The sequence below is a fragment of the Aegilops tauschii genome, chromosome 7 (assembly GCF_002575655.3).
Source record: "Aegilops tauschii subsp. strangulata cultivar AL8/78 chromosome 7, Aet v6.0, whole genome shotgun sequence".
Lineage (NCBI taxonomy): Eukaryota > Viridiplantae > Streptophyta > Magnoliopsida > Poales > Poaceae > Aegilops > Aegilops tauschii.
Genome location: NC_053041.3, coordinates 611,525,904 through 611,597,992, shown reverse-complemented (window position 1 = coordinate 611,597,992; position 72,089 = coordinate 611,525,904). Strand labels below are relative to the sequence as shown.

General features: G+C 45.4%; 1 protein-coding gene across 1 annotated transcript; it reads right to left on the bottom strand.

Moving 5' to 3' along the window:
- Positions 1-44,461: 44,461 nt before the first annotated feature.
- LOC120968337 (uncharacterized) lies at positions 44,462-47,396 on the bottom strand. The gene is made up of 4 exons (XM_040395013.3): positions 47,126-47,396; positions 46,972-47,039; positions 45,120-46,527; positions 44,462-44,788 (listed from the first exon to the last, which is right to left on the bottom strand). Exons 1-3 carry the CDS (start codon positions 47,346-47,348, stop codon positions 46,525-46,527), a joined length of 294 nt encoding a protein of 97 aa, XP_040250947.2. The 5' UTR covers positions 47,349-47,396; the 3' UTR covers positions 44,462-44,788; positions 45,120-46,524.
- Positions 47,397-72,089: the final 24,693 nt, after the last annotated feature.

Below are 72,089 nucleotides of genomic sequence, written 5' to 3'. Positions count from 1 at the left end.
CTGCAGCGGTATTTCGCGGACCCTAAGGTAGCAAAGCTCTTGCGTTGGCACGCGGATAGGGAGGAGAAGAAGCGAGAACATGACGCAAATGATCCAGAGATAAATAAAAAAGACAAGATGCTGAGTCACCCTAAGGATGGGAGCCAGTGGCAAGCGTTGAACTTTGAACACCCAGAATTTGGGAAGGATCCAAGGAACATCGTGCTGGGCGCGAGCACCGATGGAGTCAATCCGTTTGGCTGCCAGAGAAGCACACATAGCACCTGGCATGTTACTTAGGGGTCCACAAACTCGGTCCCGGCGGTTACAGAGTGGCGGAACCTATATGGGACAAGGAGGACGCGGAGCGTGCCGAGCAAGGCCTACCGCCCCGCTTCGAGAAATACCGTGAGAAGCAGAACAGGAACTATGTCAGGGCCCGGTACAAGGAGGACCCGGTAACAAAGGAGCTTACCACGGATCCGAAGACCAAGGCGCTTGAGAAAGTTCTGGAAAGGAATACACCCCCGCGTAATTAGCTACATATATGGTTGCATTCTAGTTAATGAAGCCAAATTTCTAAATGGTTCACATTCCTTCCGCAGGAGACTGAAAACAGTAGCGCGGGGTCGTCTCAGAGCTCCCCAGCTTGTGACAGCACTCTAAATAGGGCGTTGAACATAATGAAAAACAAGGATAAGCTCAGTAAGCCGTCGTCAGCTGGTCGTGTGGCCGGCAAAGGCTTGTCCACAAAATGGTCGTCATACTATAACGCTGGTGGGCGAAAGGAGAAAAAGACCAGCTCGGAAAGCCAGTCGCGCGAGGTTCAAGAACTCAAGGCACAAGTGGCGTGGATTCCGGAGATTGTCCAAGAGCAAGTGCAACAACAACTGGGAACGACGCTCACCGCCATTGTGCCTAGCTTGATTGAGGGGCTGCAGGCGTGGATTGTGGGCGGCCAACAGGGGCCGCCCCCGGTTCCCAGCTTCACGGCCAACAACTCGCACAACGCGTAGGCGGTGCCATTGGTGTCTCCGGCGGAGGCGGTATTGGTGTCTCTGGCGCCGGCACGGGCATTGGAGCTTAATGCACCCGGGTGTACGCTGGTCGGCACCTCGGCAGCACCCCTCCGTCAGTTGCACGCCCGCCGTTGGTGGTGCCTCAACATTAGCCGAGCTCGACGCCATCACGGTAACTAAGCCTCTCGGCCGATGACTTCATGTCCTTGCCTTTGACTGGGCATCCTGGCGCCCTACATGTTTTCGCAGGGCGCCGCCAACGTTCCATGCACTCTCCTGCATTTCATGGGCGGCGACTTGATCGATGTCGCCAAGGGCAGAATTGTTCAACCGGGCAACCCCGTGTTCCACGGTAATCCGATGCCACCCACTATGTATAGGGTTGAACTGGTTCAGGTGTTGCCAGGCTGCGACGAGTTGTTACCTCCGATTCGACCCGCTGGGGCCGACGAAGATGATGTGATGACCCTCAGCGCCTGCGTAAGCTGGCCCCTGCTTTGGCCGAAGAGCTAGATTCGTTTGGGGGCGGGGGACACCACCCCACAGACAACACCACCAGTCGTGCCGGCGCCAAGCCATGGCAAGACCGCCGCAACGCTACCGGACATGCCGGACATCCCTATGGCACAGGATCCGGACATGCATATGGCACAGGATCCGGACGACGTTGACAACGACAACGGTACATTTACCAACGTCGATAAGTACTTTGCCGAACATGGGTACGGTGACGAATTCTTCGGGCCTCCTTCTCAAGAACCCAACCCTGAAAAAGACGACTGCGATCGAGCTGGTACCGTGGAGAAACCCAATTGCAACAGGCGTCGTCTGGTGTTCAGTTCTCAGGAGACGCCTCCAGCTGCCGCCTTCACCGAGCCTCAGATAGCCGAGGTGCGGAATATTATCAGCCCCAACACACTCAAGAAGGCGGTCTCTGAGCAGAACTCGATCCCATTACAGGAGATGAGGAAGAAGGGACGGAAACGAAAGAATAACAAGGGCGGTGCGAGCCAGCCGGCACCGAGTACGATCCGTGCTCTGGACGGGCCACCTTCATCTAAGGATATCTCGAGGAGGGTGCATGTGGCGGGTAGGCCGATGCTACCGACTAATCTGCTGAATGCTACAGCTGGTGCTATGCGGAGTCTGCATGACAGTGTTCTTTCTTTGGAGAAGCGACGTCTCTCCGAGAATGATGTGCCATACCCGGTTTTCGTGGCCAAGGTGCCAGAGGGCAAGGGCTTTGTGGATAGCGCCATCGGGGGTACGGTCGTCCTGCGGTTTGATGACATCTTTGCTATGTTTAACCTTCATCCGCTGCACTACACCTTCGTTCGGCTACTTTCGCTGAGTATGGAGATGCGGATCATTAGACACAAGACCCCGGACATCGTGATAGTCGACCCCTTCTACATGCGTGCCAAGATCTTGGGCAGCGCTGGGGACCGGCAAGTCGCGAGTTCATACCTCGAAGGCGTCATTCTGGCAAACCCAGATAAGGATAACTTCCTCGTGCCTTACTTTCCTGAGTAAGTCATCCCCTCACCGCCCCGTAACATATGATTTCTTAGATTTTGATCATTCTTTTTTTTCTAACATTCTGTGTTTTGTGCAGTGACACACATTGCACACTCATCCTCTTAAGCACGAAATATTCCATGGCCACGTATTTCGACCCGGACCGTCAGTCGAAGAAAGACTACACAAATATCAAGAAAGTTCTTGATGATGTTCTCCCCGGCTACGCCAGATCTGGAGGCACCTTCAGCAGGCCAGTTCATAGGTACGACAAGCACATCTTCAGCCGCAATACGACGTTCTCCTGCGTCAAGCAGCCGCCTGGCGGTCAGAAGGATGCCTACTACGCCCTCCATCACATGCGGGCGATCGTACGGGACCATAATCACCTTCTGCTACCAAGTAATCTCAAAGATTGGGCCGCACGCTTGTCGGCAATCCAGGACGCGGACATCAGACAAGAATTCTTTCGCATCCAGTCGGAGTTTGCGGAAATCATCCATCAAGATGTCCTTCGTACCTCGGGGCAGTTCTATCTCAGACATCAACCGTCCAACAGTGAGATAGAAACAACGCTACAAATGCAGGCTGACAACACCCGCGATTTCATGACCATCACGAAAGACGGCGGCTTCATCCACGCTCCTGTCCCTGAGTCGAGTCGAAAGTAGTGATGCTATGTAGTTCTGAAATGTCGATTGGCTCATGTTGTAATATTAAACTTTAATGAACTTGTATGTCTCTTTGGTTTGGACAGTCGTTCAACTTATATGTAATCAATGCTATTTATTAGTAGGACCATGAATCGTGCTATTAATGTTTTGCTTTTCTCTTCCGATCCTTTTGTTGCATACTTATATATTGCTTATGTATTGTCTGTGAATTTCTACTAACTTTTTTTGGCTAGTGCATAGAGATGCCATCGTATGTCGTGTACAAGGGTAAGGTTCCCGGAGTCTACGACGACTGGGAGGAGTGTCGGAGACAGGTGCACCGTTTCAGCGGTAACAGTTACAAAGGGTACACCACTAGGGCGGAGGCGGAAGCTAGATACGCACGCTATCTAGCGAGAGAGAGGAGGGAGCGGAGGAGGAACCGGATGAAGACCAGTTTCATCACGATGATGCTAATCGTGATGACCGCAGCTCTCTTCTATGTGATGGTAGTTTAGATGATCGATATCGACTTGTAATGTGAAGACAAACTCGCTACTCGCGGTTTCGAGACTTGTAATGTTCTAACTTTGTTCGGTCTTTTGAATTCGGAGACTAATATGATGAATTGTATTCGGAGACTAATCTTCTATTGTATTCGATAACTCTGCTGTTTATATGTTGTGCTGTCTATATTCTGTGCAGTAATATGTTTTGTAACCTGTGCAAATATCAGAAAAGAAAAAAATCCCTAATATTCATACTAGTGGCGCACCACCCAGAACTTTAGTGGCGCACTGCAAAATGCACACTAGTGGTGCATCAGCAACAAGTGCGCCATTAGTAAGCCAGAGACATGGTTAAATATGGCCGCCTGGGAGGCATTCTAATGGCGCACCATATGGTCTACTAATGGCGCACTACATGGTGCGCCATTAGTATCTGGTATACTAATGGCGCACCTGTGGTGCGCCATTAGTAATAAAATCTAATGGCGTGGTTCTAGTGGCGCACCTGTAGTGCGCCATTAGTAGGCAAAACAGGTGCGCCACTAGCAGGCCTTTTCCTAGTAGTGACATGCGTAAATAGGACTTCAACATGTGATCTGATCACATATATATAATGTACCTGATACTTCGGATCAGACCAGTGTTTAACAAGGCCCCTCCAGTCTTCATCCGATATATTTTCCACTAGAGATGTTTGGGAAAGTTCACTTAGCCTTGCCTTCAAAGTGAGTTTTCCTCAAGTTATACCGATACCGTCGCAGAGCAGACTTGAAAACATGGGTGCAAGCTTGTCTGGTTGCATCATCTTGGCTATCCAACTTGAACCTCATCTGTTGAAAATTATGGGAGTCTCATTATCAGCAACCTAGAAAGTATGGGACAGAGCAAGACGATATTACTAGTTTCCATACATAACCATACTTACAGATAAATGGTCGAGGAAGGTGTTGAACTGGGTTTCGTCTTTGTCATTTCTGTATTGAATCCATGTTGGGAGGATACGTACATTACACATAACGGCAACCGCCGCCTCTGATACTAACGTGGCTGACTCTGTAGCATCACGTGGCCTTTTTAAACCTGCCTCAAAACGGATCTCCATTCTTCCTCCTCTAGATTTAGTTTACCTATCGAGCATTATCCCTGATGTTTGTTTCCTCTTGCGCCTAGGTGCTAGTCCAACAACAAACATAGGAAGTGTTAGTGTACATCAAACTGTGAGACTACATATAAAGAAGCATGCAACTGTAACCTGACTCCAGCAACTACCTTCTTGCTGTTGAAGCTCACAAGGTTCATCTGATATTGCCAACTCGTCTTGTGTCAAGAGTGCTTGGGAAGTAGTGTCAGGTGGCAAGGGAGCTTGGGAACGGGCTGCTAGCTCAGTTGACACACGAGTAAGTCGTGCAGCTGTTAGTACTGTGGTAGGTGTTGCAAGAACTAGGGCTGTCTCTGCTTGTTTGGTGGTAGCTATTTGTTTCTGTTTGGCTTTTTTTGCAACTCGTGTAGCATGGGATGCCGTGTTTGTAGAATTTTCCGCTGGACTTTGATCTTCTATTGCACCATCAGTACCAGCAGAATCTGCAGGATTCATCCGCTTCTCATTCCCTGCCATTCTGTGTTTCTTCCTATTTCTCTGTGCCATGTTAAGTCAAGCCGACAAGAAAAACGAATAACAATTTAGTTCTTCAGAACAAATTGATGCGTGATGCAGACAAACTGAACTTTGATGTTAGACAACCACATGATAGGAGGATGTAATATGTATGAAAAACAGGACGGAAGAGATAACCAGAACTATGATGTGTAAAGAAAGAAGAAGACATTTCACCAAATTAGAAGCAATGCAATGGAAGGTAGACACCATATGAAAGATGCTACAAATATCGCTCTGCCAAGTTAACAGTGTCTCATCATAAATGGCGTTTAAACAAATGTGAAGCAGTACAAGAAATAAATCATATGCAAGATGCAAACAAAATCACACTACCATGTTAGAGGTCTCTCGTCATTAGTGCCATTGCATATTCACATCATTGCATATTCACAACTTATGATGTGTAAACTAAGGAGAAGGCATTTCAACAAATTAGAAGCAATGAAAGCTAGACACCATATGAAAGATGCAACGAATATCACTCTACCAAGTTAAAACTATCTCGTCGTAAGTGCCATTTCAACAAATTAGTAGTACAAGCTAGAAAAGAATGTGAGATGTAACCTATATCACACTCCGAAGTCAAACGTGTCTTATGATAAGTGATTGTTGCAGGTTACACAACAGTAGTAATTTGATGTAAGAACATGGTGTGATAGACAGATATTGTATGTTCTAGAAACAGGAACACGTGTCTTATTCAAGTATAATGTGTAAAGTAAGCAGATGGAATTCAACAAAATTAGAAGCAATACAAGCTAGACATCACACATAACATGCAACCACATATAACAGTGCCAAGTTAGAGGGAGCACCGGTGATGCTGCACTAGGTAGACGTGCTTATCATAAACACAGCTTTGTTGAGTGTCTATGCATGTGTTGTCTTGGAAATCATCTTGGGGGTGTGGAGGAGTAGAAACTGTAGAGGCCCTCCGTTCGGAAGGAGCACCTTTATCCGCTGCCTTGCTAACTTCCTTCCGCTTTATTGATTTTGAATTGTCAAGTAAAACCGACAAGAAAAGCAATAAAATTCTCTCTTCAGAACTCATTCATGCATGATACTGACAATCACTACTTTGATGTAAGGCAAACACATGATACCAGGATGGAATATGTCCGAAAAACAGGATGGCATGGCATGTTCACAACTGTTTGTGTAAATAAGCAGAAACTATTCCAGCAAATAAGAAGCAATGCAAGCTAGACACCACATGAAAGATGCAACCAATATGACTCTGCCAAGTTAAAAGCGTCCCATCATAATTGGAATTTCAACAAATTAGAAGCAGCGCATGCTATAAATCGTATGAAAGATGCAACTAATATCGCACTGCATATACTAAAGGTGTCTCGTCATGTTGATTGATGTGGGATAAAAAAACAATAGTTTTATGTAAGGACATGCTTAATAGACAGATGTACTATGTACTAAATACAGGAAGGCATGTCACATTAACAGGTATAATGTATAAGCTAAGCAGACTAGCACATGCAGTTTAACCAGATTGGAAGAATTACAATCTAGACACCATATGCAACATGCAACCACATATCACGCTGCCAAGTTAGAGCAAGCACCTGCGATGCTAGTGTAGGGGAAATGTTGTAATCAACTACAGAGCTATGTTCACTATCTTCATCTAGCATTTCTGTTTCTTGAGAATCATGTCGGGAGGCTGACGCTGCATTCTTTAAATGAGGAGTAGTCCCCTTGCCTGCCTGCCTCGTCATAAGTGATTGATGAGGGGTACACAAGAACATTAGTTTGATGTAAGAACATGGTTAATACACAGATGTACTAGTATGTACCAAAAACAGAAAGGCATGTCATATTCAAAGGTATAATGTGCAAGCTAAGCAGACGCAATTTAACCAAATTGGAAGCAATACAAGCTAGACATCCAGGTGGAGTGGTGAGCATGATCATCTAGGACCTGAGAGCCTGGTGGGAGGCGGGCTGCTTCGCCACCACCGCAGCTTTTTAGTTGGCTTCCAGGAGATGCCTATCTTTGCTGGGCTTGTCACTGGCTCAGCCAGTGCCCTGACTAGCTATTTGTCTTCTGGTGCTCACGGGATGGTGGTTCATGTAAAATATCTTTCCTTATCTTACCGACTTCGGCCTTTCGAATACAAGCTAGACACCATATGGAACATGCAACCACATATGACACCGCGAAGTTAAAGCAAGCACCTGGGATGGTGGTTCATTGCGAGCAAGGTCATCAACTCCAGAGCTACGTTTACCGTCTCCATCTGCTGACACTGCACCTTTTATAGCGCTGTAACGTGTCTTGCCTACCCACACACGAAGCTGGAGCGACTTCTCTCTTTTCTTTTTGGCTTCTCTCATGGCAGCAGAGTCTGAAATACCCTTGCATAAAAACACAATAGTGAGAGTAAGGGTGAAGTGTGTGCAGAACTAGTGCACTGTAAAAGTAGCAGATAGCAGGTGGCTGAAAAATAAATGACATTAGACATATGATAGCTCTACAACATTGCATGGCAACCAAAATTAGATTCTACTCCGTATGATTTTGTAATATATGAGCACAGGAAATGCAGGTACTCCTCCAGCACACCACCACATGTGGTCATATCTAAGATAACAGTCGACTGAAAATAAATAGGTCAGTCGATTTTTTTAATGAACCGTCCGATCTATAAGGAACGGGCAGATGGCCTTCGTCTACCTCCCGCCAGTCACTGTTAACGATCTTTCTGGAACCGCCAGCGACCACCGGCCCAGACCCCTGCCTCCGCCGCCCCCACCGCCGTGCTTGGCAGCGCCCCCAGGCCATCCCTTTAATCCCGGCCGACCTCCAGATCGGGCGCTAGTAGCTCTAGGCCGCACACGCCCCTAAGATAAACACCAAGGCGCTGCTTCCCCGCTGTAATAGGCGTACTAGCGCCTGTTACGCCGGGGAATGCTTCCGTTAATTGGGAATCAACTGGCCAGAAATTGAAATTCAGGGGGGCGACGGACCTCTTGCTAAGGTGAAATAGTATATGAGGAGAAACCTTGTGCATCGCGAGTTACTAGGAACATCTAGTATCAAGAAGAAGCGGTCAACTAGTGTCTTCTGTGGGATGAATACCGTGCAAGCAGAGACGTAAGATTTGCACGAATAAGGGAAGAGGAGTACCTTTTTCGGTTGCCGGTGTGGTCACCTCCACATGTCGCGCCGATCTTCTTCTTTTTACCGGGGAAACCGATGTTCTGGAGGGTGCAGGCTTGGACGAACCCATGGCCAAATTGTTGACTATGTTGCCGTGGCCGTATGTCGGCGGAGGGGAAGCAGATCCGAGGCGGCGAAGGACGGCGTAGCAGGAACAGCTCCGGTGCGGTGGAGGGTGGCGAAGTTGGAGCGGCAGCGGTGAGGCGCAGGACGGCGTGGTTGAACTGGCTCGGGTACGGACGGCTCGGCCTCGGCTTCAACTACTAGCCGTGGACGGCGTTGCGGTTGAGGTTGCGGTGGACGACGACGTCGGGGTATCGGCTCCGGCGTGATGGAGGAGGGCGGCGGTTGATGGGTGGGATGGGGTGGCGGACGGAGGACGCCGGGGTTTCGCGGCTGGTGGAGAGGTAGTTTTGGCGCCCACGGAGTACGAATGGGGAATCGGACGGGTGGGGGGAACCATGTTTCGGTCTGGGACGCGCTTGTTTTGGCTTTTTTGAACAGAAGATGGGACGCGCTTGTTTGAAATTTGGGGAAAGTACAAACTTTGCCCCCTCTTAAATTTCGGACCTACTGCGGGTCGGGGGTAGGATTATAATCCCAGGTGTCCCAAATAGTGGGCGGGAGCGATTTCGGCCGCGCGCATGTGTGCTTAGGCGGCCATTGTGTATGAATGTTTTTCGGATGCGGTTGCGTGGCGTCTAGATGAAGCTACAAACCTACCCCGGTTTAGACCTTTGGACGTCGGGCCGGTAGGTTTCACGGGTCGGAGTTATTAGAAAAGTAATTTCCTTGTACTACCAAACATTGGTCTCACGCGGTTTCGGATGAGTAGAGGCTCTTTTGGCGCATCGTTCGAAATTTTGAAACACAATCATTCACGTTTAGAGTACTCTTGAACTATGAGGATTGACCTAAATAGACAACGTTATATTTGACCTTGTATGTTTGAAGACCTCATTAAATTGTCCGCTTCTTTTTGAAATTCTTACACTTGAAAATCCTATAACTACGATTATTTTGGAATGGAGGAGCTAAATTTGAATCTATTTTGTACACGACTACATATGCTATTATGTACAAAATCAGAGCAAAGATTGGTGCCCCCATTATTTAGGTATGGTTTACAAATGCCATGATATCAAATTCAAATAATTGAATGGACTTCATGTTGAATTCGATTTTTTTAAACCACCTTAAGTTGAATTCAAATGTATGCTAGTTCATAGGTAGCTATTTATAATGTCCATTGTGTAACTTTCGTATGTATAATGTGCTTTACACACACAACATGAACTATACTCACGTTTATATTCGATTGCTAAAGCGATGCATTGTCTGGAGTTCAAAATACTAACTATGTGGATCAATTGTGTCGAATAATAATATAGACATGCTCAAATTCGATAGAATCTAGATGTCTGATGGATCAATGACCGCTCCTTACGCCAATTGCAAATATCATGATCCCATCCTAATATTTGGATACAATTTATATCTTTAATCAATGTGCATCCTAATATTTGGATACAATTTATATCTTTAATCAATGTGTAGAGCAGTCTTTTACGTGTACTTTCACTCTCCATCGGTGGTCTCTCACACATGCTCACACACTCTCTCCCGAGGTTTCTTTCTCGCACACATGCTCTAGATATAACCCTCCCTCCCTCTCGTAACCATTTACAACTTTTTTCACTAACCTTTATCACAAGCACTCTTCCTCTCGCAAACATACACACGCACAATCCTCATCGACCCTTTCTATATACATGGACCTACCTACGTGTCTCATGTACGCACATTATCTTTACGCCTGTCTCTCACGCATAGTCTCACACCTCTCTTCCTAATCGACGAGTATGATTCTAGCAGAGCATTCTGTAGGATGCCCCTTAAAGTTAGGTTGGATGAATAGTAATATCAGAGATAAAGGGGTTACCTTAGTCCGAGAACCTAGGGTTACAAATCCTAGCCGGCTTTCTCAGTGGACATAGAGTCCTTCACAATTCTGCTATCTTTGTCTTGTACGACTAGTCATCCATGGGTCTTCCTAAATGCGTCACGGGCCGACCAATGTGGCGCAGGTCGGAACCGAACGAAGGGCCTCACCTTGACCCACCGGACCTCACACGGTGACACACCCTCTGCCCCCACGTCTCATTATCTTCTCACACCCACACATACCAACACAAACACCACACACACAGAAAATTTCTCCTGGTGCCTCTATTCCCTCCCCCCTTGCATATACACACTCAAGGGAATGGAATCTCTTGTCGTGACGTCATATTCGTCTCTCTCTCTAGACCACTCTCATTTCTCGTGCTATCTCTCCCACGCCCCCCCCCCCGTCGGCCCCTCTATCCATGCCTCTCACGAATACGTAATACACACACATACCTCTCTAGGCCCCGTCAAATGCATCAACTACACATTCACACATGTTACATCATGTACCCCATTGATCTAAAAAGCCCTCTCTTCACGTTTATTTTGCATACAACATTCCTTTTGAATAAAGTGTGGCCAAAAAATTATTTTAGAGTTTCTACATATATACAACATTACAAAGTTATATGGAGGGTACGAACGCTAATTTGCATTGCATGGTGCCCACAATGATATTTATTCTGCACTGTGAATTTGTATATTTTTATACTATATACAAAGTTAGTCATAATAAAGAGAAACGAAGAGCATCTCTCTCCATCGCATACCCCCCATGTACGCCCCTTTCACGTATGCACACAAAACTATCTCCAGGTCCTCTAAAAGTAAGCCCCTAGAAAATTCACGCATGTTTCATCTTTCTCTCGCGATATATGCAATGACGATCATTGTATTTGAAGCGAAAGCACGATACATACATTGGACTTCAGAATCCACTCATTACGGTCACCATTTATGTTAAGTGGTTATTATACAGTCACGGGCTCACTGTACAACTCTGTATTTGCTCATGACATGACTAGTTGACCAGTTAAACACTCTATGTGGCACCTCTAGTATTGCATCACATTATCTCACTACCATCGTGCCCACCTGTTGACTTGTATCTACTCCACATCTACACTCTTATAAAATACATAAAATACACTCTTATAAAAAACAGAGTTGGTGATGATGGTGTGCCTGCCATCCTGCAATATAGGCCGTCCGATTTATATCTGACGGATAGGAAAGAAACTATGGCAATTTTGCAAAAGGGTACCCACACACCTCTCCACATTTGCAAATAAGGCCTTCCCTCGTTCATCCTTTTCTCTCACAAGATAAACAAGTCATACAAATGCATCTTGATGTTACGTGCAACGCACGGGCATCTTGCTAGTAAGAATGAAAACAAATGACAAAAAAAATATTTGGACGGTGGTTCGAAGTCATGACCGCGGGCACGGCGGACTAGGTGGCCTTGTATTGGTATGCTGAGACGTCTGTTTTAACACACAAGAGCTGGTGTGGTGATTATACACACACGCACGCATGCACACGAACTGCATCCACGCAACACTCACACAAACACATGCACCCATGCACACATGCAACACTCACACGTACACACGCAGCCACGCACGCACGCAACACTCACACGCACACGCACGCATGCATGCACACACCAGTACACCACACGACCAACACACACTCTCACGCTCAAGTGCTCAACCTACACGTGCATGCGCACACATCAGGCCCTGACAGACACATACACAACTAGGTGATTCCCACGAATGGGTTGGAGCCTTGTCGCGCCTGCGTAAATTTGTGTTTATCTGACCTTTTGCCTATGCGAACTGACAGGTGGGACCCACAAGGAACGTGGTCAATTTAACTAGTCAACATGGCGCCACGCAGACTATTTGGCCGGTCAACAGAGTGCAATCCGATGCTGAACTGTGAGCAAGTGACTGTATAATCACCGCAAAACGTATATAGTGACCGTAATCAGCTTATTCTGTAGTTCGGTGATCGTATTACGCTTTTCTCTCTGTAGGCCCTCCAAAACTACATCTCTACACGTTCTCGCATGTTACATCTAACAACTATGTAATACAACACTACTACTACACTCTAACACAATAAATCATATGTGTTTTTAGTTTTACTAGATATCATATTGTTACTTATAATTATTCAGTTTGCATACATTAAAATTGCCTTTGAAATGTATGGCCAGTATCATCTACCGCGCGGGAAAAATCCCGCCCTTTCCTGTTTAATCGGGTTTGTACTGATGGATCGTGCGAAACAGCAAAACTATAGTACTATACAATACTACAAGTGACAGTTCACTGGGTCGTCGTGTCGTCTACTCCTCCGTCGTAAGAGTGGAGCACTCGCTTTCACAAATCTTCTAGTCCCTTTCGCCGACATGTGGGACATCAAGCTACCGGGTCCACATGCCATACCGGAATACAGTGTAGAGCAGCCGGGGTGAAGCACCCCAGTCATGGCGCCGGCGTAGTAATGAGCAATGAGGCGTCAAATCACAAGCTACACCTTTCCCGCAGTTAAGTTGGAGGGACGAAGCAACCATCGTTTCACTCGTTGCTGAATCCGCTTCTCCCTCATCTTCTTCAACTTAACCACGTGTTGCTTCTGCCGTTGTTTTGCCTCATGTGGGACGCGGATCGGCTTGGTAAAGCACTGACACGTGGGACCGCATGTTAGCAAACCGCCAGGACAACGTCCTCCGAAAATAAGAAGCCTAATCCTAGACTTACAAAGGGCTACGTAGCTGCTACGTATCCTTTCCATCTAATCTATATATGCCCCCCTGATTTTCAGGTGGGGTGGGCCTAATCCTCTCCTTTAATCCAATCAAATAGTCCCACATCACATCAGTTCGTAACTTTACGTAAACCATTACGTGGATGTAGCATTGCTCAAATAAGAAACCTCCCCCGCCGTCCGCGCGGCAAAATCAGCTCCTTTTTACTAATCTTGATTCTATAATTTTTTTGATCAATATAATTGAGATTTGTATAGATAGCACGCAGGAGCAAAACCAAGTGGTACGGTTAAGGGCATCCACAATGTGTAGCCAAATGTGAAAATAGCTTTTGGCATCGTGGGAACCATTGTGGACGGTGTTGCCAAAGCCAAAAAGATGGAACCGAAGCTCCCTGATTGATTGATTGAGGAATAGAAAAATGCAACGTCTCTCCTCTTTCTCCCATGCTTGGACGCATGTAGTACATTATAGAGCACAAAGTCTACTCCCCTGTCCCTTCTATCACAAATCACAAAGCAGTGAGGCGTCAAATCACAAAAGCACGGACGAAGCAACCATCATTTCACTCTTCGCTGACTCCGCTTCTCCATCGTCTTCTTCAAGAAACCATCTCACCGCACTAGTACTCCTAGTAGTACTAGTAAAGGACTTCCTGGATGCAAATAAGGCGGTTGTCTCGGCTTGCAGGCGGCACTTGCGAACGACTTACCGTGGTCTCCCTCAATGGTGTTCTCCGTCGAACGCACTTCGCCAAACCACCAAAAAAAAAAGATATCGTCGACGTCGCTGCAATGGGGAAGGAAGTCAAATATAGTTACTACTCCATTTTTTTTGTACACAGGGCAGTATATCAAAAATACAATTTGCAAAGGGCCACTAACACTAATCGAGGAAAAATTGATGGGGTTAGCAACCAAGGACATTAATATCCCCTGCATGCATGCGGAAGTGAGAAGGTTGGTTTGCATGGCGCTGCATTAATCAAGCGATGAGGGGTGAGATGGTTAGCTCTTTGGTCTTTGGAGAAAAAAATACGCATTAATTGACACGTTAAACGAGGATTGTATCGATTAAATCCCGCTAAGGAAAACCCCGCCTTTCATTTTTAACACTAGTACTCCTAGTACGTATGTACTTATCCTGTTTGGGTCTAGGCCTTGCATTGCCAAACTTCTCCACACATTTTTGCCAAGCTTGCCTAAAGTTTTCAAAATGAGAAGGAGGTACACTTGCGCACGGCTCTCGCGGTCGCACCGCACCCTCACACGGTCGCTCCTGCACGCCGCGGTTGCACCGCACCCTCACACAGTCGCTCCTGCACGCCGCAAACCCAACCAAGGGAACGCACCCTCACTGACACGTGCTGTCGCATGTGAACAAACCAAACTCAGCCATCCTATCGCTGACACATAATTTTTGTTCATAGAGTATGTTTATCCAACCGCATGTTGGGAAGTATCCGTACGGCCCGTGCGGTGGTCTGTTGGGGAAGAAGAAGAGGTGAGGAAGAAGGAAAGAAGGGTCAGGAGACGTAGGATATTCATCCAACCGCCTAAAATGGTAGACTGACCCAAGTCAGGCAACTTGCATAACAAATATATGTTTTTACACAGCAAAAGATCCATAAAAACAACAACATAAAGAAAAACTATCACTGCTCGCGGAAAGAGACGGCCTCGTCGTCTTTGGCTGCCGGCGCGAACCGGCCGTTGCTGCCGACGTGTGTCTCCGCACCGTGGTTGTCCTCGGCCTCCAGCTACTCGTTCAAGCGGAGGGTGCGGGCGCTCTGCACGGACGAGAGCACAGCCCGGGTCAAGTCGAGGACGTCTAGTTCCGCCTGCAAGAGGGCCTCGATGGCAGCGGCATCCGCGCGCTCCGCGTCGAGTCAAGCCTCCGCCGCCCGGTTCAAGTCCAGGACGTCCGGTTCCGCCTGCAGGAGGGTGTCAATGAGAGCGGTACACTCACAGCACTCCCGTCGCGGTCGCATTGCACCCCACACACGTTCGGTCCTGCACACGGCTCACGCAAACGGAACGCGCTTCGGCTTGCCTCTTCACTGACACGTGGGACTGCACTTGGAGAAACCGACCATGCGCCAAAGTCCCCCGCCCACCGCGCGAAAATCCTCCCCCCCACACCCAAAAATTCCCCCCAAATCCGATTCAACCGCCCTTCGGCCAACTAGCCAATAATATTCCCCAAACCCCCCTCCCCCCTCCACTCCATTCGCTCCGCCAATGCCACCCTCCCCGCCGCGCCGATACGTCGGCGCCGCGGTTCGGCGATCCTCTCGCTCCCACAGTACGCTCTCGTAGAATGCCGTCCTCTAGCCGCGCCGCCACCTCTGGCTACGTTCTTGTGGAGGCGCACGGCGGTCAGCGCCGCCACCGCTGGCAACGTTCGTGTGGAGATGTACGGCGGTCAGCTTCTCCCACGGTACGCGCATTCTAGACTGAGGCCCCGTCCATGTCGGTGTAGCGCTGAATGTTAGCTGATAGACGCTGTTAATCTCACTGTTTGCCGAAGTAGTTTACTGTCAATATGCTCTGCTTAAGAAGCTTCCTTGCCCTGTTCTGCACTCAATCTGCTTAGCTGAGATGGCATGCCAAGGCCGATTAGTTGCTAAAATATCCTGCCATATATTTATTGTGATGTAGATTGCCATGGTCTAGTAGCCAATCTGTTAGGTGAAATAGCTCTACACCGTTTTATACTCGATCTTTGTTGCTGCGATGGCCTTCGATAGTTCGATGGCTGTGTGCTCGGCCTCATTGACTGCTGAAACAGCCTACCATAATTTGGCACTCAAATCTGTTTGCTGAATTAGCTTTACATATATTTCGTTACTTAGATCTGCTCGTCCAAATATCTTTCCATAGCTTTAGACATCGACCTAGGTATTTTTTTCTGGACTTCATAAAAAAGCATATATGTTTTTCCTGTAATATCTTGTAGAAGAACTAATTTGTATGTCTAACAGATGGACATGACTTGGATAACTTCTGCTCAAAGATTCTCCGCTGCATATGTCGAGGGGGTTGAAAACTTCATGAACTTTATCAGAGCTGAGTACGGTGGTCCGAAATCAGATGTGCTCTGCCCGTGTAGCAGTTGTATGAATTCAGTTACAAGACCCCAGTCAACTGTGCAAAATCATCTACACTTGTATGGGATGTCGGTCACATATACTAGGTGGGTTCATCATGGTGAAGTTGTGAACGTCAATGTTATTGACTACGTGGAAGCAGCAGATCACCATCTTGATCTGCCTAATGCTCAGGTGGAAGAGGAGGAGGAGGTGGTGGTGGCGGAGCCAGTGAGTTTGACCAACATTGAAACAATGCTACGAAATGCTCGTGCATTCCGTGAACTTTCACCTGCAAAAGAAAAACGGTGGGCCCGCATGTTGGAACAATGCAACATTGCTGTCACCCCAGGAAATAAGCTGTCAGTATTCTCAGCTATGGTCACCTTTCTTCAGGTGAAGACATCTGAGCGGATGACCAACAAATCATTCGATGCGATGTTGGCTGCTTTCCGCGAATCTTTCCTAGATGCGTCTGAGCTGCCACACACCTACAGTAAAATGAAGAATTTCCTTCGTGCAGTTGGAATTGGATATGATATGATCCATGTTTGTAAGAATAATTGTGTTCTGTTCAGGAAGGATTATGCCAACTTAAGTGAATGCCCGAAATGCAAATCATCAAGATGGAAAGATGGCGATGCTGTGAAGAGGATTCCTCATAATGTTCTGAGACATTTTCCAATTATACCAAGATTGCAGAGGTTGTTTCATGATGCTGAAACAAGAGAGGATGTACTATGGCATTCTAGGAACCAGGAGTACAGAGATCAGAATGTAATGAGCCATCCATCTCTTGGTAGTGAGTGGAAAAGCTTCAATGATAAACACAAAGAGTTTGCTACTGACCCGAGACACGTTAGACTTGGCTTAGCTTCAGATGGATTTAACCCATTTGGCCACCAGAGCGCCACATATAGGATGTGACCAGTGCTTGTTATCCCTTACAACATGCCTCCAAATTTCTGCACCAAAGAATCAAACTACATGATGGCCTTGCTCATCCCAGGTCCAAAAAGTCCTGGAAAGGATTTTGATTTGTTCATGGAGCCTCTTGTGGAGGAACTTCAACAGCTATGGAAGGGTGTTCTCACTCGAGACCTATATAGCAGCCCACCAGCTGATTTCTTTCTGCGTGCTGTTATAATTTGGTGCATCCATGATTATCCGGCTTTGGGCACTATGTGAGGGCGAACGACACATGGTTACAATGCATGTGTTCGCTGTGACAGGAATCCGCTGTCATACGCAATACTTAGCAAGATCTGTTACATTGGACACCACCGTTTCCTTGCCAAGGACAAGCCGCATCCTAGAAAATACCGAAGACATGTGTTTAATGCAAAGCATCAAAACCGTGATGCGCCAAAGAGGCTCACCGCCGATGAGTTGCAAGTGGAATTAGAGAAGGTCAGGCATATTACACCAGGAAACCATCCTGGTAATGGTAGCGGGAAAAGGAAGCATGGCAGGGTAGAAGAGAGATTATTGTTTACCCGCAGGTCCACTTTGTGGGACTTGGAGTATTGGAAAGATTTGGATCTGCGGCATAATCTTGATGTGATGCACATCGAGAAAAATATATGTGACAACATTATCGGCACACTTCTTAATATTGAAGGCAAGACGAAAGATACCTTAAAATCTAGGATTGATTTGACACACCTGGGTATCAGAAAGGATTTGCAGGTGCAAGATGAACGTAAACCACGAGATATGGAACCAACTGTGTACGTCTTGGACAAGATAAAAAGAAAAGAATTCTGCGAGGTCCTGTCACGTGTGAGATTCCCACATGGATTTGCTTCCAACCCTGAAAGGAGAGTCAGTGCAGATGGAAACAAGGTACAAGGGTTGAAAACTCATGACTGACACGTCCTACTTCAAAGGGTTTTACCTGTTATCCTTAGAGGATTGGGCCGCCCTGACTTATACAGAGCAGTTGCAGAGTTGGGACAATTCTTCAGGGAACTCTGCAGTAGGAATATCAGGATAGATGCTTTGGAGCGTCTTAGAGACAAGATACCAACTATCCTATGCGACCTTGAGAAGATATATCCTCCAGCCTTCTTTGATGTGATGGTGCATTTGGCTGTTCATCTACCTGATGAGGCACTACTTAGAGGTCCAGTACAGTATGGCTGGATGTACCCTATTGAAAGGCGGCTAGGCACTTTCAAGGGCTATGTTGGGAACAGAGCTAGACCCGAGGGTTCCATTGCAGAGGCCTATATTGCTACAGAAGCATTGACATTCTTCTCAAAATACATTGAAACAGCTGATCAGCTTAGCAAAGAGGTGGGTGAAGACAATCCCGGGCTCAATGTTTTCGATTATTCTGTTAGAGTTACAGGGAAGAGTCGACAAGATGGCAAACCTAAAGATTTGGACAAAATGGTTTGGTATGTGTTGAATAACTGTCATGAGATACTACCTTATATCAAGTAAGTGCAGTACTGCAGCTTATACATCGTAATCTACTAAACTTGCAGCACATTCTTATATATTTAGATGTTTGACGCGATCACTATGTTGTGCAGCATCTACAAAGAGGAGTTACTGCCGAAAAATCCAAGAAACATTGACAAACTGGTTATGGCAGGATTTGTGAAATGGTTCAAGAACCATGTAAGCTTTTGAAGTGCACTGTCAGTTTTTTTAATATATTGAGTACATAAGATGATCAGCTTGTCTATTTTCTAACCATAGGTTAAGAAGATGCGGGAGGATGGGCAGGCAGTTGATGATGCCCTTTACTCACTAGCAATGGGTCCTGATACTCGGGTAAGACATTATGAATCTTGCGTTGTTGGAGATGTGCGCTACAACACCCTTGCACGAGACGAAGGCAGGAAGACACAAAATAGTGCCATCATGAGCACGGATACGTATGACAAAGAGACAACTGAAATGTATGCTAACATAACAGACATTGTTCAATTGCAGTATATCTCCAGTTTTGAGGATCATCGGTGTGTGGTTCTATTGTGCTGTCGTTGGTATAACCTGTTTTCCAGGATCGCAAAACCCAGAGCTGATGATTATTTCAAATCCATCAATGTCAAGGCGGTGTACCAGACCAATGAGCCTTTTATTTTGGCAAATCAAGCAACACAGATATTTTTCTTGGAAGACACATTTGCACGTAGCGATGACTGGAGAGTATTGCAAAGGTTTGAGCAGAGGAATTCGTTTAATGAAGTAGCACAACAAGATGATGCTTACACTGCTCCTGATGTACAAGATAACACAGATGTTCCTAATATCTTTGAGAACCATCACGTCAATGACGCCGGCAAAAAGATTGCCTGTCGTGCTGTGGACATACAAGAGTTGATCAAGAAGAAGCCAACGTTCGAGGACGTTGAGGACGAAGAAGAAGATGACACCATGGGGAATTACGATTCAGACTGAAACACATGGCGAAGATGTTGACGCTGCTGCTGCGGATGATGATTACATTCCTTTTGTCGTATTTGTTTGTCAGAAGACATTTTTTATCTACTATGTGAAATTGTGTTTGCTATGACAACTGAAACCTGATGAACATGTTGTTTAGTATTTTGCTGTGAGAACATTACTTGTTATGTATGCTGATTTGTGTTTGGTGATTGTATGAATACTAAAACATGATGACATTGTTGTTTAGTTGTACTCATATTTAGCTGTGAAACTTGAATTTGATGACACGGTTTGTTGTTGGACTGCAATTTGCTCGATGTCTTCGAATGAGAACAAAGCTGACCCGACGGGGCCTCTGCTATTTATTTATTTATATGAGAAAAAGGGGATACCCCCTGATTTCCGTTAATAGAAATCATTAGATGTTCACAACACTACGCCTAGCCTGCTACACATGTTTCATTCTTTACTAGTTTCAGCAGAGTGCTCATGTCGTAGCCACTGAATACATCACGAGTGCTACATACACTGCAAATAAAGAGACAATCATCCTACAGAGCACATCGATTTTTCCCATTATCTTCAAAAGCTCTTTCATCTCCTCATTGCTGTCAAGGCCGTTCAGCAGCTGTTGCTTGGTCATGATCAGAGGAACTGCATCTTTAACCTTCTGCTCTGCATCTTCCTCTTCTGTCGTTCCTTCAGTTACTTGTCCAACACCCCAACCTGTTGGTATTGGGATTCCTCGGCTAACCAAATAATCAGCGTAGTTGCATTCCCCCACATCAGCAACTTCCCAGAAATACAAATCACACGAATCTTCCCTTTTCTGCACGAATCAAATTGGAAGATCATCAACCAAACTATTAAAAAAATCAGCAACTGAAAGCAGCAGAACAACACTTAAACATATTATTACCCCATGATTCGGGCATTTGTAGAAGACTCGGCCAGGGTTGCGGATTGTGGTTGAGATGCGCCGGATGACTCTGCGTGATTTGCAGCAGTGGCACCACACCAACGGCAGCGGGTTGCGATGAACAATCGGCTGCGGTGCGCGTGCCGGCGGGGGTGTGATGAGACCCACAAGCGATGGTACAGGTGGCGACTTGGCGCATATCTGGTTGTTGCCTGCTGAAGAGCAGGTGGACGAGCAGCCAGCGGACATGGTTGCTGCGGCCAGAGCTTCTGATGCTAGGCAGAGTAAGTAGAGAAGAGGAGAAGCGAACGTTGGATATGTCAGTTTCATTACTCGCAGAGTAGCATAGCACCATATATAGTCATAGTCTAGGTTTGGATTCGAACCAGCTACAGGAGGGACCTCCTTGGTTTGCGAAAAAATTATTTCTCCACCTGACAGCTGGGACCCACCGGCTGTATCTTCGCACGGAAGGAAGTGCCTCCTTGTTTTGCAAAAAAAATTATTCATCCCGTTGACAGCTGGGACCCGTCAGATTTGGTGACTGACTTGTGGGCCTACTAAGCGGAGGTGTACGCACGGCTTTGTCAACTTAATCAACAAATGATTCTAGCAGCTGGACTGTTGGACGTTAATCCAACAGTCGTGCTCCTTCTTCAACCTCTGTTCTTGCTCCTGTCTCCCGTGGGCGGCACTGCGGCTGTGCTGCCGCGCACCCGAACCAGTGAAGTTTCCCACTCCTCTCCATCTGCGACTCCACTGCCCCGTCTTCCCCATCTCTGGGTCATTCTAGTCTGGGTGCGCTCGGCACGGTGTGGTCAACGTGGTCAACAACCGAGAGTCATCGGAAGATGACTGTACATGAGAGGCTGACAGTGGGGACGCACCACGCCCATGGACGCATGCATGCAACGGAACGCGGCGAGGTCAACGTGGTCAAGGAGCGACTTCCATCAGAAGTATACTGTACGTGGAGAGTGTCAGCTGGGTCCACAGCCGCAGCAAGTAAGTGCCTCCTTATTACGCGGAAAATAATGATTCCTCCAAGTGACAGCGAGGACCCACTAGACGGGCCACCGTAATTTTGCGAAAAAAAACGTTTGCCCCCTGAATGCTGGGACCCACCTGACGGGCCACCGTATTTCGCGAAAAAACGTTCCCCCCGCTGTCAGCTCGGACCCACCGGAAGTGCCTCTTTATTACGCACAAAAAAATGAATACTCCCCCGGCTAGCTGGGACCCACCTTGGTGGGAGGCTGACTTGTGGGCCTACTAAGTTGACGGGGATGAAGGGCTTTGTCAACTTAGTCAATATGAACGATTCTAGCTCTAGTGACCGTACGATGTCCATCCAACGGCCGTAGTGCTTCTTCAACCTCTGGTCTTCTTGCTCCAGCCGCCCAAAGCAGCGCCGGTCGTGCCGCATGCTCCTACCTCCCGTGGCCGGCTGTGCTGCCGCGGAGGCCTCACCGCCCCCTACTATTCCCACCGCTGGCCAGGCCCTGCGGCGACGGCAGCCTCACACCGCAGCCAAACCAGTGAACCCTCGTACTCCTCTCCGCGCGGGCTTCCACTGCCGCGTCTTCCCCGGATCCGCGTCGTCCCCTTCCTAGGCCTCGCCATCGTCCACCGTCGTGGTGCTCTCCGCGCGGCATGGTCAACGTGGTCAAGGAACGACTTCCATCAGAAGAGTACTGTACGTGGAGAGGCTGACAGCTGGGTCCACGGCCACAGCCCAGTTTTTTGTGATTTGCCATGTAAGTCGCTTTGTCAGGCCTGTTGGGCTGCAAATCTTTCAAGACGAGGAGAACTTTCATTCGGCTGGCCGAGAAAATGGCCCATCAGTAATGAGAAATGGGCTGTACATTTTTAAAACACATCAAACCAGCAATTAGTTTCAAATATCTTTTTTTTCATTTCGAGATTTTAAATTACATTAATTTTTATGCATGGAGAATTTTTTGGATTTTATATTGATATACATTTATTTTTAAAATCAGTTTGAATGTGAGTCGAAATTTCGGGATTAAAAACAGTTCGGACCGCACTGAAATATGCAAAATTTCTTATAATTTTTTAACCGTGGCCACAATATGGGCTATAATGCTAACAAAAAGAATATGGGCTCCAAAAAAACCTTAATAATTAGCAAATGGGCTGTATATTATTAGAAATAATGGTAGATGGGTTGTATGATGTTTTCCACAGATTTGAGGCTTTCCTAAAAAAAGATTGACGCACAAGCAATGACTGTTGGATGGCCATCCAACGGCCGTCGTGCTTCTTCAATCTCTGCTCTTCCTGCTCCAGCCGCTCAAACAAGCGCCGGCGGGACTGCCTGCTCCCTCCTCCCTGCGGCTGGCTCTGCTGCCGCGCAGGCCTCACCACCCCACCGTACTCCCATCGCTGGCCTAGCCATCCCTCTACTCACCCACACCTGATGTTATTCTCCGGCGACGGCAGACGAACCAGTAAACCCTCGTACAGTCGTACTCCCCTCCGCGTGGGAAACAACTGCCGAGTCTTCCCTGCCTCCGTGTCGTTCCCTACCTAGGCCTCGCCGTCATCCATCGCCCTGGTGCTCTCGGCGCGGCCTGGTCAACATGGTCAATGACCGACATGCATCTGAAGTGGACTGTACGTGGAGAGGCCGACATCTGGGTCCACGGCTGCACGCAAGGAAATGCCTCCTTATTACGCGCAAAATAATGATTCCTCCACCTGACATCAGGGACCCACCGAAAGGGCCTCTGTATTTCGCGAAAAAAACGTTACCGCCGCTGACAGCTCGGACCCACCAGCTATATCTTTGCACGCAAGGAAGTGCCTCCTTATTACGAACAAAAAATATGAATACTGCCCCTGTTAGCTGGGACCCAGTATAGTGGCAGGCTGACTTGTGGGCCTACTAAGTTGACGGGGACGAAGGGCTTTGTCAACTTAGTCAATATGCACGATTCTAGCTCCAGTGACCGTACGATGTCCATCCAACGGCCGTAGTGCTTCTTCAACCTCTGGTCTTCTTGCTCCAGCCGCCCAAACCAGCGCCGGTCGTGCCTCGTGCTCCTGCCTCCCGTGGCCGGCTACGATGCGGTGGAGGCCTCACCGCCCCCTACTACTCCCACCGCTGGCCAGGCCATCCCTCTACTCACCCACACCCCCTGTTATTCTGCGGCGACGGCAGCCTCACGCCGCAGCGAACCAGTGAACCCTCGTACTCCTCTACGTGTGGGCATCCACTGCCGCGTCTTCCCCGGCTCTGCGTCGTCCCCTTCCTAGGCCTCGCCGTCTTCCACCGCCCTGGTGCTCTGGCGCAGCGTGGTCAACGTGGTCAAGGAACGGCTTCCATCGGACGTGGACTGTACGTGGAGAGGCTGACAGCTGGGTCCACGGCCGCAGCAAGGAAGTGCCTCCTTATTACGTGCAAAATAATTATTCCTCCACCTGACAGCGGGGACCCATCGGATGGGCCACCGTATTTCGTGAAAAAAAAACATTTGCCCCTGACTGCTGGGACCCACCAGCTACATCTTCTCACGCAAGGAAGTGCGTCCGGGCAAAAAAAATGATTCTCCTCCCTGACTGCTGGGACCCACCAGCTACATTTTCGCAGGCAAGGAAGTGCCTGACAGTCGGGACCCACCTGGTCGAAGCATACGTAGCATTGTCATTCTGGTCGCGAACGTGTACGTACATATATACTGATGGATGTAGAGGCACGCACGTGTCGTAGTAGAGGCGCGTACGTGTCGTAGTAGAGGCGCGCACGTAGCATGTACACGTACGTACAGCGGCCAGGGTGCAAGAAAGAAAATACGGCCACGTATGTGTACATACGGGTGGGGTCTCGAACGCCTACTCGCGCATACGTACGGCCAGGGCTCATGTACATGGCTGGGTCAGAACGGAGAAACAGCGTCGTCGTCGTGTTCATGGGGAGGCAACGGAATGCGTCATGTTCATGGGGAGGCAACGGAATGCGTCGTGTTCATGGGGAGGGGTGTGGCGTATCGCAAAACGGAGGAAACGGACCTCCTACGGTCGAAACGGGGGTCCTGTTGATCGGGAGGAGTGTGGCGTACCGCAAAACGGAGGAAACGGACCACCTATGGTCGAAACGGGGGTCCTGTTGATCGGGAGGGGTGTGGCGTACCGCAAAACGGAGGAAACGGACCTCCTACGGTCGAAACGGGGGTCCTGTTGATCGGGAGGGGTGTGGCGTACCGCAAAACGGACGGACCTCCTACGGTCGAAACGGGGGTCCTGTTGATCGGGAGGGGTGTGGCATACCGCAAAACGAACGAAACAGACCTCCTACGGTCGAAACGGGGGTCCTGTTCATTGGGAGGGGTGTGGCGTACCGCAAAACGGGACTCCACGGGATACTGTTCATCTCCACCGTCGACCTCCTCCAGCCTCCACGGGCTACCGTCGACCTCCTCCAGCCTCCACGGGCTCCTGTTCTTCCAGCCTCCACCGCGCGCTACTCCACCGGCTACTGTTCAACCACCCCTCCACGGGCTCCCGTCCACCGTCTACTGTTCATCCAGCCCTCCACACCACGGGGTCCTATTCAACCACCCCTCCACGAGCACCCCTCCATCGTCTACTGTTCATCCAGCCCTCCACCACACCATGGGGTCATGTTCATCCAGAGGCAACGCCACCGCTCACTGTTCATCCAACCCCCCCCCCCCCCCCCCCCGCAACGCTCACTGTTCATCCTAGAGGCAGCATCGATCGGCTTCAGTTAGCAGTAGTAGCGAAGGAATCGCTCGATCGGGTTCAGTTAACAGCCATCGATCGATCGCTCGGGTTCAGTAACGCGTAGCCTGCAGTGCAATCGCTCGGGTTCAGTTAGAGCCCAACGCCTCGCTCGGGTTCAGTTAGAGCCAACGCCTCGCACACATGCGCGTACGTGTACGAGAGACACGCGCATCGCTGGGCCCCCGACCTCCCACCGTAACTGGGAACTCCCCGAAATTTTCCTCGCCCTCGCTTCTACCACGGTTTTTTCCGTCATGGACGGCCCAACGAATGTCATGCAACTGCGTCTCCGGCCCGCCCAGGACGAAAAGCCTATTTTCTGTCATGATTTTTTGTCAGGAGCCCACCACATCTATGTTGATACCGGGTTTTGTCACAATTATCGTCATAGAAGTGTCATATGTATGACAGAAAAAGAAATCGTTCGGCCCAAAATGTCACGGATGTGTCTTTGTTTTGTAGTGTAAGCATCCACGTTTACCCTGGCAACTAAATTCGAATCCATTTTGTATTCCTATGCGAATCTTTATAAATCATTCTATGTGTTTTTATATATCTTCAAAAGGACGACAAAGATGTATTCCACTGTCATATATGAATATGGTTTACAAATGCCGATACTCAAATTCAGAAGCTAGAATCCAGTTTAAGGTTAATTCGAATATTTGGAACACTTCATGTCCAAATCAAATGTCACACGCAGCATAATGTGTACTCCCATTTAGATATGTGCACAAGCGATGTATCAAGATTCAAATACCGAGTCAATCAACCAAGAATGTACAGAACTAACAGACATATAAACACTTATAGAGTATATGGATCAATAATATCAACTAACACACATAAGCCAGGCCCCTGTACTTTTCTTTGCTACAACAGCATCCTTTTTTTAGCCAAGCTACTACAGCATCTTGGCCCTTTCCGATGCGTGCCACTTATGGTCCATCTATACTACTATTATTGCTGAATGCACATTCAGCCCGATTGGCATATTTGTAGGTCTGGCACATCAATCAAAATGAAATGTCTCCGAGTCTTATCAATTAATACAGACTTGTGCTCAAATAAAATTACAAACCAAAAAACAAAAAACAAAAAACAATTATTACATGATCTCTAAAACAAATGGTTTGATTGATTACATGAACAAACGACACAAAGGTTATTCAACGATGGAAAGAACATTTCACCTACGATTTACCAAGTGGGAATTTAATTTCCTTTTTTCCTTCAGGACCTTAACAATGTGGTCAGTCTCAGCTTGCTTCGTTTTGAAATCCACCAAATATTTTATTGTTGTCTTGAGTACTGCTACTGATTGTGTTGTTTGCTTCCTCAACATGTCAACTTCATCTCTAAGTGCAGAAGAAGAATCTCTTTCTACCACTAGTTTAGCCTCTAGAGCATCAGCAGTTGGAAATTCATAATGCACGATTGGGTCGGTGACACTACTGTGGGACGATACAACATCCATGGGGACCTCGCTCTTTGACCTTGGGCTAATCTGTTTTGCCATTAAAGTTCCGATTGGATTCAGAAAAGTTGAAGTTAGCAAAACATCTCAACTGGGAGTTATAACAGCAAACCAGTTAAACAAACAAGGAATTAAAGAGTTTCAATTCGATGCTGAAAAGTAGTTATTAACATCATTGTAACCCGTTGTTGCAGCAGCAAAGCAGTTAAACAAACAAGTAGCTATTTAAGTTCGGGCAAACACGTAATTCTTAACAGTAAGTATCAAACACATAGATAGGTGCAGTCTATAATAGGATTAACAGGCTGTGGCATTATGTAATCAGTAGAAAACTAAATTAAGCCAAGCAACGTAATTGAACAATTTTGCAATAAGTGGCTAACTAAAATTCCGAGAAGCAGGTAACTGAACTTACGCTAGTTCTTTGTACAGGCACACTGCAACTTCTTTTTCTCTTACAAGGTTGTACGAAGGAGTCCATGGCATCAAGTGCTTGGATACGCAGTCCCAATACTTCTTTCTTCCCACACTGCATTGGTAAGCCGAATGGTTAATCTGGTAAGATGGTGCGTCCTTGATATGTTATATGAGGACGTGTAGTCAGACTAGTTGTAGCCACACACATCACACTGGCTTTTACTGTATATTTCATGCGATTACTTTTGGCATATCGAGATCTAAGCAATCTACAATAGGATGAAAAGACTGGCATCCTTCACATTATTGGCGAACTCAGTTCATAGAAACAAGCAATTCAACCATTCTGTGGGTAAATCAAAAGCGCCACTGGAATATTTTTCACTACCCCGATCATACACGCAAAAAGGGGCGACGCCACCATAGGGGCTGGTATGGGCGGCCGCCTCAGGTGGCTCGAAATTGTGCACCTAGTTTGAGTCGTCCAGGTTGGCCCAGGCTAGTTTTGTTCGTCCCAACGCACGAGCAGGCAATGTAAAAAATGAAGAAAAATGTTTCAATTTGGATAGGCCAATAACATAAGTGCAAGGCAGGCCCTATAGTAGGCTCGCGGCCCAAACGAGCGCCTCCCATATCGATCGACAGCAGGAAAAATCCCAATTCATCCGCTCCAGCCTCCAGTCTGGTTCGCCCCTAACCTAGCCACCGCTGGACAGACCGACACAGCACTTCCTCGTGCCCTCGTTGGAGGGCGGTCGCTGGGCTTCAAGCGAACGAAAGGACAAGAAGATGAAGATCCAACCTTGGGTGTAGCCTGCGTGGGAGGCAGCGACGGCAGCACGGGCATGGCATCGAGCTTGCGCAAATGGACAGTCCCAGCTTGCAAGAGTAGCATGCGCAACGAGCAGGTACATCACATCCCTGATTATATCTAATTCAACTCTTCAATTTCTGGCCAATAGTTAAACCTGACGGTGTTGTAAAACTGCTTGTATGTAGGGAATCTATGAGAAAATGAAACCAATTTCTACTTATTTTTTAAATCCCCCAATCATTACTGAACTGACTGAATCTGATGTATCTAATCAAGTTTCCGCTGCAAACATCCAAGCTCATGTTGTTCTTGAGCCTGAAGTGTCTAATGAACAGACTGCTAATGAAGGATTTGATGCAAACATTTTACATGCTCCTGGTGATGAACATATAGTGTCTAATGAGGCATCTAGTGCAACCATTTTGCAAGCTCCCATTGAAGGATTTAGTGTCTAATGATGATCTGCTATGTTGAGAGAGACATAGAGATTTGCAGGCATTGATGACAAGCAAATTATAGTGCATTTTCATGGCTTGAGGAAACGTCGAGGCCATCTACCAGAAAGTCCCCGTATCATGACAACGTAGCATAAATACTTTTCTAATCTGTTGTTTGAAACTATTGGCATACTTGTGCAGGATAGATATATTGATATGCAGTTTGCGCACTGGTTATAGGTGCAATTACACTTCGATATTTTCAGCCAGAGAACGAATAATTCAAGCAGGTACAGACCATGTTTGTAGTCCTTGTACACCATGTTGCATTTAGTGTTTTTTGGTGCTTGCATCATTTAGTGTTTATAATCTGAACTACTTTGGATCATTAGTTGGTTTTCAAAGTGCATGTAGCTTCACATTTCTTAAGTTATGTTGATTTCCAGAGTGCAAGTGCCTTCGTATTTTTTAAGTTAAATGTTCGCCCCTGGTAACTTGAATTCGTGGATCCGCCACTACACACAAATCATACACGAATGCCAGTACGAATTAAATGAAATGCAGGGACTTACGCTAGCTCGTTGTACAGGCTCACTGCAGCTCTGCTTGCGCTTGGGATGTTCCATGTACAAGTCCATGTTACCACTTGCTTGGATGTGCTCATGTGCAGGCCTTGTGCTCCTTGCATCCCCCTCTGCATTTTTGACACGGCGAATGGCTGATCAAATAAGAGGAATCAACCTTGCTGTTGTACCGGAGGACAGATACTTACAAGGTTATACGGGTGTGCAGGATGTGTACCAGATCCCGTAGCGCCGTCATGCTTCGCTAAAAAATGGATTTGCTTGTTTCAGATGATATCTCCAGAAGGAATAAGAGTTAAAGTCAGAGTTGGATAGGCGTGTAAGCTAAGAGAGCAGTGAAAGGATATCCAAACATCGTCGGAACACCGCACAAGGGAGTGATGTGTAGATACCTAGTTCAGGCCGGCGTTTGGACATGCTCGCCTAGCTAGAGTGCAGGTCACTTCAGAGCCGTTGAGGGTGATGCGCTGGCGTTGGCTGGCCGCGCACGGATGCAGATCTTGAGTGGCAGCGGAGCGCTACGATGCGGTGGACGAGACCGTTGGTGAAGCCCTAGCGGCCTCGGGGGGCGGAGGCGCGACGATGTGCTCGGTGAAGTAGCCTCGGTGAGCTGGGAGACGGCGTCGGTGAAGCGCACCTGATGCGGTGGAAGTCCATGTCTGTGAGGCACGTCGGTTGCGGCGGCCGACGTTGTCGGTGGACCACCCGGTGCGGTGGACGAGGGCGTATAAGAGGTAGCTCAGGTGCGGTGGTGAAGCGCGACTGTCGTCTTCGTCGTCGTCGTCCGGCACAGAGGTAGGGAAAGAGACGAGACAAGGGGTGATTCGAACTTTGCTTGGGTTGGCGGTGAATTAGGGATTTGAGCAATCTGGGCGCGGAAGGGGACGATGGAGAAGGGAGATTTTGCAGGGCTGGAATTGGGGCGGCCAGATATTTCAATTCGAAATGTGGAAGCGTGAACTTATTTTGTCGTCGTCCTTTTTTTTGGGGGGGGGGAGGGGGGAGGGGTGGTTGGCTGGGTGCTACGCGTTCGTCCGACACACGCGACCACCACGACACGACCCTGGTCTGCCTGGTGCGCCTACATTTGAGAATGCAAACGAATCTTCTTTCATTTGCAAACAAAACTTTATGTATTACCATGCCCGTGTTTTCCTTGCAATAATTAGTCATTCGAAACGAGATACTATAAATTAATTAATGAGGAGTTATTTGAAAAAAAAATTGAAACGGTATCCACGCTAACGTGGATTAGAGTGTGTGTCACATAATTAGTTGAATTAGAGTGTGTGTGATCTCCAATTCTAACGTGGATTTCGCATTTCACTGTATCCACGCTACTTTTTTAGTACAAATTCATCTGTATATGATGAACACCATGGTAGTGAGAAAACTTTTGGATGGATTCAAACATATGACCTCCAAATAGCACAACAAATCGAGTCAATGTCAACTTTTAGAAACCTAGTATGGCACGAATTCGAAATAATTACCCATATGCATGGTCCTCAGTTCAAATCTTACAATGTACACCGAATTGAAACATTGATATTAAGTCTCGTACTATCTACATTCAAATGTTGTTTTTAGCCCCCCGCGCACACACGCTACATACTTCCTGTATCGGTCAATCTTCCTCTCGTAACCACCTTAGGAAGCTATCGGTTTCCAACACACATCCATTCTTTCTCTCCATATTTCGATCTCTAACTCTCTCAACTACACAACCCCCTTTTTCCCCTCTGCTACGAAATGTATTTACCTCACACACCCGCCATTCCACCCCATGCCGAGCTCTCTCTCTCTCTCTCTCTCTCTCCCTCTCCCTCTCACCATCTCGCGCTAAATACATGCATTGCCTATCTAGCCCCCCAACCTCTCGTGCGCACGCACGCACGTTGTCTATCTAGGTCACTCCCTCGAGACTGTCTCACTCTTTCTTCCGCACGGCGGGCCACACTCGCTCAATCTCGCTCTCTTTATCTGAGTCTCGTTTAACCTCGTTTTCTTTCACACACAAATGATATATCTCCCTGTTCGGGCCTCGATCAACACACTCTATACTCTCTCTCACGCAGATTGTCTATCTAGGTCAGTCCATCGAAGCCTCCCCCACTCTTTCGACCTCATGGCGGGCCATGCTCTCTCTCTCTCTCCCCCTCTCCCTCTCTCTCCCTCTCTCTCTCTCTCTCTCTCTCTCTCTCTTTGTATGTCTCGATTGACCTCGCTCTTTCTCGGACAAAAACCATATATCACCATGTTTGAGCCCAGTTCGACTTATTCACATTGTATACTCTCTCACGCACATTGTCTATCTAGGTCACTCTCTCCAACCCGTCCCACTCTTTCGATCGCACGACGACCCTATGTGATCGATTGACCTTGCTTCCTCCCACGCATAAAATATATCTACACGTCTGTGACTGGATCATCTCTCAAGCTTAATCTTACGACCCTCACCCTTGCCAAAAGCTCAATCGGACAATGTCTCTCCAGAGCATATATATTTGTTCAATGAATGTCGGACCACACTCACTTTGTCTCTCTATCTATATGTCTCTCGATTGACCTCGCTTTCTCACGCCGTATCTTCCACACATTGAAGCTACCTCTCCATCCCTCGCAAAGCCGGAGCTATTTACATTGCGAGGGGCACTCCAATCTTGGATTAATTTGTGTAGGCATTTATTCCGGTCGGTTTAGATTATATTTTCGTAGCATTCGGCCCACAACTACTCGAAACACCGTTGCAACCCCCGCAACTCCCCTAGTTGATTTCCCTCTGGCTCGGTCATCGCTCTCTCGCACGTCCTTTCTCGCCTTCAACGTCGCACCATGGTATTATTGCAAAAAACTCTGTTGTTCTCTTTAATCTATTTATATATAAAAAGAGATTGATGGGTTTACCAAATAAAAGAGAAATATGCTAGAAAATCCCATAAAAATTAGAAACTTCCGACCATCTATTTTATATATCAAAGATTAATAGCCATTAGATTTAAGTGAAAGAAAATTACTCACCATTGCCATTACACGAATACCTACCTTTTATTTAAAGGAAAAACTGCATGTTATGGTACCCTCCCGTACCCTCAATAGTACTAGAATAGACAGCTTAAAAATAGTAAAAGAATAAATATCCCAGGGACCTTCCTTCACCAAGAAAAAAAAACAAATATCCCAGGGACCTTCCTTCATCAATAAAAAAAACAAATCGTGCCCCCAAAAGAATTGCAGCCGCCGCCTTCTAATGGCTTGCTCGCCCCGATCGATCCTTCTATCACCTCCGCCGCCATTATAATGTCCCTGACATCTCACGTAGCCGTCTCCAACGTTCTCTGCACCTTGCGCCGCTGCCAGTCTTCCTCTGGATCCAAGGTATCTTTCTCAACTATCATCTGCACCTCCCCTACTACGCCCATGGCAGTATGACGCCTACCTGATTGATCTATATGCAGGGCTCCCCCGTGCACTACCTTAGGTCTGATCACGTCGGCCCTAGCTTCAACTACTGCACTGGCCGTGGATGTGTTGTTCTCTACGTCTCCATCGCATCCAAAGATCCTATCACGATTCACGATAAGAAGGCTAAGCTCCTAGATCCCGTCTGTCGCAAAATTAGATATGAGGTATTTGGTTTCAACTATTTTATCTTTAAATAGGAGGGATTTATTGATCTAATAATAATTAATTGGTGAACATTGGCTGCAATCTAGCTCCAATCTTTTAATTTTTCACCAATCTGTCAGTATCTATGCACTTTTTTTGCTGAGATGGCAATCGAGTTAAAAGGTCTTTGTCAACTATGTTGCGAATCTGTGCTATAACTACACGTGAATTATTGATCAATCTTGCACTACTCCATGTGCCCAGGTATGGTTGGATGTGAACTAAATTGAATTATGAACGGAGTATATAACATTACATATTTGAAGGATATAAAAACTTACTTCCAGCAGCGCTCTGTTGGTATTCTTGCCATCGCAACTTTGCTTTCCAGATCGATCTGAACCCAATTGCCTCGCACTGTACCTTTTCAGATTGATATGAACTCGATTGCTGGGTTCATAATTCACGACCTCGCTTCACGCGCTCAGGCTGCCATACATGAATTTCTCGAGATAGCAGGCCACGCATTCCCAGTCAACCAGCGCAGTCTGCAGGTAAATCTTTATTAAAAATTCATATTATTTTAACTCAGATGAGAAAATCATGGTACCATGTACTTGTGGTATATTATCTTTCTGGTATTCATTCAAACATAGGAAGGAGTTGCAGGTTCCAAGGAGAAATCTCAATATCATTCTCATCTGTAGTTATTCACAAGCAGTTTTTATTTTTGTTAAGGTATATGCAGTTCAGTGTCCGTTCTCTCCATTGGCACATGTGTGAGGTAAATCATGGTATGTGTATACTTGGTGGTGTACCGAGCTTCCGGTGTCCTTTCAATCAGAAAAAAGAGATAGATGCACATTCTAAAAAGAAACTGCCATATGGGTCTGATCTATAGTTACTTACAAGATGTTTTCTTTATTTTTCTTTTGTAGTTCAGTTTCTCTTTTGTCCATTATGTCGATTTCCATAGGCGCAAAGATCTCTCAAAAAATCATCTACAGTATTTCCTTATATGCATATTATCACATCTTATTTTTCTTGTAGTAATGGCTATGAAAAGCTCTCAAAGAAATCAGAGCAGGTTTGTGAACTTTCTGTATTGTGGTAAAGGCATCTTGAGTTGTTGAGAAAAATATTTTCTAGAGCCAACCACATAGATCTGACAACAAAATCTGAAGGTAAAGGCTTACCTTTATTTGTTATCATGCTTCAGTTATGAGGTTATGATGCACACTCTGTACCAACTGCTTGACAGAAAGTAATATATATGTTTGTAAGAAGTGTATTATTATTCTAGCTGCTCTTGCATTCAAGACATGCTAATAGTTCTGAGATAAATTATGGTCCTATATATATCGATACTGGCGGCCTATCACACATAGGTATAGTTTAATAGTCATGAACCAAAGAATTAGTTATGATTTATGTTTAAACTAATTGTAGATATTAAATTATATATAGATGGTTCAAAATCTTCTACAATAATTATTACCAATGATGTTACACCATCTTATACTCCATAGTATATTAAAGATGCCTAAACATTGCCAATCTATGCTTTTAGATATCTGTTTTGTGAAGTCAAGCAATAACGTTAGTGTCATGATGGCCCGAATATCTTCATTGTCCATTTAAACGAGTACACTATATAAGATGGGCTTAGAAAATGATTTACATCTTCTTTGCTTCTCCTTTCTATTGTCAGAGGTTCTTAATTAATTACAATCAGGAAATTCATATAGTTTCAGATCCCTATGACATAAGATATATGTCACATATTACAAGATAGGGAAAACAATGCTTGCGCAAAGTTGATCATTGTAAATTTGTAATCTCATCGGCAGTATGTGCGACCTGGATCACCATCGGGGCTCGCGGCGGGCAGCCATTATACGTTGTTGTTCATGACCTTCAGGCTAATGTTACAGGAGAAGGAACGGAGCACTTTTATTATCACCACCATGGACTTAAGTTGGTGCATGGCGACCATACTGTTCTTGGCCGCCAGTTCCATACGGAGAATCACAAACGATGGCGGTTGGAGCATCGAAAGAACAACAGGGGAGATATTCCAGGACTCCTCTTGGACTATCGGTATCCATGGCTTCATGCGCAAGGACGTTGGCTGGGCTGTATTGATACATGCCTACACGAGAATGGTTGGTGAAGTACAGTGCTAAAAAAAGTTTGCGGGAAAAGTACAATGCTAATTGCTTCACCTATAATCCTATTTGCAGAAAGCGTACATGTCCTGTCTGTGTTATTTTCCTATTATGCGACCATCATTATGTATATCCAGATTTGATTGGGCAAAGTATGTCATAGTATTTGGAGGATAAGAGTGTTATTAAAGCCATGGATTGTTCCGATGGTTTCGTTGTATGGTCATCTATGAATAAAAAAACTTAGTTATATTTACCCCTAAAGAAAAAATATAACCAAATATATATATACATGCCTCTCGACAGAAGACACGGACATAGAAAAAGATTTAAACTTCTCCGCTTCTCCTTGCTATTCTCAGAGGTTCTTATAATAGCAAAAACTGGCAATTCATATAGTTTCAAATCCTTACTATAGAAGAGTTGTCTCTTCTACATGATAAGAAAAACAATGCTTGCGCAAAGTTGATCATTGTAAATTTCTAATCTCATCGACATTATGTGATATGACAATAATTTCAAAATATTATTCGTCTCCATTGTACTACTATATGGAAATCTATTGACCTTTTCAGTTCATCTTTCTTAGCTTCACTTTGCAAACTAAGTTTGTAGTACTTTTTGATATTTGTATCTTCTATTTGTTTTCAGTCAAGGGTGTTATGTCTCATGGAAGGGACGCATAGCTTGTAGGACATGTTTGTTGAAATGTCTCTAATTAACGAATAACACTGTATGAATCGCTATTATCTTGCTGATGAAACCATACAAACTTTGCAACTTTATTGTCCTTGATAGTATTGCTACTAGAAAAATTATTTTAATATTGCATGTTAATAGCTATAACTTCATTTATATTTGTATATATACATAACTAGAAGAGTATTGGTACACACATCTACAGGTCATAAGTAATTGAATGTGTCATTTTTAAGTCCTTAGGAAATTTACCTATGCCTATATGAAACCAGTAACAACTGCGTGCTTACACAAAAATATTCTTAAAATAGAGAACCACGCCAGGGTGACAATAAAAGCACATAGACATAAATTGTGCAATGGTTTTGATCATAAAGAAATACAATTAGTGGAAAAACACATAACATGTAGGTACATGACTCATGTGAAACATATATATTCAAATGTCAACAAGAAAACAAATATATCTAAGATAATATTATGTTTGCAAATGGAGTTTATTTGTATATGTCACCAAGTTTGGTCCCAACTTTCGTCCGACATCCCCATCTTTCTACGGATGACAACCAGATGATTGAGAAATAAAATTCTTTTTCAGTCGCAAAAAAAAACGTCAATGATCAACGTAAATTGCATTTGTAAAATCCTAGCCCGCGCATCGAGCGAGCCACTTTGCTAGTTATTATAAATAAGCTACAAAACTACACACCGATAGTCCACTTGGAATGGAACAAATTTGGACCCACAAATTAAAGTGCTACAAACTACACACCAAGGGGCCCACATGTCATGAAACAAATTTGGACCCATATACAAACTAAAAAAATAAAGGACGATGATCGAACATGCGACCAGGGCCTTCAAGCCGCACGTCAATAGGCAACATATGTAGAACATCAATGTTTGTTGTACCTCCCTTTGGACACATAATGTTTTTATATTACCACAGCCTACTTAATTGATAACATGTAATATTACTTTTAGTACTATTCGTCTTCACTTACTGGTGGGTTCCATGTGTGCTCTCTCTCTCTCTCTCCTCCCCTTCCGCGTTTAGACGCACGGGCAAACACGAAGAACTCGCGGCGATGTTACCGTTGACCATATCTGGACGCATTCACAAGTTACGGCACCAGTTTCACGTGCTAGCAGCACTAGTCAGTGTGTACGTGCCATGCACGTTAATTTGGAAGTATATTAAGTGCATGCGGATATTAAATAGGATATTATTTGCGTGTTATTATGTGATTAGCATTATTTTTGGCATGAAATTAACTGCACGCTAAACGTGTTGAGCGCTCGACATTGAAGCAGTCTAGGTCGTTGGATGACAAGGAATACATGTGGCTTGATGACGTTTTATATTTAATTTGATACGGCTCTAGTTGAACATTCAATCGATCAAACCATAGATTTCGTTCAGTCTGACTCCAACTTTAAATTATACGACGATCAATCTAAAATAAACGGAAATGACAAACGTTCGGATTTTAAGCATGAGAATCCGAACGTTTTTCATTGCAAATTTAGATTACGCGGCGGCGGCGGCGGCGTCTTGCAGTGGGAAGCGGCTCCTCTGCCGTGCTCTGTGTGTCGTCGGGGCACTGACCGACGGCGACGGCGGCGCCTTGCGCCGTTGTTGGCGTACTCCTGGACGTAGGCCTAACTTCAAGGAAGGCCAAAATGTTGTGGACTTCGGAGCGAGTCAACTGGCGGGAGGAGGTGACTAGCGTTGGTGCAAGGAAGCGGTCGACGGCGGCCATCCATGCCGCTGAGGGGGGCACTGGCACCCGCGCGGGGACAGGCGCTGTCAACGGCGCGGCGGAGACATACGTTTGCACGGGCACCAGCACGGGTGCGCACGTCAGTGCACGCGCGGGCGCATGCGCTGGCAGGTGCACGGGCACCGGCACGGGCGTGCGCGTCAGTGCACGCGCAGGCGCATGCGCTGGCAGGTGCACGGGCGCGTGAAAGTCGGCGGAGACCTCGTGGAACCCCATGGCATCAAGCTCGGCAACAATGTGCGGTTCCCAGCCCATCAATGCCACGGGGATGGGCGCTGGCGCAGTCGGGGCGACGGGAGCCAGAACGGGAGCGGGGACAGGCGCGGTGTCTTCCCGCAAGGCCAGTTCAAGCTCGTCCCAAAGTGCCTTATGTTCTTGAGACTCCGGCTGGGTGTCTTCCTCAGGAAACTGGAAGACTAACGGCAGACCATCGTGATGCGGCATGGCGTACGTTTAGGTCAGGCTGGTTGGAGGTAGACGACAGGAGAATCGGAGAGGAAGAGAGAAGATTTTAGCGATACCGGGTAGTGCGGGGTTGATTTTAAACTGTGGCGCCGACGACATTAAAAGTGGGAGCAGTTGGGACGAAGGTGGACGGCGGAGCCTGGTCAAAGGGCTCGCCTCTCGGTGAGCCTGCACAGCGGTCTGCTCGCACGCCTCCCTGTCAGCCGGGGCAGCGGTCTGCTCGCACGCCTCCCGTCGACTCACACGCTTGCTCGGACGGCACCTGCCGATGAGAAGCGGGACTCGTGGCGGCACGTAAACGCCCACGGTTTCAATAGTGAAAGCGTTCGTCTTAACGTGACAGGTCTTTGTTCCAAAATACCTTGGCTCTTCATTTGTGCAACTTGTCATAAGCAGCTTGTCTCAAATTGAAGAAAAAATTATGAAGTAATATTTCTGCCATATCACGTGACCATGCTCAGTTTCGAGAATTTATGGTCACTTTTGGATTTTCTGAAATTTAAGATCCAGGATTCGAAACAATATATGTCTTGTTGTATTTCTTAAGAAAGGATTTGGTCAAACATTTTGCTTAGTTAGACTTCAGACAAGTTATATATATGCAGAGAAAAAGGATAATCCCTCTGTACCAGTGCATTGCCTGATATATTAAGTCAAGTACTAGGCACGAACAAACGGGCTCAATTCTGTGCTCATCCTGGTGTAGTAGTAGTAGTACTAGGCAATGTAGTTGACGGGTGGCCTTGGCTATCGGCGACCGAGGGAATTGAACCGTGCTCGGCACGGTAGGTAACGTTGTCTAGTTACTAAAGCATCCCTCCGTTGTTCATTGGTAGTCATTATGGACCGGGGACATGAGGGGAATTTCCTAGGGCTGGAATTCTGGCCGCCAGATATTTCGACTCGAAACGCGGAGGCTCGACTGGTTGGGGTTGCCTAATGTGCGTACCATGCACGCCACCAGAAGGACACGAGCCCGGTTTTTTTATTTTTTATTTTTCTAGGATCAACATGAGCCAAGGTCTGGCTGGTATGCCGTTGGGTCCTACCATGAATACGAAAGGAACCTTTTAAATTGCCGAAAGAATCTATGTGTATTACAATGCCCGTATTTTCCTTGCAAATACTAATCTCAACGTGCTAATTGATTTATGACAAGTTGTTGAATTAGCGTGAGTTTGTGATATAGTGATCTCAATGTGGATTTCACATTTCATGGTATCCCTGCTAAGTTTTTCAATGCAAATTCAAATTTAAAAGATGAACAATATGGAGGTGAGAAAACTTTGTATGTATCAAGCATATGACCACACACACACACACGGACACCCACACACGAACACAACAACAATCCAATAAGTATAGTGCATCTATTTTTCCAAACCATTCATGTATGACACGAATTCAAAAATACTCCTTCTGTTCCTAAATATTAGTCTTTTAGATATTTCAACAAGCGACTACAAACGGAGCAAAATGAGTGAATCTACACTCTAAAATATGTCTATATACATCCGTATGTGCCTGTCCACTTGAAATCTCTAAAAAGACTAATATTTCGGAACGAAGGGAGTAAAATGTAAGACATGCATGGTCCTCAATTCAATATTTAAAACGAACATGAAATTGAAACATGAATATTAAGTCTAGTACTACAGTACATGCAAATGTTGTGTTTAATTAGGCGGAGCTATGATTGTCGGGGGTCACCCCCTCGACCTTAGATAAAATTGTGAAGCTCTGTTTAGGGTTGTTTAGATTATATTTGTCCCCGCCCTCCCAACCACCGATTGTTTTTGCACCCCCCAACCCTCCTCCCCGGGAGAATATCAAGTGCCCCCATACCTTAGATGCTATATGCCAGTACAAGTTGCTTGGAGCTTGTAGATCTGAGATATAGCAGCTCACATGATGTCTTAATATTTTTACAGGAAACCTTGATGAGTTTGATAATTGCACACAATTTGTACAAAAACTACTCAGATGCCCTTGGATCCCATATCCAACGACCTCGAAGATCGTATCACCGTAGCATCTAAGATGAAGGAGGACATCATATTCTCCTGTATGTACGAATATCATGTGCTACCACACCTTAGATGCTTTGGTGATACAAGCTCTTCGGAGCCGTTGGATTTGTGACCCAACACCTCCTCGGTGGTTCGAATGGTTTTTTGCAGAAAAGCCACCAAAGAGTTCGGCCACTGCTTACAAGCACAAAGACTGCTCAGATGCCATTGGATCTCAGATCAAACGACCTCGAAGCTCGTATCACCGAAGCATCCAAGCTGTGAGAGCACCTTATGTTTTCTCGCACGGGAGAATATGAGGTGCTCCCGCGCCGTAGATTCTATGGTGATACGAGTTCACGAAGATCTAACGGCCCACAGTAGGAGGTTTGAATGTTTTTGCAATATACGGCTGAGAGAGTTTGGGAATTGCGCAAAAAGTACAAGTACTACGCATGTGCCATCTGATCACTGATCATACGACCTAGATGCTCATATCACCGTAGCGGGTAATTAAGCTACGGGGAGCACCTAATATGAGCAACGGGGAGCCGTTGGATCCAAGATGCAGCGGCACACACGAGGCCTGAATGTTTTATTTGCAGAAAAATCATTGGAGAGTTTGGAAATTGCGCATAATTACAAAGACTACTCCCAAGCCATTGGATCTCACTTCCAACGGTGTAAAAACTCGTATCACCATAGCATCTCAGCTGCGGGGTGGATGTGATATTCTATGCCGCTGTCATTTTTGTTCGTAAACTTGCAAAATACGTTACATGTCTAACCGCACAAAGTGTTTGTTCAAAAAAACCATCCTACACTGAAATATCGGAACAACACACGGGGGTCCCATTTGTCATCAATCAAATTTGGACCTAAAACTAACAAATCTGAAAGACGAGATTCGAACTGGCAACTTGGACTACAAAGCGTAAGTCGATAGCCTGAAACAACAACGGTTGTTGGCTTTGTCCCATAACTTGATTTTATACAGTATTACGTTGAGTAGAGTAGAGGGAGTGCCTCGTCTACACGTGGGTCCCAGGTCTGCGATCTCTCTCTTCTGTCCATCGTCTAACCTTTGCACGGGCACACATGAAGAGCGACGCTAGCTTGCCGTGGTGTTATTACAACTAAAAAAAGCTTCGAAAATAGAAGAATCGCCTAGAACAAGAGACGTTGTGGCTGGTCGAGACGGAGCTAACCACACCTATCCTCCATGCCATGTTAGCATGGTGAAGCTGTGTGGCTAGTGGGGTGTTTCGACCAACTGGCTGGGTCCCGAGGTCGAACGATAGGTACTACGTCTGATACAGTAAATTTTTACACGCACATTTTTCCTCCGTGCCGAGACATGGCACACCCTAACGCGCGGTTTCGGGGTCCTCCCGGGTGGTGCACGCATATATTCTTCCTGACGTGGGATGCCCTACCACGCGTTTTCGCCGAAGCAAGTAAATGAGTCGTCAAATCACAAAAGACCACTTTTCCCGCCGAGTACATCAGTGAAGCATGGTGGCTAGCTAGTTGGGCTAGTTCAATCAATTAGCTAGGCCGCCGCCACATTTGTTTTTTCGCCCCTTTTTTTATCTACTTGTTGGCGGGTAAATTTAAACATCCACCGTGGCGTTGCTCTGGTGTTTGAGTGTGGCAGGATTTTTAATTTTTTGATTGACGGGAGCAGGCGCGGCAGGATTTTTAATTTTTTGATTGACGGGAGCAGGCGCGGCAACAATTAGTCACGATGACTCCACCTGTAAAACCCACTTCTCCCTGATGTGAGAAGTCGTCGACTGGTGTTTTACCATGGTGAAAACCAAAAGATTCCCCGCTCCTCGGCTGGCTCCCTCCGCCTTCCCGTAGATTGCATTGCCTTTCAGCCGTTTCGCCCCCTGCATCACCAACGTCGTGCGCCTCGAGAGGCAGAGGGACTTCGGTGGTGTTTAGGCGCCCTCTACATGGGCATGTCCATGTCTCGGCGCAACATGACCGTTGGATCAAACTCATACGGTGCAGATCAGTCACTATAGCACAGAGCGTGTGGGTGTGTTTGGTTGCATTCTCATCTCAATATACTCCCTCTGTCTAGGTGTGTAAGTCACCTTACGAAAACCAAATAATCCCAAAACACTTAGGCACAGTACATTAACTCCCTCCTCGTTTCTTGTTTTGTGATATATCAACCAATAAGAGATGTGGGCCGTGCATGCTTTCAATGACTTGAGACTAATAAACATGACATGCAGTGGTTAATTCCTTGCATGCAATGCTATTAATTAGCAAAAAGACATTAAGTAGTTGTTTCCTCTTCGTGTAGTTGTGTTAACCTACTAGTGTGGACTCATGCACCCTTCATGCACTCTGCCAAACACCCAAAAGTGGGTCGAGAAGGGAACTTTTGCTCCCATCCCGTGCACCCTTCATACACCCTGCCTAACACTATTCGTGCTTCATATGGTTCATGTTTCGTGGAGTACTGTAGCACCGTACTCTCCGTGCGCTGTAGACCTAGTTTTGTTAATATTGATCTCACCGTTCATTCTCGACCGGACAGTCGAGAAAGCGATACTATGTTACTACATTACTGTTCATATAGTTGACATGCGCACAACATCATTTGTTGTCGTCATATCTTACTACACTAGCAACAAGATTATGTAGTACTGACGTATGAACCACTACACATGCCAAGTAGTAGGAGCACTGTGTATGTTCAAGTGGCTGCCGTGTTTCGCACTCCTCCGTCGTAAGAGTGAAAACGCTTGCTGTAATCATTTTTTTTCTTTAGAAAAACAGTGGACACGCTCTATCATGCGGATCCTCCTCCAGCCATGCACTAAATTACTCACTTTCATCGACGTGTGGGACAGCCAGCATCGGGGTCGACCAGTCATGCACTAAATTACTCCGTAGTAGAGTGATGGTAGACTACCCCGATCGAAGCGCCGCAGTAATGCCCAATGATCCATCAAATCAGAAAACCCCCTCCTTTCCAGCAGTAAGTTGGACGGACGAAGCAACCATCATTTCACTCTTCTCTCTCAGCTTCCTCTCTACCCAACTCGTTTCTCCGTCATCTTGTTCCTCATTTCTTTAAGAAAACCCCGACCTGCTTCTGCCATTGTTCTTCTCTCCCAAAGAAGGAAAGGTGAGCGCATCAATGGTGTTGATTCTGGCCAAGGCCCGGTCTTGCAACCGGTGTGTGGGCCACGTAGGACAAAGCTGGTGTGTGGGCATTCATCCGGTCGCCTACACGTCCTTTTTCACCACACGGGGGCTGGTGTGTGGGTGTTTACCAATTCGCCCACACACCAATTTTCACGCACGCAGAGGGGGCTGGTGTGTGGGTGTTTATCACTTCGCCCACACGCCCGTCTCCTCGCCCACACCCAAAGCTGGCAGTTGCCATGTGGTTCTGCAGGGTACATGGCAACTTCCCTAGCTTTGCTTGTAAGGTGACGGCAACTCTCTTTTCCCTGAGTTGCCATGTGTTTTTGCATGGTACATGGAAACTGCCCTAGCATGCACGTAAGCAGACGGCAACTCTTTCTTTTACATGGCAACTGCCCTAGTGTGCTTGTGAGCACATGGCAACTCTCTCTTTTACCCGAACATGTTTTTTTGCCATGCCTTTTTTGTAGTGCTACATGGCAACTGTCTAGTGTTAGTGGGTGGCAACTCCTAAAGTTTTGAAATCATGGCAACTGCAGTAGACCAGACCATACATGGCAACTGCAGTTGAGCAACCATGGCAACTGTAGTTATCCGACATGGCAACCGAAGTTCAGCGACATGGCAACTGCAGTTAAACGAACATGGACAAGGGTCTGGACCATGGCAACTACGGGCGCGCGGTGACTGTCACGCGGGGCATGCGGTACCACGAGGTACGAGGCCTGACGTACGGGGCGTGTGGGCGTTATCTATTTCGCCCACACGCATGCGTGTGAGAGGGATCGGGAGGGGAAAAAAGGTGTGTGGGCATTATTTGTTTTGCCCACACGTAGGTGTGTGGGCTGTTCCTTTTATACACCACACAAAATGTGTGGGCAGACTCCCTAACGCCCACACGTGTGGCACTATTCGGCGTCCTAGTTTTTTATTTGCGACCTTTTTGTGACCAAAAATAGAAGGTCAAAAGCTGGCGGTTGTAAACTGCAATTAGTGACCTTCTTTGTGATATGTAAAAGGTCGTTGGTTCCACGACCAAATTTTTGGTCACTAGCAACCTTCCCAGACCATGTAGGCATCCAGCGTGGCAAGCTGATGTGGCACAAGAATCAGCCCGGTCCGATTCGGTGTTCTACATGGGTCGAGCCCAACAATTCAGCCTATTTGTTTTTTTCTCATATTAATTTTGGTCAGGTTGATGGGCCAAGCCCAATAATTAAGCCTTCTCATTTTTGGGCCATGGCCTTTTCGGCTAGACAGTTTTATTTTTGTTTTTTAGAAAAAATCCTCTAGTTAGATGGGTCCCAGTGGTCAAGTTCTAGTAAGTGGGCCCCTTTTGTCAATGCCTTTTTCTTCTGATTTTGATTTGACAGTAAATAAATAATCAATATTTAAAACAACACAGACATAAAACATAAGAAATACTTCAAGTAACAGCAACCAGAATCAATCTGTATACAGTGACAATCAATGTTACAATCTCTACAAATATTGGGATCCTGCTCCAGTCATCGCACAGGTACAAATTCTACTAGTGTAATAACACATATACAAGTAGAATCACTGTTAAACATATGCAGTGACAATCGGCACAAACTGGGCCCCTGCTCCAATCATATGAAACATATGCATGACTCAATGGGCGACCATACTTGACTAGGCCATGACCTTCATTACACTGGACTAACAGAATGACAATATGAACTATCATCATGCCTTCCACGGTCGCCCTGTTACATGAACCAAAAGAGAAGAATCAAAAAATTTGGGGCCAATATATTATGAACAAACCAATCAAAAAACAAACAAGTTCTTTAGAATGATAAGACAAATTCAGCTAGTACAATGCTTTCATTCTCCAGCAAGTTAAAATGAGATAATCATTCATACAAGAAAGGTGACGAAAGAAAATAGAGCATTTTACTCATAGCATGCAAATTATCAATATTCTGATAAACATATACAAGTGTAAATGTCAACTATCTTACACCCAAATGAATGAATGCTTATGGAAGAAATTTGTTAAACTAGGTTTGTTGTAACGGAGAGGGGCTGACTTACATTGGTCGTAGTGGTCGATTGTGGCCTGAACAAATCTGTTGTAGTCGTCGGGGTCTGCGACGTCCCCGGGGTGAATGATCACGTCCGGCGCGCCGAGCTCAAAGGCGTGGTCGGCGACCTGCCACAGGCTCCACTCCCTCCTTGCTACCAGGGCAAGGCATGCCCCCTTGGCGGCGTACTGGTAAGGCAGTTGCTGCATGCAGAAGAGAAGATCCCAAGTTGTTTGGAGTTAACAACGAAAGTACTGTATAATGTTTAGAACATGTATATTCAATATGACAAGTAGAAAAGCAGAGTTCTAGCAGAGTAGCATAAGAAGCAGAGGAATTATGATTCTATAACAAGAGGAAACGGAGTTGTCCTGTGCAACAAGAGGAATTCTGATTCTGTAACAAGAGGTAGAATTAGCATCACTAACTCTGTTGCTGTTGTTTGCATATTACATAAGTAGTTGTCTGCCTAAGCAAATAGAGAGGTATATGCAGCAAGAACACGCAATGTGATGACAGTATGAGTGCACTATAACTCTGGAAGTAAAAAGAACATAAATTCATTTGGGCTGATTTGTACACAGCCAAGAAAAACTTCTTACAAATAAATTCATGGAAGCGTATCATCCTTTTAGTCCCTCACCCATATCTCCTAGTAGTATTACATAATGCCTAGTGAGTGATCTAGCAATGTACTGTACAAGAGAGTATATATGTGTACGGATTCTTGCAGCCAGCTTCTATTAGTAACATGCATGTATATATTGAAGTAAACGTAACAGAGAGTATCTTTGGAAACATTCAAAATATATTCAATGTTGGAGCTGCATCTTACAACTCAAGGAGCCACATGAAATCCATGGAAGGACCTTACTATGACAATTCACTTGTGTAGTCCTGCCTCATGTGCATAATGTTGTTGCAAACAATTTAGATAGTGTATATATATAGATAGAAAGAAGCGCTTGATCAACAAGCTGCTATAATAGTGTATATATATATAGATAGTGTGTATATATATATATAGTGCACCAATAATGTTTTAGAAGGTAACTGAACTTCTGTGCACACATTTAGATAGAAAGAAGTGCTTGATCAACAAGCTGCTGTAATAGTGTAGATATATACATGCTAACAACATGAATGTTCCATCAGGCCATGATCAACTACTCCAAACCATTACATGCTTTGCAAGAAAATAATAGAAAAAGTAATCAACAGATGACACAATGAACAAGTGAAGGCTTTAAATATCTCCCTGTCAAAGAATCAAGTCGATGAAGACATGCAGTACAAGGAGGAGGAGCCTTGCATCATCGTTTGCTTAAATCGACGCTGGAAAGTGTGCTGCTATACCATGATCAGAACCCACACAACACAGCCTCTCTGTCCCCCACCTCAACTCGCCCATGCTGCTACTACAGTTGGATGTAAGTGTGTAAATACAACATACTTTGCATCATGTATCTAGACTATAGCATCTTGCAGCTAGCAGTACATGAATTCAACTCAATAGTATAATAAACATCCGCTGGAAGTTGTCAAATTAATTCATTCTCTGCTAATTGCCAGAGCAAGTGTTGTAGATAGAATGGTGGTGTCATCCACAATAAGATAATATTGCTCCTACTGAAATACCATTCATTTAGTATGAAAATAACAAGCTTAGCTAAATATAACATTTCATTGTTTTTATTCCTCTATTTTGCCACTAGCTGCTAATCACGTTCGTCTACTATTTTGCTTTCCTCTGTTTTACACGGCTCTATTCCGAACAGGCCCTAACCAATGTTTTGAGTGGCATGACATGACAAGCTGTAGAAATCCAGGCCATGGACAGGAGAGGAATGAAGTTGTCTTACTGATTGAGGCACATCCTCCCAGCAGACCAGCTCCTCGGACCTGACGCAGCCGACCACCTCGACGCATCCTGAGCAATAATCGGCAATGGCGTCAGCAAGCTGAGAGGAATAGCGGCGGCGGCGGTAACTAGCAAGGAAGACGATGGATGCGGACCGAGGAGGCAGGAGACGGGGTAGTGCTGGGGGAAGTCGATGTGGTGGACCCCGCCGACGGCGTAGATCTCCCAGTAGAAGTCCTCCATGGCGGCGACAGTGTCGGGGTCGGGCACCTTGGAGGCGGCGTGGATCCAGAGGCGGCCGGTGACCGGCGAAGGCCAGGAGCGGCCCTCCACGCGCTTGGTGCCGTGCACCAGCAGCGACGCCCACGGCTGGTGCATCGGTAGGCAGGGGTTCCGCAGCCCCCCCCCCCCCCCCCCCCCGCAGCCTCCCCCGAGCGCCCTCCGCGCATCGCCGCTCGCGGTGGTCCGGAGAGGAGAGGAGAGGGTGGCGGCGGCCGAAATCGAATCGGGTTGTATTGGAGCAGCGGCGGCGCAGGAAGGGCGAGGAGGGACTTGGCATCGGGGTGGCACGCTGCAAGGCCGGGAGATGTGGGGAGGGGAGGGAGGGACGCGGTCGGCGGCGGTGGGTGAGGAGGACGGCGAGGTCGGCGGTGGGTGAGGAGGACGGCAAGGTCGGCGGTGGGTGGGAGAGGACGGCGAGATCGGGAGGGGCGCGGGTACGGGGAGGAGGTGGCGGCGGCGGCGGGGAGATTGGGAGCAGGGAGAGGGGTGCGATGGGGGGATCTGATCTAGGGTTTGGGCTGCGGGGGGTATCACTTTTTTTCTTTTTTTCTGTAGATGAATGGATGGATGGATGTGGGATGGAGATATGGATGGATGGATGGATGGATGGATGGGCGCCATGTCATCGAACCGTGGGAAGAGTTTTGATTGGTTCGGAAAATCAGTGATTTAAAATAGTTTCCAAATACTAAAAATAGAGGGATTTTGTGAAGTAGCTATCAAAACTATTTTGCAAAAGGGTATCACACAAATTTTCAGTCAAGTTAGACCACATTTTATGGATGAGCACCAATTCGTATGTATTTCTGATCTTTCTATCTATTTTTAATTATTTTTTGAGTGCCCAAAATGTGCATTTTTGTGAATGACCTAGCATATATTTGTTGCAAAATTGGACCGAATAATTTTTATAAAGTATTAGGTCATATTTAATGTAAAATTTACCAAATGCTTGGGTGTGAAGAGTTTTGATGCACCTCTCGTGAAAAAGACAAATTTTCAACGATTCCGCTGGAAGCGGGTCAAATTTGAACTGCAGATGTCTCATAGTTTGTTCCTTATTTTTTTCCAAAAATCATTTCTAGGTACATAAGTATCTATTTAATCATAGAAACATCAAAAGTTTTTCAAGATTCAACCACTAGCAAGGAACGGTCATGCCCGCAGTTTTGACCACATTTTGAAACGAGCATGAAAAATTCAAAAAATTGGAAAACCTTCGCATTGTGTCATTATATGTGACCAAGTTACTACAAAAAATAATAAACTTGTAATACGGCAATTGTTTTAAAAAAGTGTTCTTAGAAACGAGCTATCATGTGTGGAGATCAATGGCTTTCAAGCCAAATGATCAATCCTATGGCAACATTCATGGCATAGTTTGTTCAAATGATCTCATATTGTGCACAAGGGCGCATATTGGAATGGCAAACAATGTTGCCTAAGGAAGTTTTCATTTTCTTTGGACGAAAAAAGCATTTTCCATTTTTCGAGTGCCCAAAATGAGGGTTTTTTGTGAATGACCTACCAAATAATTGTTGCAAAATTGAACCAAATCATTTTTATAAAATACTAGGACATATTTAATGCACAATTGACCAAAATGGTTAGGTGTCAAAAGCCTTGATCCACCTCTGGTGAAAAAGACAAATTTCCGCCGATTTAGAAGGAAGCAGGTCAAATTTGAACTGAAGCTGCCTCATAGTTTGCTCTTTATTTTTTCCAAAAATCATTTCTAGGTACAAAAGTATCTATTTAATTACAGAAATACCAAAAAATCCAAGATTCAACCACTAGCTAGGAACGGTCATTCCCGCCGTTTTGACAGCATTTTCAAACGGGCATAAAAAAATCAAAAAAATCAAAAAATTGGAAAACCTTCGCATTGTGTCATTATATGTGACCAAGTTACCAGGAAAAATAATAAACTTGTAATACGGCAATTATTTTAAAAAGTGTTCTCAGAAATGAGCTATCATGTGTGAATATTCATGGCTTTCAAGCCAAATGATCAACCTTATGGCCACATTCATGGCATAGTTTGTTCAAATGATCTCATATTATGCACAAGGGTGCATCTTGGAATTCCAAACAATGTTGCCAAAGGGAGTTTTCATTTTCTTTTCACGGAAAATACATTTTCCATTTTTCGAGTGCCCGAAATGAGTTTTTTTTATGAAGGACCTACCATATATTTGTTGCAAAATTGGACCTAATCAATTTTATAAAATACTAGGCCATATTTAATGCATAATTGACAAATTGGTTGAGTTTCAAAAGTTTTGATCCACCTCTGGTGAAAAAGACAAATTTCCGCCGATTTAGTAGGAAGCGGGTCAAATTTGAACTGCAGCTACCTTATTGTTTTCTCTTTATTTTTTCCAAAAATCATTTATAGTTACATAAGTATCTATTTAAGCATAATTACATGGTTTGGTGGCGATACGTCGAGGTTTGGACGGTGGCCCAGGGCCCCAACTCCGAAGCGCGTAAACTCGCATGCCCGCCGCGTGGTCACCGTGTGACCTTGGCGTTGACATGCGTTCTGGGAGGCCTAGGCATGTCTAGTAGGTTGGGCACTGCCCAGGTAGGTGCTAGGAAGAAAATTACAATAGAAGAATCTCACGAGGAGACCGACCTATGCTCAAAGATGAATTAGCAGCCAAGTGTTTGATTAGCACTACGGATAATGCACATGGGCAATGGGCGTGAGTTTTGGCTGAGGATGATCATCTACTAAGAAGAATGTCTTCACAAATTTTCAGCTCAAAAGGAGGATACTAGGTGGTACTTGCTTTGCAAAGTACCACACTGGACAAAAATATGAATGTTGAAGCTGGGCTCAAAATAATGAATGGATTGAGTTGAAATTTGGTGGAGGATGGTTATTCGGGAATAGGAAAGCACTGTAGAAAATTGATACCATTTGGACATGCCAAAGTGGTACTTCCTTCACAATGCTCTTCTTTGGACAGAAACTTGGGAAAATTAGCGAGAGAAATTGGATGAATGAAATGAGCTCAAATTTGGTGTAGGTAAGTTACATATGTATGGTCATGCGCTGGTAAGTTTTTAGATAATTTGGGTAAGCCTAGCTAGTACTTACTTCACAAAGCTTCTCTCGAGGTAGAAACTTTCAAAATTTCCTGAGAAAGATTTACCAGGAAAATGGAGCTGAATATTATCATGTGGTAATGATTTGGGTATGGAAGAGTGCCCAAAAAGTTTGAGGGTAATAGGAGGGGTCTAGAAAACACTTGCTTTGAACGTGCCAATCTGGCCATAAAATATAAATTGAACCTGGGCTCACATAGATGATTTGACTGAGCTGCAATTTGGAGGAGGGTGATAGTTTTGGCGTATGAAGGAACTGTATAAATTTCATGTCATTTGGATATATAAAAAAGGCACTTCCTTCACAATGCTTCTAGGTGGACAAAAACTTTGGAAATTTGCCGAGAAAGATTTGCTAGGCAAATGGAGTTGAATTTTGTCATGAGACAATGATTTGGATAGGAAAGAGTGCCCAACAATTTTGAGAGCAATCAAGAATATATAAATAGCACTTCCTTCACAAAGTGATATTATGAACAGAATAGGAAAATGAATATTGTTGAATTAGTTTTGAACTAGGCAAGGAAGGATTTTTACATATTTGACGAACATATGACCCAAAGAATTTATGAGATTTTTTTGGAATTTTGGGAATGACAGAAATATAGGTTGCTTCACAACCTAGGGCAAAAATTGACACATGGACCTGACACATAGGCAAAACTGAAGAGGTGGCACCTAGTCATAGCAATAAGTACCAATGCATCCACGTTCACAACCTCATGACCATTTATATTGGTCGTAATCAGGTAGAAATAAGGTCATGGACCACTCTTGTCAGCTTTATGACCATTTGGTGTAAGGCAATTTCAGGGTTTGAGCCCTCCAAGCGAAATGGCCATGGATTTACAACCATTTCAGCTGGGGTCACTAAGAGAAGGTCACAAGTTGACATATTTCTTGTAGTGTATGGTCGAAACGGGGGTCCTATTGATCGGGAGGGGTGTGGCGTACCGCAAAACGGGGGAAACGGACTTGTGTTGGAGCGCTACGGTCGAAACGGGGGTCCTGTTCATCGGGAGGGGTGTGGCGTACCGCAAAACGGGACTCCGCGGGATACAGTTCATCTCCACCGTCGACCCCCTCCAGCCTCCATGGGCTACTGTTCATCCACCGTCGACCTCCTCCAGCCTCCACCTGCGACTGTTCATCCACAGGCTCCTGTTCATCCAGCCTCCACCGCGCGCTACTCCACCGGCTACTGTTCAACCAGCCCTCTCCACGGGCTCTTGGTCAACCACCCCTCCACGGGCTACTGTTCATCCAGCCCTCCACCATCTACTGTTCATCCAGCCCTGCACGGGGTGGTCCTGTTCATCCTGCCCTCCACGGGGTCCTATTCATCCAGCCCCAACCGGCTCGATCTATCGGGGTCCTGTTCATCCAGAGGCAACACCACGTGGTCATGTTCATCCACCCCCACCAGGAACTGTTCATCCAAACCCCCCCAGCAACACTCACTGTTCATCCAGAGGCAGCATCGATCAGCTTCAGTTAGCAGCAGTAGCGAAGGAATCACTCGATCAGGTTCAGTTAACAGCCATCGATCGATCGCTTGGGTTCAGAAACGCGTAGCCTATAGTGCAATCGCTCGGGTTCAGTTAGAGCCCAACGCCTCGCACCCACGCGCGTGCGTGTACGAGAGAAACGCGCATCGCTCTGCCTCGACCACCCACCGTAATCGGGAACACCCTGATATTTTCCTTGCCCTCGCTTCTACCATGGTTTTTTCCGTCATGGACGGCCCAAAGAATGTCATGCAGCTGCATCTCCAGCCCACCCAGGACGAAAAGCCCATTTTCTGTCATGATTTTTTATCATAGAAGTAGGACCCCACCACATCTATGATGATACCGGGTTTTGTCAGAATTATCGTCATAGAAGTGTCATAAGTATGACAGAAAAAAAATTCGTTCGGCCCAAAATGTCACGGATGTGTCTTTTTTTTGTAGTGACAGGCTCGAAGCCTAAGGTCCCCACACCTGCTTCAGAACTGAAAAAGACCAGGGCAGCTGAGGCCGAAGCCAGAAAGCGCAAGAACATGAATCCCACTGAGGATGCACCACAAACCAAGAAGCGGAAGACAAAGTCTTCGAAGAAAGATCGGGCTTCTCCCTCAGAGCCCCTTGTTGTTGAGCCCATCTCAGTTGCTCGTCCTGCATCCACCAACCGAGAGCGTCAGCTAGTACTTCATGAGCCTGCTTTCACAGAGGCTCCTGAAGCTGAAGACATTTCAGCTGTTGACCCCATCACAGCTGAAGACATTGGTCATCACGACAATGTAGATGATGATGAAGTCCTTCCTTAGATCGAGCACCAACCGGTATCATCGCCTGTTCTCACGAACAGCGAACTCATCAGCATTGGTCGTCCCTTGACGCCAATCGCTCAGGATGCATCGTGGGCTGATCACCCCAACAAGATAAACCAAGTCAAGAATCACCCAGTACTCCCCCACCTCAAGTCACCACTCCAGTGCTTGACGATGACGACTATGTGGTCCAGCCAACTCCCTCTCCAAAAGCGTCGCCCGCATTCCGCAGGCTTCACAAAGGACCAAGGCCACAAGTTGCTCTGCCGAGCGTTCCAGAAGGAGAAGTGCAAAACAACTCAGTAGCATGACAAGTGTTTCCTGACACCACTCCAACTATGAACGTCTCTGAGTCTGAAGCAAAAGCTGCTGAAGACATTCTGGCTGCATCAGCCGATGACCAACAAGAACCCCGTCAAGAAGAAGAGCGAGCTGCCAGACCCCCTACCAACCAAGAAGTTGTTCTCGAGGAGAACGAGTCAGTGCCCGACCCTCCAGCTACTCAAGTGGAGGTTGAAAACACTGAGGCGGCTACCAACAACACTACTGAAGCCAATGACGTGGTCATGGCTGAAGCTAATGTGGCACCTGAAGTCAATATGGTGCCTGAAGCTCATGTTGCACCTGAAGCCATTGTGCAGCTTGAAGCCCAGGTCAATGCCACTGCTCCTGGACCGCCTCCAAGGCCTCACACCATTGAGCAAGCATTTGACCATGGTCAACGTGTCACCGTCCGCTGGCCTATTCTGGTTCCTCCGGCTGCTCCCGGACCGCAGTTTGACTATCATGTGGAGCACAGGCCTCAAGTCCAGAAGCCAAAGCCCAGATGCCAAGGTTTCCTGGTACTGCGTCTTCGCCAGGATCGTTCAATGTGAATGGCTTCAAAGCACACAACACGTTCTTTGATAGTGCCAAGAACCCTTATTCGAAGCCAAGAATTTCATCTGATCGGTTCTGGAGCTATCAGCAGCGCAGTTATTATTCTTGTGTCTTATACAATCAAGGGCGCATTTTTCCCCATATGCGTCTAGACTGCGAAGCCATTGCTGGTCTGCCCTGCTTGGAAGAAGCCCTAGACTGCTTCAGAGATGCTGGCCTTCTGCAGTTTGTGACCGACAAAGAAAATTGGAATGAGGAGCTTCTGCTACAATTCTTTGCCACTCTTCATAATCGCGGCTACAACAGGGATCCGAAGACTTGGGTCCTTGAGTGGATGACAGGCAATGTACGCCATGAAGCCAAAGCCCAAGATATTATTGAGCTTACTGCCCTGCCCACACCAGGTGAACTCTACGAACCTGGTTGTCAGCTTCACCGCAATGCACTGGAGAGCATATTCCAGAAGCCTGAGCTGAATATGAGCCAAATGTTGAGCATGATGAAGCCACTGCCACAAGATGCTGACTATCCAAAGGAATTCTTTGTTGAAGACCTGGAGTATCTGCCCCGCACCATTTATCATATCATACGGCGAACTCTATGGCCTGTCAAAGGACATTCTGCTACAGTGAAGCTTGAAGGAGCAATGAAGACATTGGTTTTCTATATCCTCAATGGCATCAGCTTCAATGCTCAGGATTTCTTCATTAGGCAACTTGCTGCATCTGGCTCTGATCTCTGAGTACTCCTGCTTAGCTGCAACTGTCAATGCCAGAGTCATCGATGACGAAGATGATGCTACTTCGCCAACTACAACTTCGCCTCGTATCGACACTGCACCAAGTTCTTCTGCACCACCGGACTACAACGTCGACCCTGCACCTTCTCCTTCTCCTCATAGGAACGAGTAGAAGCTCTATGTCTTCAAACCTTTTTGGTCCTTACTGACAAAAGGGGGAGAAGCATATGAGTTGATAGTCTTCAAGCGGGTCCTTATGGGTGGTTGCTATACTTTTTGCTAAGTGTTTACAACTCTCGCTTTTGATACTTTTGGTTCTTTGAGTTGTAACACTTAAACTTGATGGTCGTCTGCTACCTTTCTGTCAACTATGTGACGCGACGATAAATTCCGCATATGCAATGATAAATTTCGCACGAAGTCATTCCGCAGACGTCCATTTTTCATTATGCATGTCATTACCTTCATTATATCCTTTCATGCATGATGAATTGTCTTCATTAGTTGAAGAGGATCTCCACAAGTAAAACCTGCCATGTGCATTTGCATTCAAACGCAAACTATTTAGATGCACATCTTCAGGGGGAGCCTTTTGCTACTTTTGAAGACAATACCGTAACCCCTACAATTTCACATACTTCTATCCCCGTTGAAAACTTCAACCAGTTTGTCATCAATCACCAAAAAGGGGGAGATTGTAAGTGCATCTAGTGCCACCCCTAGTTGGTTTTGGAGTATTGACGACAAACCTGGTTGAGGGACTAATGTGTTTGTGAGAATTGCAGGATAACATAGGTAGTGGTCCCTCATTGATTCGGTTTCCCTACCGGAGATGACCCCTAAAAATGTGTGAAGACATTGAAGACAATGGTGGTATGTGAAGATATTCACAACGAAGATTATGACTCGAGAAGACATTCACGTGAAGACTATGGAGTGCGAAGACATAGTTGTTTCGTAGTTTCCTTTTCTTCTCTGTTGAGTCATAGGAACCACCGTACTGTTAAGTGGGGTCCAAGTGAACAAAGTCAGAGTTACTGAAGTGATGCTCAACCAAATCCTATGTCTTCGAGCGAAGACAATGAGAGCAAATCTTATCCAGAGCTGGATGAGTCAGCTTTACTTGTAGCCCAAGTCAAGTTGCCGCGTGAGTTTGAAATCTGACCATTGGACACGTGTCAGTTCCTTAGTGACCCAGGGTCATTTCGGACAAATCAGGTCGGGTTGCCTAGTGGCTATAAATAGCCCACCCCCTACACCATAAATTGGTGGCTGCTCAGAGTTAGTGCACGGCTTTTGTCGTTTGAGAGCAACCCACCTCGAAGCCTTTGAGAGAAAGATCCTTGCGAGGACAAAGACCAAAACACCCAGAGCCAAAGAGTGTTAGGCATCACTGAAGTCCTTCTGTCCGCGTGACCTGAAGACTTGTTACACTTGAGGACTGTGAATCCTCCAGCCGGTTAGGCATCGCATTCTGAGCATCCAAGAGTCATTGTGGATTGCCGGTGAACGAAGTCTGTGAAGGTTTGGAAGTCTACCTTGAAGACTTACCAGAGTGATTGGGCGAGGACTAAGTGTCCTTAGCTCAAGGGGAATAAGGTGAAGATGCGGTCTTCTGAGTTGAATCTCAGCCTCCCTAACCAGACGTACAGTTGTCACAACAACTGGAACTGGTCCAACAAATCCCTGTCCTCTGCAAACTACTGGTTCTATCTTCTCCCTCACTTATTTAAAGTTTGTCTTCGTGAAGTCATTTGCATGCTTGCCTTATCTGTTTGACTTCACTGTGTGACAACTATTGTTGTTTATCTTCATACTATCTTCCATCCTGATCTATACTACCTAGCTGCTAATAGTCTTCGTGCTTTCACTTCAGTACTTACTTGACTATGGCTTGTCTAGTGTAGTCTACCTTCCGCTACATATCAATAGGCTCATTTCTATCGTTTGTCTTCAAAGCCCCCGTGTTTTGAAGACTTTCGTAAAAATCGCCTATTCACCCCCCCTCTAGTCGATAACTAGCACTTTCACTTATGTCGAATGGAAGGAGCTCAATGGCCCACTAAGCAATCCGGCCTGTCGCATTGCGGTTGTTTATTATGTCATTGAGTGGTACTTCGGAGGCCACCGTGATCGAGCACTCTTGAAAGTAGTGTCGTAGCTTCCGGGATGCCATGAAGACCGTGTATGCTGTTTTTTGGTAATGAGGGTACCGGGATTTGCATGGTGCGAGGATAGTGGATACATAGTACACCGGTTTCTGGAGTGGGATTTTGTGTCCGTCCTGCTCTCGCTCGACAACGAGCCGGCACTCACCACCTGGTGTGTTGCCGATATGTATAATAACATGGGTTCGTCGATGTTCAGCGCGGCCAGGATTGGGTTGCTCGCTAAAAGGGCCTTTATTTCCTCCAGTCCGGCCGTTGCCGCATCCGTCCACTCGAAGTGGTCGGTGCGTCGAAGAAGGCGGTAGAGTGGCAATGCTTTTTCTCCCAATCTGGAGATAAAGCGGCTTAAAGCTGCCACGCATCCCGCATGTTTTTGGACCTGTTTAAGGTCTGTTGGCGTAGCCAATTGTGATAAAGCCTCTATTTTGGCTGGATTTGCCTCAATTCCTCTATTGGAAACGATGAAGCCCAGCAGTTTTCTGGCGGGGACGCCAAAAACACACTTTTCCGGGTTGAGCTTGATGTCATATGTACGGAGGTTGTCGAATGTAAGACGTAGATCGGCTATCAATGACTCGATGTGCCTGGTTTTGATGACGACGTCATCCACATATGCTTCAACTGTCTTGCCGATCTGTTTCTCCAAGCATGTTTGAATCATGTGTTGGTAAGTGGCGCCAACGTTTTTGAGCCCGAAAGGCATAGTGTTAAAGCAGAAAGGCCCATATTGGGTAATGAATGCCTGATACGTCTCCAACATTTCTATAATTTATGAAGTATCCATGCTATTATATTATCCATCTTGGGTGTTTAATGGGCTTTACTATGCACTTTTATATGATTTTTGGGACTAACCTATTAACCCAGAGCCCAGTGCCAGTTCCTGTTTTTCCCTTGTTTCAGTGTTTCGAAGAAAAGGAATATCAAACGGAGTCCAAACGGAATGAAACCTTCAGGAGAGTTATTTTTGGAAAGAAAGCAATCCGGGAGACTTGGAGTGCACGTCAGCAGATCAACAAGGAAGGCACGAGGCAGGGGGGCGCGCCCACCCCCTGGGCACGCCCTCCACCCTCGTGGGCCCCTCGTGGCTCCCCTGACCGACTTCTTTCGCCTATAAATATCCATATACCCTAAAAACTTCGAGGAACAGAACAGATCGGGAGTTCCGCCGCCGCAAGCCTCTGTAGCCACCAAAAACCAATCGGGACCCTGTTCCGGCACCCTGCCGGAGGGGGGATCCCTCACCGGTGGCCATCTTCATAATCCCGACGCTCTCCATGACGAGGAGGGAGTAGTTCACCCTCGGGGCTGAGGGTATGTACCAGTAGCTATGTGTTTGATCTCTCTCTCTCTCTTGTGTTCTTGAGGTGATACGATCTTGATGTATCACAAGCTTTGCTATTATAGTTGGATCTTATGATGTTTCTCCCCCTTTACTCTCTTGTAATGGATTGAGTTTTCCCTTTGATATCTTATCGATTTAAGTCTTTAAGGATTTGAGAACACTTGATGTATGTCTTGCGTGGGATACCCGTGGTGACAATGGGGTATTCTATTAATTCACTTGATGTATGTTTTGGTGATCAACTTGCGGGTTCCGCCCATGAACCTATGCATAGGGGTTGGCACACGTTTTCGTCTTGACTCTCTGGTAGAAACTTTGGGGCACCCTTTGAAGTGTTGGATTGAATAGATGAATCTGAGATTGTGTGATGCATATCGTATAATCATACCCACGGATACTTGAGGTGACATTGGAGTATCTAGGTGACATTAGGGTTTTGGTTGATTTGTGTCTTAAGGTGCTATTCTAGTACGAACTCTTGAATAGATCGATCCGAAAGAATAACTTTGAGGTGGTTTCGTACCCTACAATAATCTCTTCGTTTGTTCTCCGCTATTTGTGACTTTGGAGTGACTCTTTGTTGCATGTTGAGGGATATTTATATGATCCAATTGTGTTATTATTGTTGAGAGAACTTGCACTAGTGAAAGTATGAACCCTAGGCCTTGTTTCCTAGCATTGCAATACCGTTTACACTCACTTTTATCATTAGTTACCTTGCTGTTTTTATATTTTCAGATTACATAAACCTATATCTACCATCCATATTGCACTTGTATCACCATCTCTTCGCCGACCTAGTGCACCTATACAATTTACCATTGTATTGGGTGTGTTGGGGACACAAGAGACTCTTTGTTATTTGGTTGCAGGGTTGCTTGAGAGAGACCATCTTCATCCTACGCCTCCCACGGATTGATAAACATTAGGTCATCCACTTGAGGGAAATTTGCTACTATCCTACAAACCTCTGCACTAGGAGGCCCAACAACGTCTACAAGAAGAAGGTTGTGTAGTAGACATCAAGCTCTTTTCTGACGCCGTTGCCGGGGAGGCTAGGTAAGCGGCACTCACACCCCGTCAATCAAGCTCTTTTCTGGCGCCGTTGCCGGGGAGGTGAGTGCTTGATGGTATATCTTTAGATCTTGCAATCGAATCTTTTTGTTTCTTGTTTTATCACTACTTTAGTATATAAAATAAAACTACAAAAAAATGGAATTGAGTTTGCCTCATATGCTTCATCTTTTTAATATCTTTCGTGAAAATGATGGAAAGGAAAATTGTGCCCAAGTGCTAGAAGAAGAATTACATAGAATGCTTGGCATAAAATATGTGAATGATGAGCATGATTGCAATGTTTTTAGTATGAATTCTTTGAATATGCATGATGCTAATGATATGCAAGGCCGCAAGCTTGGGGATGCTATGTCTGATGAAGATGATATTTTTAATCCCCCAAGTTTTGATGTGCAAATTCATTATGATGAAAGCATGCCTCCTATCTATGTTGATTATTGTGATGACACGTATTCTATAAAGAATAATGATAACCATGAAACTAGTCATCTTGATTTCAATTTTCAATCCCATGATAGTTATTTTCTTGAATTTGCTCCCACTATTCCGAATGAGAAGAATTTTGCTTATGTGGAAAGTAATAAAATTTCTACACAAGTAGATCATGAAAAGAATGCTTTAGGTGATGGTTATACTGTTGAATTCATTCATGATGCTACTGAAAATTATTGTGAGGGAGGAATATATGCTTGTAGGAATTGCAATAATATCGATTTTCCTCTCTATGTGCTTAAAGTTTTGAAGTTATGCTTGTTTTGCCTTCCTATGCTAGTTGATTATTGTTCCCATGATTTGTTTGCTCACAAAATCCCTATGCATAGGAAGTGGGTTAGACTTAAATATGCTAGTTGCTTGTTGGGAGGCAACCCAATTTTATTTTAGTTTTTTGCTTTTTGGTTCTGTTTAGGAATAAATATTTGATCTAGCCTCTGGTTAGATGTGTTTTTATGTTTTAATTAGTGTTCGTGCCAAGTTGAACCTATAGGATCTTCTTGGATGATAGTTATTTGATCTTGCTGAAAATTCCAGAAACTTTCTGTTCACGAAAACAATTGTTAAAAATCACCAGAACGTGATAAAATATTGATTCCAATTGCAGAAGATCAATAAACGAATTATCTAGGCCTTCCTATTTTTGTATAATTTTTGCAGTTCCAGAAGTTTGCGTTAGTTACAGATTAGTACAGACTGTTCTGTTTTTGACAGATTCTGTTTTTCGTGTGTTGCTTGCTTATATTGATGAATCTATGAGTAGTATCGGAGGGTAGGAACCATAGAGAAGTTAGAATATAGTAGATATTACACCAATATGAATTAAGAATGAGTTCATTACAGTACCTTAAGTGGTGATTTATTTTCTTATACTAACGGAGCTTACGAGTTTTCTATCAAGTTTTGTGTTGTGAAGTTTTCAAGTTTTGGGTAAAGATTCGATGGACTATGGAATAAGGAGTGGCAAGAGCCTAAGCTTGGGGATGCCCAAGGTACCCCAAGGTAATATTCAAGGATGACCAAGAGCCTAAGCTTGGGGATGCCCCGGATGGCATCCCCTCTTTCGTCTTCGTTCATCGGTAACTTTACTTGGAGCTATATTTTTATTCACCACATGATATGTGTTTTGCTTGGAGCATCATTTTATTTTGTTAGTATTTGTGTGCTGTTATTTAGAAGAATGTTTTGCATTTCTATTTTCAATAAAAATGTCAAGGATAGCCTTTACCATGCTTATTTTGCAAGTATACATGTTGCTGTTTCAAAACAGAAAGTTTACCGCTGTTGCAAAAATTCCCTAGAAAATTCAGAATGTGATAAAATGTTGAAACCTTTTGCATATTAAGCTCTGATAAATTCACTACAGTGGGAATTTTCTTTCATAATTTTTGGAGTTAGGGAAGTATGATGAATCTTGCATTCTTTACAGATTGTCCTGTTTAGGCAGATTGCTGTTATGTTTGCATTATTTGCATATGTTTGCTTGTTTAATGATTCTATTTGATGATAGGAGTATTAAATATACAGAGGCATTTAGTATGCAATGTTGAATAATAATTTTAGTGATTTGCTACAGTAGAGTATGATAAGGTTTTTGCATTGGTTTATACTAACTTATCTCACGAGTCCTTGTTGAGTTTTGTGTGGATGAAGCTCTTGAGATTTAGGGAGACTGTGATATGAGAGGAATTAAGGAGACACAAAAGCTCAAGCATGGGGATGCCCAAGGCATCCCAAGATAATATTTCAAGAAGTCTCAAGCGTCTAAGCTTGGGGATGCCCCGGTTGGCATCCCACCTTTCTTCTTCAACAATTATCGGTTAGTATCGGTTGAGCCTATGTTTTTGCTTCTTCACATGATGAGTGCTATCCTTGAAATGTCGTTTTATTTTGTTTTGCTTGCTGTTTGAATAATTTCCCAAGATCTGAAATTCTTAAATGGGAGAGAGTCTTCAGATAGCTACATAATTATTTAACTACTCATTGATCTTCACTTATATCTTTTTGGAGTAGTTTGTCATTTACTCGTGTGCTTCACTTATATCCTATGGGTAAATGGTTGAATGATTTGAATGTCATAAATCTGAAATTATATATGTTTAATATGCCTTTCCCATGGGGAGTAATGCCTTCACATATAAGAAGTAGAGGTGGTAAATTTTTTGAAGGTTAGCAAACATTGTATTGGTCACTTGAACAATTCATGAAAGAATATTGAAGGAAGAGAGATTTCACATATAAATATACTATCTTGGACGTCTTCTATGATTGTGAGCCCCATTAATTATTTTCACACCTGAGCAAATTAGTTGAAGTTGGACAAGGAAGAAAACATAATGAGTTATGCTTGGGTATATTTGTATAGAAGTTATATTGTTATGGATCCTCTAACATGTGGTGCTTGCTATTTAGAATCCTTTGCTAGCCAAAGTATCTGTACTAAGCGGAAATACTGCTTGTGCATCCAAATTCCTTGAACCAAGTTTCTTCCATGAGTGTCCACCATATCTACCTATATGCGGTATTTACCTACCGTTCCAAGTAAATTTGCATGTGCCAAACTCTAAACCTTCAAATAATAATCTGTTTTGTATGCCCAAATCGCTCATGTAACGACTAGGGGTTGTCAGTATCTTCCATGCTAGGTGGGTTATTCTCATCATTCATGAGAAAATGGCTTGTAACTGGGATGCCTAGTCCTATGATCAAAGGATCAAAAACAAGATCGCAAATAATTTAAACAAAACTCCCCCGGGAATGTTGATAGTTGGACGGCACCCATTGTTTCGGACAAGCCGTGGAGTGTGAATGTTGGTGGAGGGGGAGTAAAAACTTTACCTTTCTGTGTGGGAACCGCCTATAATGTATCTAGTATGGAAGATATTGGGGACTCTTGGTCGTTATGTTGACAATGAAAGCATACCTCTCAAAATTATTTTCATCCCTGTTTTTGCTTCGAGCTCTGGCACCTCTGCAAATCCCTGCTTCCCTCTGCGAAGGGCCTATCTTTTACTTTTATGCAAGAGTCAATAGTATTCCTTCTCATTCCAACCTACTCTTTAGTTGGCAAGCATCATGTGATGGAAAGATCTAAGCATATATGGTCATTCAAATATATTTGAGCATGAATTATTACTGTTGACATTACCCTTGAGGTAAAAGGTTGGGAGGCGAAACATTAAATGAAATGCAGGGACTTACGCTAGCTCATTGTACAGGCTCACTGCAGCTCTGCTTGCGCTTGGGATGTTCCATGTACAAGTCCATGTTACCACTTGCTTGGATGTGCTCATGTGCAGGCCTTGTGCTCCTTGCATCCCCCTCTGCATTTTTGACACGGCGAATGGCTGATCAAATAAGAGGAATCAACCTTGCTGTTGTACCGGAGGACAGATACTTACAAGGTTATACGGGTGTGCAGGATGTGTACCAGATCCCGTAACGCCGTCATGCTTCGCTAAAAAATGGATTTGCTTGTTTCAGATGATATCTCCAGAAGAAATAAGAGTTAAAGTCAGAGTTGGATAGGCGTCTAAGCTAAGAGAGCAGTGAAAGGATATCCAAACATCGTCAGAATAGCGCACAAGGGAGTGATGTGTGGATACCTAGTTCGGGCCGGCGTTTGGGCATGCTCGCCTAGCTAGAGTGCGGGTCACTTCAGAGCCGTTGAGGGTGATGCGCTGGCGTTGGCTGGCCGCGCACGGATGCAGATCTTGAGTGGCAGCGGAGCGCTACGATGCGGTGGACGAGACCGTTGGTGAAGCCCCAACGGCCTCGGGGGGCGGAGGCGCGACGATGTGCTCGGTGAAGTAGCCCCGGTGAGCTGGGAGACGGCGTCGGTGAAGCGCACCTGATGCGGTGGAAGTCCGTGTCTGTGAGGCACGTCGGTTGCGGCGGCCAACATTGTCGGTGGACAACCCGGTGCGGTGGACGAGGGCGTAGAAGAGGTAGCTCAGGTGCGGTGGTGAAGCGCGACTGTCGTCTTCGTCGTCGTCGTCCGGCACAGAGGTGGGGAAAGAGACGAGACGAGGGGTCATTCGAACTTTGCTTGGGTTGGTGGCGAATTAGGGATTTGAGCAATCTGGGCGCGGAAGGGGACGGTGGAGAAGGGAAATTTTGCAGGGCTGGAATTGGGGCCGCCAGATATTTCAATTCAAAACGTGGAAGCGCGAACTTATTTTGTCGTCGTCCTTTTTTGGGGGGGAGGGGGTGGGTGGCTGGGTGCTACGCGTCCGTCCAACAAGCGCGACCACCACGACACGACCCTAGTCTGCCTGGTGCGCCTACATTTGAGAATGCAAATGAATCTTCTTTCATTTGCAAACAAAACTTTATGTATTACCATGCCCGTGTTTTCCTTGCAATAATTAGTCATTCGAAACGAGATACTATAAATTAATTAATGAGGAGTTATTTGAAAAAAATTGAAACGGTATCCACGGTATCCACGCTAACGTGGATTAGAGTGTGTGTCACATAGTTAGTTGAATTAGAGTGTGTGTCACATAGCGATCTCCAATTCTAACGTGGATTTCGCATTTCACTGTATCCACGCTACTTTTTTAGTACAAATTCATACACTAGTAGAAAAAGAGGCTTCCATACGCCCCCATTAGTCCCCAAAATAATCGAACCGCGACAAAAGGGGTCTTTAGTCGCGGTTCGGGAGGAGACCCGCGACCAACTATCTGGGCCCAGTGCGCTCGGTCGACAGCTGGCGGACGGGAGGGGCTTTAGTCCCGGTTGGCCTGGCCAACCGGGACTAAAGGTCCCCGAAGGCCTTTAGTCGCGGTTGGCCAGGCCAACCGGGACTAAAGGGCCATCCAGCTGGCGGACGGGAGGGGCTTTAGGCCCGGTTGGCCTGGCCAACCGGGACTAAAGGTCCCGGAAGGCCTTTAGTCGCGGTTGGCCAGGCCAACCGGGACTAAAGGCCCATCCCTATATATAGGACTCAGCTCACTTCACTTCACTCAGCTCACTTCACAATATTCAGAAGCGGGTGGTGGGTTTGCTTTTGGTTCCTCCTATGCACACAAGGTGTTCGATGAAATGCCCGAGAGCCTGAAACAAACATGATATGAAGTGTCCGAGCCACACTTGAGCTTTCTCATTTATTTTTCCTCCGCGATCGCGGTTAGCAACTTGAACCTTTCATGTGTCATTGATAAAATATGCATGTGTGTAGTTCATTGTTTAATTTGTATTATTTCTAGCTAGTTAGTTTAACAAATGCATGATGGTTAATTATATACTTTATATAATAATAATGCAGATGAATCGGCAATGGATTTACGGTCCCCGACTCTTCGGCGAGTTCACTACGGGTTTGAAAGATTTCCTCGTAGTGGCAAATGCGAACAAGCAGCAAGGTTTTATTATCTGTCCATGTGCTGTCTGTAAGAATCAGAAGGGTTACTCCTCCTCAAGAGACGTTCACATGCACCTGCTTCGGCACGGTTTCATGCGAAGCTATAATTGTTGGACCAAGCATGGAGAAAGAGGGGTTAGAATGGAAGAAGATGAAGAAGGGGATGATATCGATGACAACTATCATGATCATTTCGGTGATACTTTCATGGAGGATGATGCTGAAGGTGGGGAAGGGTTAGGTGAAGGTGAAGAAGAGGCACATGATGAGCCCGCTGATGATCTTGGTCGGACCATTGCTGATGCACGGAGACGCTGCGAAACTGACAAGGATAGGGAGAATTTGGATCGCATGTTAGAAGATCACAAAAAGTCGTTGTATCTAGGATGCGATAATAGTCTGAAAAAGCTGGGCTGCACACTGGATTTGCTAAAATGGAAGGCACAGGAAGGTGTAGGTGACTCATCATTTGAAAATTTGCTGAAAATGTTGAAGAATATGTTTCCGAAGAATAACGAGTTGCCCGCCAGTACGTACGAAGCAAAGAAGGTTGTCTGCCCTCTAGGTTTAGAGGTTCTGAAGATACATGCATGCATTAACGACTGCATCCTCTACCGCGGTGAATACGAGAATTTGAATGAATGCCCTGTATGCACTGCATTGCGTTATAAGATCAGAGGCGATGACCCTGGTGACGATGTTGAGGGCGAGAAACCCAGGAAGAGGGTTCCCGCCAAGGTGATGTGGTATGCTCCTATAATACCACGGTTGAAACGTCTGTTCAGGAACAAAAAGCATGCCAAGTCGTTGCGATGGCACAAAGAGGACCGTAAGTCCGACGGGGAGTTGAGACACACCGCTGATGGAACGCAACGGAGAAAGATCGACAGAGTGTTCAAAGATTTTGCAGCTGACGCAAGGAACATAAGATTTGGTCTGAGTACTGATGGCATGAATCCTTTTGGCGAGCAGAGCTCCAGCCATAGCACCTGGCCCGTGACTCTATGCATCTACAACCTTCCTCCTTGGTTGTGCATGAAGCGGAAGTTCATTATGATGCCAGTGCTCATCCAAGGTCCAAAGCAACCCGGGAACGACATCGATGTGTACCTAAGGCCATTAGTTGATGAATTTTTACAGTTGTGGGCCAGACCTGGTGTACGTGTCTGGGATGAGCACAAAGGAGAGGAATTTGACCTGCGAGCGTTGCTTTTTGTAACCATCAACGATTGGCCTGCTCTCAGTAACCTTTCGGGACAGACAAATAAGGGATACAATGCATGCACACACTGCTTACATGAGACTGAAAGTGTACGTTTGGTTAATTGTAAGAAGAACGTGTACCTGGGTCATCGTTGATTTCTTCCCCGAAATCACAACGTAAGAAAGAAAGGCAAGCATTTCAACGGCAAGGCAGATCACCGGCCAAAGCCTGCGGAACGTACTGGTGCTGAGATATTTGATATGGTCAAGGATTTGAAAGTCATCTTTGGAAAGGGTCCTGGCGGACAATCAGTTCCGCGGGGAGTTGACGGGCACGCACCCATGTGGAAGAAGAAATCTATATTTTGGGAGCTAGAATATTGGAAAGTCCTAGATGTCCGCTCTGCAATCGACGTGATGCATGTTACGAAGAATATTTGCGTGAACCTGCTAAGCTTCTTGGGCGTGTATGGGAAGACAAATGATACAAAGGAAGCACGGCAGGACTAGCAACTTTTGAAAGACCCAGATGACCGGCATCCGGAATGGTTTCAAGGTCGTGCCAGCTACGCTCTTACCAAAGAAGAGAAGGTCATTTTTTTGAATGCCTGAGCAGTATGAAGGTCCCGTCTGGCTTCTCGTCAAATATAAAGGGAATAATAAACATGGCGGAGAAAAAGTTCCAAAACCTGAAGTCGCACGACTGCCACGTGATTATGACGCAATTGCTTCCGATTGCTTTGAGGGGGCTCCTACCGGAAAATGTTCGAGTAGCCATTGTGAAGCTATGTGCATTCCTCAATGCAATCTCTCAGAAGGTAATCAATCCAGAAGATCTACCACGGTTACAGAACGATGTGGTCCAATGCCTGGTCAGTTTCGAGTTGGTGTTCCCACCATCCTTCTTCGATATTATGACGCACCTCCTGCTCCACCTAGTCGAAGAGATTTCCATTCTCGGTCCTGTATTTCTACACAATATGTTCCCCTTTGAGAGGTTCATGGGAGTATTAAAGAAATATGTTCGTAACCGTGCTAGGCCAGAAGGAAGCATCGTCAAGGGCTATGGAAATGAGGAGGTAATTGAGTTTTGTATTGACTATGTTCCTGACCTTAAGCCGATTGGTATTCCTCAATCGCGGCACGAGGGGAGACTAAGTGGAAAAGGCAAGATCGGAAGGAAATCCACGATATGTATGGACGGTCATTCTATGACTGAAGCACACAACACAGTTCTGCAAAATTCCAGCTTGGTGGCTCCGTACTTCGAGCAACACAAGAATATTTTACACTCGGACAACCTGGGGAAGCCTGAATCCTGGATTAGAAAGGCCCACATGGAGACTTTCGGCAGTTGGTTGCGAAAACATTTAATGAATGACAATGATGATGTTGGAGATCAGCTGTACATGTTGGCCAAGAAACCATCTTCGACTATAACGATTTTCCAAGGGTACGAGATAAATGGGAATACATTTTACACCATCGCCCAAGAGCACCAACCAAAACAGTGGTGTCCGCTTTGATGCAGCAACCGAGAATGGGCGAAAGGTCACATATTATGGTTACATAGAGGAGATATGGGAACTTGACTATGGACCCTCCTTTAAGGTCCCTTTGTTCCGGTGCAAATGGTTCAAGCTAACAGGAGGTGGGGTAAAGGTGGACGAGCAATACAGAATGACAATGGTGGATTTCAACAATCTTGGTTACCTTGACGAACCATTCGTCCTTGCCAAAGATGTCGCTCAGGTTTTTTATTTGAAGGACATGAGTAGCAAACCGAGGAAACGGAAAGATAAGAAAACGATTAGTACATCATGCGATGATCCAAAGCGCCACATTGTTCTTTCAGGGAAAAGAAACATCGTGGGAGTGGAGGACAAGACAGACATGTCAGAAGATTATAATATGTTTGGTGAAATTCCGCCCTTCAAAGTGAACACTGACCCAAGCATTAAGTTAAATGATGAGGATGCTCCATGGATACGGCACAATCGTAAGCAAGCAGGGACACAAGCGAAGAATTGATGTGTAATAATTTATTGTACCAAACTTTGTTGAATGGATCATGTGAATTAAAACGTACGATGGCGAATCCGGATGATTTGTATTTGGTCGATGAACTGAATGATGTATCAAACCTTTTGTCAAACCTTCAAGGGATCGATGAACTGAATTTTTTGATATATTATTTGTATTTTTAAGATTTTCAAATGAATTAGTTTTATTTTTCTGATTTTTTTGATATATTATTTCTATTTTCAAGATTTTAAAATGAATTAGTTTTATTTTTTGATTTTTTGATATATTATTTGTATTTTTAAGATTTTAAAATGAATTAGTTTTATTTTTCTGATTTTTTTGATATATAATTGTATTTTTAAGATTTTAAAATGAATTAGTTTTATTTTTCTGATTTTTTTGATATATTATTTGTATTTTCAAGATTTTAAAATGAATTAGTTTTATTTTTCTGATTTTTTTGATATATTATTTGTATTTTTAAGATTTTAAAATGAATTAGTTTTATTTTTCTGATTTTTTTGATATATAATTGTATTTTTAAGATTTTAAAATGAATTAGTTTTATTTTTCTGATTTTTTTGATATATAATTGTATTTTTAAGATTTTAAAATGAATTAGTTTTATTTTTATGATTTGTTTGATATATTATTTGTATTTTCAAGATTTTAAAATGAATTAGTTTTATTTTTCTGATTTTTTTGATATATTATTTGTATTTTTAAGATCTTAAAATGAATTAGTTTTATTTTTCTGATTTTTTTTGATATATAATTGTATTTTTAAGATTTTAAAATGAATTAGTTTTATTTTATATGAAAAAGGACCTTTAGTCGCGGTTCGTGACACGAACCGCGACTAAAGGCTCTTTCTGCGCGGGAACGAAAGCGGCGCGAAAAACCTTTAGCCGCGACTAAAGGGTACCTTTAGTCGCGGTCCGCCTCCCCAACCGGGACTAAAGCTCTGTCTATATATAGAGCACTTAGCAGTTTCCGCCACCTCCCATTCTCCTCTCGACGCTGACGCCCTGCCCCGACGCCGATCGACGCCGACGCTGCCAGGCTACTGCCCCGACGCCGATCGACGCCGACGCCCTGCCCCGACGCCGACGCCCTGCCCCCAGTGAGCTCCGCCGCCCCCCATTTCCCCTGCCCTGCGCGCCGCCGCCGCCGCCCCTGCCCTGCCCTAGCGCGCCGCCGCCGCCACTCCTGCCCTGCCCTGCCCCTGCCCGCCGCCCGCCGCCCCTGGCCCTGCCCCTGCCCGCCGCCCCTGGCCCTGCCCCTGCCCGCCGCCCGCCGCCCCTGCCCCTGCCTGCCGCCCGCCGCCCGCTGCCCCTGAAGGAAGAAGAAGAAGAAACCAAAAAGAAAAAGGAAGAAGAAGAAGAAACCAAAAAGAAAAAGGAAGAAGAAGAAAGAAAAAGGAAGAAGAAGAAAGAAAAAGAAAAAGGAAGAAGAAGAAGAAACCAAAAAGAAAAAGGAAGAAGAAGAAAGAAAAAGGAAGAAGAAGAAAGAAACCAAATGAAAATGTTAAATGTTAAATGTTAAATGTGTTTCAAAAAAAGTAAGAAGAAAGAAACCAAATGAAAACCAAAAAGAAAAAGGAAGAAGAAGAAAGAAACCAAAAAGAAAAAGGAAGAAGAAGAAAGAAAAAGGAAGAAGAAGAAAGAAACCAAATGAAAATGTTAAATGTTAAATGTTAAATGTGTTTCAAAAAAAGGAAGAAGAAAGAAACCAAATGAAAACCAAAAAGAAAAACAAAGAAAACAAAACAAACAGAAGAAAAGGAAAAACAAAATAAGAAAAGGAAAAAGAAAAGGAAGAAGAAAAGGAAGAAGAAAAGGAAAAAGAAAAGGAAAAAGAAAAGGAAGAAGAAAAGGAAGAAGAAAAGGAAAAAGAAAAGGAAGAAGAAAAGGAAAAAGAAAAGGAAGAAGAAAAGGAAGAAGAAAAGGAAGAAGAAAAGGAAAAAGAAAAGGAAGAAGAAAAGGAAGAAGAAAAGGAAAAAGAAAAGGAAGAAGAAAGGAAAAAGAAAAGGAAAAAGAAAAGGAAGAAGAAAAGGAAAAAGAAAAGGAAAAACAAAATACTTGGCAGTGCTCAATAATCTTATTTTTTAATTCCTCCTCCTCTATGTCCCCTTAATCTTATTTTTTAATTCCTTTATACTTAAAAATTTTTTTACTACATGCAGGAGTGACATATGGCGGATGATAGAGCCGAGCCGCTTAGGGATCCGGAGGCTGAACGTTATTTAATGGGCATCATCAACAACGAGATTCCTTATGTGCCGGGCTCAGAATATGAGCAAGAAGAGGATGTAGTCTCTTCTTTTCTGAACCTTGACGGTGATCAAGAAGGCGATAATCAAGAAGGTGAAGGAACGGACATTGTCGACGGAGGTCAATCGTCAACAAACGACGATCTCGAATTGCAAGTAGCAACCACCTCCGGCGAGGTATATATATACATTGAGCCTCTTGTGATACAAACTTACTGAAATGTGAATACATATGTATTAACGCGCGCGACTCTCTTTCTTTTTTTAGCCCTCGGCCGGATCGAGTACGACAAAGCGTGGCAAATCCAAGGCGATGAAAACAGGAGAAACATATGCCATTGAGTTTGTCAGCGAAACCGGCAAGCCCCTACAGCACACCTCAAAGTTTATCAACCAATGCGGAGTCGTTGTTAGAGACAACGTCCCGATCACCGTCCAGGAATGGAAGGAGCCAAAGAAGGCACGTCTTGGTTTCAGTTTTGTCGACAAGAGAACAAAAAAGGATTGCTGGAGAAAGCTTATGGAACATTTCATTCTACCTCCGGAATACAACAAAGTCGATGAATTCGGTAACGAGGTTCCGGGTGGACGTGAGAGGAGGAGGCTAGTTAAAGAGTTCGCTCTTCAGAAGATGGGCGAAGCATTCCGGAACTTCAAGAAAAATTTAACCCGTGAATATGTCAACAAGGGCAAGACTCCGGATTTCAATGGACAACATGAGAAACTGAAAGATGATTGGCCAGAATTTGTGAGGCAAAAGCAATCGGAGCATTTCAAGGAAATATCAAAAAAAATAAGGATAATGCGAGTAAGAAAAAGTTCCATCATATTATGGGGCCAGGAGGATACCGCCTTTCGGAGCCTAGGTGGCAGAAGATGGAGGAGGACCTGAGGGTGCGAGGAATCCCTCTAGGTATAGAGGGATGGGACCCAAGGGCCAAAAGCTGGTGGTACGGGCATGGGGGATCGCTAGACCCGGAGACAGGGGTGTGTGTTCACCGGAAGAAAAAGTTTGCTCCCACCCAAGCCCTTATTGACGCAATGACCCAAGCTCAAGAGGGCTTGATCAAGTTCAACAGAGAGAAAGACGCACTGACAACAGCCCTCGGGAATGATGAACACGGAGGACGTGTACGAGGCAAAGGCAAAGTTCCGTGGAAAGTAGGGTTTTCCCAGGACAATGACCCATATTGTTACAGAAGCCGTAAGAGAAAGACGGACCGGGATGCAGATCTTATGGCGAAGTTTGCATCGGAACTCCATGAGTTGAAGCAGACCGTGCATGAACTAGTAAAAGAAAAATCGGCTGCAGGGCCGCATGAAGATCATGAAGCGCATCGCGGAAGCCAGTAGCGGAGAAGCAGCATGGCTTCCACGGATGCCCCGCCTGGTGCTAGTGCACCGATGATCGAGATTCGTGCACCGGAGCCTCACTACCCCGTGGATGATGTAAAGGAGATGAAAGAATGTGATCTGCATTATCCCGTGGGGAACGTTTCCACGAAGGTAGCTAGCGGCAGTGCTTTACCCTGTACACCTGGAGCACTCCACCACAACAACCCCATTGCATATGGCTATGCTCGTGTCACGGTGGAAGACATAGTCCAAGGGTTTGAGGACCTGGAGATTGACAAAGCTACACCCGAAGGGGAGAGAAGACTTGGAGATGTCAAGCGCCAGATCATTCTATGGAAAAAGAAGTACATAGTGTTTCCAGGCGAGGCGCCAAGGCTAGCAAGTCCACCCCCCTCCGATGGTGGTGGTGGTGGTGGTGGTGGTGGTGGTGGTGGTCGTGGTGGTTCACCTACACCTCCTTCACGCCATTCGACGCCGTCCCCCGATCC

Bases quoted from the DNA above. Each gene is read 5' to 3' on its own strand.
- LOC120968337 (XM_040395013.3), bottom strand. From the start codon at position 47,348: ATGCACCAGCCGTGGGCGTCGCTGCTGGTGCACGGCACCAAGCGCGTG. The intron at 47,040-47,125 runs GTCCGCATCCAT...ATTATTGCTCAG, and splicing joins CCCCGTCTCCTGCCTCCTCG to GATGCGTCGAGGTGGTCGGC.